The 72,089-nt window shown below is 49.4% G+C and overlaps 2 protein-coding genes across 3 annotated transcripts; one reads left to right on the top strand and one right to left on the bottom strand.

Annotated features, from left to right (window-relative positions):
* The first annotated feature begins 35,567 nt into the window (after window positions 1-35,567).
* Window positions 35,568-38,134, top strand: LOC123130433 (tryptophan aminotransferase-related protein 2). The gene is made up of 5 exons (XM_044550331.1): window positions 35,568-36,249; window positions 36,425-36,728; window positions 36,838-37,118; window positions 37,204-37,511; window positions 37,604-38,134. The coding sequence occupies exons 1-5, from the start codon at window positions 35,621-35,623 to the stop codon at window positions 37,786-37,788; spliced, it is 1,707 nt and encodes a 568-aa protein (XP_044406266.1). The 5' UTR covers window positions 35,568-35,620; the 3' UTR covers window positions 37,789-38,134.
* Window positions 38,135-38,511: 377 nt separating this feature from the next.
* Window positions 38,512-44,294, bottom strand: LOC123092451 (uncharacterized). 2 transcript variants are annotated; one of them, XM_044514243.1, is made up of 3 exons: window positions 43,238-44,294; window positions 42,926-43,144; window positions 38,512-38,923 (listed from the first exon to the last, which is right to left on the bottom strand). In XM_044514243.1, the coding sequence occupies exons 1-3, from the start codon at window positions 44,262-44,264 to the stop codon at window positions 38,784-38,786; spliced, it is 1,386 nt and encodes a 461-aa protein (XP_044370178.1). In that variant the 5' UTR covers window positions 44,265-44,294; the 3' UTR covers window positions 38,512-38,783. The 2 variants fall into 2 exon arrangements, with proteins under 2 accessions (XP_044370178.1, XP_044370171.1); XM_044514236.1 differs by having other exon boundaries at window positions 42,926-44,294.
* Between the last annotated feature and the right edge of the window lie 27,795 nt (window positions 44,295-72,089).

Genomic DNA, 72,089 nt, shown 5'->3' with positions numbered 1-72,089 from the left:
ATGAAGCGATTTGGGTGAAGGAGTTCATCACCGACCTAGGAGTCATACCCAATGCGTCGGGGCCGATCAAACTCTTCTGTGACAACACTGGAGCTATTGCCCTCGCAAAGGAGCCCAGGTTTCACAAGAAGACCAGGCACATCAAGCGTCGTTTCAACTCCATCCGTGAAAATGTTCAAGATGGAGACATAGAGATTTGCAAAGTGCACACGGATCTGAATGTCGCAGATCCGCTGACTAAACCTCTCTCGTGTGCAAAACATGATCAACACCAGAACTCTATGGGTGTTCGATTCATCACAATGTAACTAGATTGGTGACTCTAGTGCAAGTGGGAGACTGTTGGAAATATGCCCTAGAGGCAATAATAAAAGTATTATTATATTTCATTGTTCATGATAATTGTCTTTTATTCATGCTATAACTGTATTATCCGGAAATCGTAATACACGTGTGAATACTTAGACCACACTATGTCCCTGGTAAGCCTCTAGTTGACCAGCTCGTTGTGATCAATAGATAGTCATGGTTTCCTGACTATGGACATTGGATGTCGTTGATAACGGGATCACATCATTAGGAGAATGATGTGATGGACAAGACCCAATCCTAAGCATAGCATAAAAGATCGTGTAGTTCGTTTTGCTAGAGCTTTGCAAGTGTCAAGTATCTCTTCCTTCGACCATGAGATCGTGTAACTCCCGGATACCGTAAGAGTGCCTTGGGTGTATCAAACGTCACAACGTAACTGGGTGACTATAAAGGTGCATTACAGGTATCTCCGAAAGTAGCTGTTGGGTTGACACGGATCGAGACTGGGATTTGTCACTCTATGACGGAGAGGTATCTCTGGGCCCACTCGGTAATGCATCATCATATTGAGCTCAATGTGACCAAGGTGTTGGACACGGGATCATGCATTACGGTACGAGTAAAGTGACTTGCTGGTAACGAGACTGAACAAGGTATTGGGATACCGACGATCGAGTCTCGGGCAAGTAACGTACCGATTGACAAAGGGAATTGCATACAGGGTTTGATCGAATCCTCGACATAGTGGTTCATCCGATGACAACATCGAGGAGCATGTGGGAGCCATCATGGGTATCCAGATCCCGCTGATGGTTATTGACTGAGAGCGTCTCGGTCATGTCTGCATGTCTCCCGAACCCGTAGGGTCTACACACTTAAGGTTCGGTGACGCTAGGATTATGAAGATATGGATATGCAGAAACCCGAATGTTGTTCGGAGTCCCGGATGAGATCCCGGACGTCACGAGGAGTTCCGGAATGATCCAGAGGTAAAGAATTACATATAGGAAGTGCTATTTCGGGCATCGGGACAAGTTTCGGGGTTATCGGTATTGTACCGGGACCACCGGAAGGGTCCCGGGGGTCCACCTGTCCCGGGGGGCCACATGGGCTGTAGGGGGTGCGCCTTGGCCATCATGGGCCAAGGGCACCAGCCCCTATAGGCCCATGCGCCTAGGGTTTCCCCCTAGGAGGAGTCCTAGTGGTGGAAGGCACCCCTAGGTGCCTTGGGGGGGAGGGAAACCTCCCCTAGGCCGCCGCCCCCCCCTAGTAGATCTCATCTACTAGGGCCGGCGCCCCCCTGGCACCCCTATATATAGTGGGGGAGAGGAGGGACTTCATACACCAGCCCCTGGCGCCTCCACCTCCCCCCGTTACGTCTCTCCCTCGTAGTCTCGGCGAAGCCCTGCTGCTGTGACGCCCTGCATCCACCACCACGCCGTCGTGCTGCTGGATCTTCATCAACCTCTCCTTCCCCCTTGCTGGATCAAGAAGTAGGAGACGTCTCCCGTCCCGTACGTGTGTTGAACGCGGAGGTGCCGTCCGTTCGGCGCTGGTCATCGGTGATTTGGATCACGTCGAGTACGACTACATCATCACCTTGCAAGCTTCCGCACGCGATCTACAAGTGGTATGTAGATGCAAACTCTCTCCCTAGACTCGTTGCTTAGATGAACTCATAGATGGATCTTGGTGAAACCGTAGGAAAAATTTTAATTTTCTGCAACGTTCCCCAACATTTCGGCCATCGGGAAAGTTTCGGGGTCGCCCGGTATTGTACCGGGACCACCGGAAGGGTCCCGGGGGTCCACCGGGTGGGGCCCCAAGGGCTGAAGTGGGGAGGGGAACCAGCCCATAGTGGGCTGGTGCACCCCCTTGGCCCACCCCCTGCGCCTAGGGTTGAAACCCTAGGGTGGGGGGGGGGGGCGCCCCACTTGCCTTGGGGGGCACTCCACCCCCTTGGCCGCCGCCCCCTTGGGAGATTGGATCTCCCAGGGCCGGCGCCCCCCCTGGGGGCCTATTTAAAGGGAGGGGGGAGGGGGGCAGCCGCACCTTGAAGTCCTGGCGCCCCCTCCCCCTGCCACACCTCTTCCTCCTCCTTCACGTGCTTGGCGAAGCCCTGCCGGAGTGCTGTTGCTCCACCACCACCACGCCGTTGTGCTGCTGCTGGAGCCATCATCATCAACCTCTCCTTCCCCCTTGATGGATCAAGAAGGAGGAGACGTCATCCGCTCCGTACGTGTGTTGAACGTGGAGGTGCCGTCCGTTCGGCGCTAGGATCTCCGGTGATAGGATCACAACGAGAACGACTACTTCAACCCCGTTCTTTTGAACGCTTCCGCTCGCGATCTACAAAGTGGTATGTAGATGCATCTCCCATGACTCGTTGCTTAGATGAACTCATAGATGGATCTTGGTGAAACCGTAGGAATTTTTTTAATTTTCTGCAACGTTCCCCAACGGGGCGAGGGACGAAGAGAACCATTTTCTTGCTCTTTCAAACAAGGCGGACCAATAGGCAAAGTTCTCGTCCATCGGTGGTTACCGAAATGTCAACAACAATAATAACAAGGTATTACTGACAAATTGTACACCGTGGTGTTTACATAAGAAGGGAACTATTATTGCTTAGATCATATAGATCACAAGAAAGGTTAAACAAAACAACGAAAAGGAAAATGTGTTTAAACACAAGATTTAGGAGTGTAACTTTTCCCAAGGAACAATAGAGGATGGTATACATGTCAGAACAATAAGTACATCACCATTTAGATAAAGGGGCAAGGAAATTCATGATGTTATCTATACAATGGTGTATGGATAGTTGAACAAGAAACATTTAGCATTGCGCTGCCAATGTTCTTATTGACGAACAGAGTACCACAGTTGTGCTTCGGGATAACATTGACATGGTCATCAGGTAAAGGTCAGTCTTTGGATACTCAAGGGATCCACCGGATATTTTTAGAACATCTCATGCAATTTTACCAGGAAAAAGATGAGGATGTGGCCGATGGGTTCAGCAGCAATCCATCGACATGTCAAAAATGATGTATTTCCAAAATTGTATGAACTAGTTTGTGTTGGGGGGAGGCAAGAATGTTTTTGATGATAACATAAATCATCGAGGGGAAAGGATGGTATTTCTCATCATAATTCGATTGATATCCTAGAAGAGCATCAGAATGTTGATGATGATCATGACACATTTGTCGAGAGATTTTGTGAAGATGTAATCGATTGACGATGACATCAAGTCAAAGGAATGATGAAGTGAAAGGTTATTGGAACCACGGGTACGCCACAAACTTGAAATCAAGCTTGTTGTTCAAGGCGAAAAGATATGACAAGGAAGATCGACGTAAGCTTAGCTCATCGTCGAAAATTGTGCTCCGGGAAGAAGGACCAGGTATCACAGTTAAAATTTGGCACGATAGTGATATTCCCGATCAGGCTAGGAATGACTTGAAGGATTATTAAACTCATAAGCAACAAAAGTTACTTGAGTATTGAATCATAGTGCGGAATCTATTCACTTATTAGCGTTCTCGGATGACAAACAACCCAGAGCCCATGAAGTGACAAAGACAGGGTAAGGTAGTACTTCATCAAAATTTCATTAGATGTAGTGCAATGCATTATCTCCTCGAGATACCTGGGGTAATACTCCAAGGTAGAACATAATAGAGGTTGGGCAGGCGTATTGACCTGCAGAAGGCAAGTGCTTTAACTTGTCTGAGGAATGGAATAAAGGAGAAAAATATGGTCGGAACCACGATTGCAAAGGATCAATTCATAGATACAGGATGATATTATACTAAGGAAGTATTATTACCAGAAGCTTACATGATAGGATCTACATCGTGTCCATGGGCATGAACAAAAAGTTCAAGGTTGACTCCCACTTCTTCAATGCATAACCTCTCATTTACTTCTTGCTTTTGACGAAGTTGTAGTGTAAAAATTTTATCCGGCGTAACACCAGTAGAGTATGAACCATAGAAATTTCTGGGTTCACACAAATTTGGGAAAACATAGTTCAACCCGTCGGGGCATCTTAGGAACATTTGCAAAAACTTCAGAGGTAAGTAGTTCAAGCTCGGAAGCAGAGCATGGTAGACAAAAGTAGGGGATACAATTTACCAAAGGCATTATGTATCAGGGAAGCACTCGCAAGGTTATTGAATATGAAAGACTCTGTCGGATAATAACCCAACAAAAATCAGTTGGTTGGCAAAGGATCTGATGTGAGTATCGGTACTCAAATAGAAGAGAAGAATGCAAAGGCGTCGGATTGTAGAAGCAACTGAATAATTTAGTGCTCAATTATAAGGGTTTTATGATTTCTAGAGCAAGGGATCAGAAGGAGACGCTCGGTTCAAAAGATGGGTAAGCAGAATAGAACTAGACGGACAATCATTTGCAACTTGATTGACCAAGAACCCGCTCAGGTCCAAAATGACGTCTGAGCAGGAAGAACAAATTTCAGGGTTCGACTGATGATTGCGAGAATTCACAACACAATGAACCAAGAAGCTCAAAATGTTAGAGGCAAAGGAGGTTAATGAATGTTGCTAGACATATGGAATTAACCATAATGCAGGCATGCAAGACTTTCCAAAGCAATAGATTGCAGAGGGTTCTCGAAAGAACGGATAAAATTATGAAGTATTTCGAGAAACACATTAACAACTGGGGATGGACGGATCCCCGGTAAATGTGAGGAATTATCCGCAGTGCGAAAGAAGCTGTAAGGTAGTAGGCTCAGAGAATTCTAGAAATGTCTGATATTATTTTGATATGTCGGATGGAACTCGACAGTAACTGAAATGAATATATGAATGACGAGTGTAAGTAGTTATCCATAGGAGTTTATCGGTGGTCAGGAACTACAAAGCAGTGGGCACAGGGTCTCGGGACTCATCGAGGAGTATCTTTAGAGTCTTCTGATGAAACAGTCGATCATCTGTGGTGAAGGGGCTCTGCGGGATGAAGTGGTTACGAGAACCTAAAGTAAAGATAGTAAAATTTAACCCGAAAGGAAGAGAGATCAAAGTTCCAAAGTATAGACGAGTAAAAGATCCTAATACCACCCAATGGCGACATGGGCCCGTAAGACTCACAACCAATGTTAGTAAAAGTTTTTTTTAACTAGACTCAACTTCGGCCAAGGAGTTGGAAAGGGGGCTACCTACAGACAGTCGGCTCTGATACCAACATATGACGCCCCTGATTCAATCATACACTAATCATACACGCAAATGTGTACGATCAAGATCAGGGACTCACGGGAAGATATCACAACACAACTCTAGACACAAATTAAAATAATACAAGCTTTATATTATAAGCCAGGGGACTAGAGGGCTCGAATACATTAGCTCGAATACAAACGAGTCAGTGGAAGTAACAATATCTGAGTACATACATAAGTTAAACAAGTTTGCCTTAAGAAGGCTAGCATAAAAGAAACATGATCGAAAAGGCAAGGCCTCCTGCCTGGGAGCCTCCTAACTACTCCTGGTCGTCGGCGTCCGTCACGTGGTAGTAGGCACCCTCGGGGTAGTAGAAGTCGTCGACGGCGGCGTCTGGATCCTGGGCTCCACCATGTGGTTGCAGCATCCAAGAAGAATGGAAAGAGGTGGAAAAAGGGGAGAAAAGCAACCGTGAGTACTCATCCAAAGTACTCGCAAGTAAGGATCTACACTACTTATGTATCGGTGTCAATGAAATGGGTAGTATATGTGGACTGAACTGCAGAATGCCAGAAGAGAAGAGGAAAGCCTAGCCTATCAAAGACTAGCATCTTGAAGTAGCTCCAAGCATCTTGCAGCATCAAAAGAGGTAAGAGTAGCATAAAGTAAAGTAGTAGAAGTGTTATCAACATCGGCCAGAGATCCTTTCTCGACTCCCTGCGAGAAAGCAATCCCAGAGCCATACTATCCAATTGTCATCACAATCCAATTCTCATCACAAGTATCCAGTTCTGGTTGTATCGATCGGGATACAACTCCAAGTGTCCGTTACCATAGGACAGCTATCGATAGATGTTTTCTTCCCTGCAGGGGTGCACCAACTTACCCACCACGCTCGATTAACTCCGGCCGGACACACTTTCCTGGGTCATGCCCGGCCTCGGCCAAACAATAGGCCGCAGCCCGACCTAGGCTTAATAGAGAGGTCAGCATGCCGGTCTAAACTTATGCCCCCAGGGGTCATGGGCCGTCGCCCCGGGAACTCCTGCACATTGCGAACACGGCCAGTGAGCATACCTAGCTACCTCCTTAAAAAGGCAGGTGCTTACGCAGTCCAACCCGGCGCGCGCCGCTCAGTCGCAGACGTCTATTAAGCTTCGGCTGATGCATACGACGCAGAACGACCATACTATGCCCACGTGATGGTTAGTGCTATCAGGCCAGAGGCCCCTCGGATCAAATATCCAAATCGTAGTGGATTAGGAACGCGCGGTAACAAGCAGAGACTCACGAAAGATGTGACCCCGTTGCCCCGTCTCGAGGACTTGCGGCAAGGGCTAGGAATGCCCGGCCACGCCTCATAATTATCTCGCGGGCGCCCTCCAGGTCAACCCGTCTCCACATCACTCATGGGTACCCCTCAGGGTCGACCCGCCTTTCCAAGTAATAGTTGTAAAGTCCAAGTATCTGTGTGTCCAAACATCAAGGGGAAAACCCGAGGAATCACCCCCGGCGGATTCCACTCGATGTAATCATCAAGGTGAACGTAAGAGGATCCACCCTCGAGGTTCACACTTGAGGGGTTGCACAATAGAGTCATGTCGGAAGTGGTTAAGGTGGAATCACCCTCGATGACCACGACCGAATAACTACACTATAGGGTTAACATCAGAAGTGCTAATGAGGTCTCACCCTCGGCACTCGATAGTAACCCAGTAGTGCCGAGCCTGGTCTTCGATCCCGTTGATCGGGTCTTCGATGATGAAGCAGGGGAAACAAGGACAAGGTGGGGGTCACTGATGGATCACTAACCAACCTATACTAAGCAGTTTAGGATAAGCAGGTAAGTAACAATAAGCAGGTTACAAAAGCAGGCTATGCATCAGAATAGGAGCAATCAGTTACAGTAGCAAAATCTAATGCAAGCATGAGGGAATGGAATGGGCGATATCGGGATGATCAAAGGAGGGGATTGCCTGGTTGCTCTGGCAAGGAGGGGTCGTCGTCGACGTAGTCGATCACAGGGGCAACATCGGTCTCGGGGTCTACTAGAGAGAAGAGGAGGGGGGGGGGGAAATAGTAAATATAAAGCAAACATAGCATCACAAAGTATAACTTGGCAATATGTTGTGCCGGGTGTGACCTAACGTATGGCTACACGATATAGGTGAAGGGGGAATTCAAAAGGGAATGTATTGTCGGTTCCGGACCTGTGTCAAACAGATGACCGAAGGGGAATGTTCCATGTTCATATAGTTAGAGGCATCTAACAGGTAAATGAACCGTGTATTCAGATTCATCTCGTCGTTCTGAGCAACTTTCATGTATAAAGTTTTTCTATCCGAGCTATGGTTTCTTTTCTATGAATTTCTAAAGGTTTAAACATTTTCTAGAATTAAATAAATTATCAAAAAAATTACTACGTCAGCTTGACATCACTGTGACGTCAGCAGTCAACAGGATGGCTGACCAGGTCAAACTGACTTGTGGGTCCACCGGGACCCACATGTCATTGACACGGAACTAACAGGGTTTTATTTTAACTAAACAGGGTTAATTAGCAGGCAGGCCCCACCTGTCATTGTCTATTTAACATAACTAATTAGTTTGAATTAAAACAGTTTAACTAGACTAATAATAAATGGGGGCCCACATGTCGGTGTCTGGGGTTGCCCAGTCAGCACGTTGACTGGGTCAACCCAGTCAATGGGGCCCATTGGGCTCACTGGTCAGTGATCCAGAGGCGGGGCCCACTGCGCCACGTCGGCGTCGGCGCCGGAGACAACTCCGGCGACCAAAAACGCGGCGGAGCTCGCTGGACTTGGCTGGAAAAACGCTACGGTGCTTCGTTCGGGGTGTGCTTAGGCTCGTTCGAATGAGCATTCAACGCCGCATCCATCTACGGGAGCGGTGCGGCCATAAACGACCGGAAGCTACGACGGCGAGCGGCGGAGCAGACGCCGGAGTTCGTCCCTCGCGCGAACTGCGGCTAGAGGTGTAAGCGCTAGCCGGATTTCACCGGAATTCGGCCGTAGCCATGAATATTCCTCCCATCCTCCTTCACAGCAAAATACAATAGTCAGGCCGAAGCCACCAGTTCAATCCCCAATCTCAGTCACACACACACACACACGACAATAAGAAGGCTATCGTTACACCCCATCAACGGGACCAGTCTGGGCCTGCAAGCCACTGGGAAGGTTACGGTGACGAGTGGGCCGGGCCTCCGGCCCACGAGCTGGAGCTGTAAGCCTTTGAGCCTTGACTTGATCACCCTCGACACCAGTCGCAGTGCTGGAGCTGCTGACATTCCTCCCTTCTTGAGAAGCGGCTTGCCCCCAAGCCGGTGCCAGTGGAAACAACTGTTGGAGTGAGTCCTTGTCCTCCCACATAGCCTTGTCCCGAGAACCACCACTCCACTCCACGAGAACTTGAGCAATGGAGCGCGCCCCATGACGATGCACGCGGTGCTGCAAAATACGGAACGACACCTACAGGTGAGCGTCATCAGCAGGAAGTGAGCTAGATACCTGGTGATTTGGAGGAATGAATTTCTTCAGTTGGGACACATGGAAGGCAGGGTGTATCTTGCTAGTTTCAGGTAACTGTAGCTTGTAAGAGACTTCACTAATCTTCTCAAGCACCTCAAATGGACCAAAGTATTTGAAAGCCAACTTGTGATTAGCATGATGGGCCACTTGTTGGGAAACGTAGTAATTTCAAAAGATTTCCTACGCACACGCAAGATCATGATGATGCATAGCAACGAGAGGGGAGAGTGTTGTCCATGTACCCTTGTAGACCGAAAGCGGAAGCGTTAGAACAACGCGGTTGATGTAGTCGTACGTCTTCACGGCCCGACCGATCAAGCACCGAAACTACGACACCTCCGAGTTCTAGCACACGTTCAGCTCGATGACGATCCCCGGACTCCGATCCAGCAGGGTGTCGGGGAAGAGTTCCGCCAGCATGATGGCGTGGTGACGATCTTGATGTTCTATCGTCGCAGGGCTTCGCCTAAGCACCGCTACAATATTATCGACGACTATGGTGGAGGGGGGCACCGCACACGGCTAAGAGATCTTGGAGATCAATTGTTGTGTCTATGGGGTGCCCCCTTCCCCCGTATATAAAGGAGCCAAGGGGGGAGGGGGCGGCCGGCCTAGGAGGGGGCGCGCCATGGGGAGTCCTACTCCCACCGGGAGTAGGATTCCCCTCTTCCTTGTTGGACTAGGAGAGGAGAAGGAAAGGGAGAGGGAGAGAAGGAAAGAGGGGGGCCGGCCCCTTGCCCTAAACCAATTCGGTTTGGGCCATGGGGGGCGCGCCCCACACCCCCTTGCTGCCTTCTATTTCCACTAAGGCCCATATAGGCCCATTAAGCTCCGGGGGGGGGGGGTTCCGGTAACCTCCCGGTACTCTAGTAAAATCCTGATTTCACCCGGAACACTTTCGATATCCAAATATAGGCTTCCAATATATCAATCTTCATGTCTCGACCATTTCGAGACTCCTCGTCATGTCTGTAATCTCATTTGGGACTCCGAACAAACTTCGGTACAACAAAACTTATAAACTCATAATATAACTGTCATCGAAACCTTAAGCATGCGGACCCTATGGGTTCGAGAACTATGTAGACATGACCTAGAACTATTTCCGGTCAATAACCAATAGCGGAACCTGGATGCTCATATTGGCTCCTACATATTCTACGAAGATCTTTATCGGTCAAACCGCATAAAAACATACGTTGTTCCCTTTGTCATCGGTATGTTACTTGTACAAGATTCGATCGTCGGTATCCAATACCTAGTTCAATCTCGTTACCGACAAGTCTCTTTACTCGTTACGTAATACATCATTCGGTAACTAACTCATTAGCTACATTGCTTGCAAGGCTTATAGTGATGTGCATTACCGAGAGGGCCCAGAGATACCTCTCCGACAATCGGAGTGACAAAACCTAATCTCGAAATACGCCAACTCAACATGTACCTTTGGAGACACCTGTAGAGCTCCTTTATAGTCACCCAGTTACGTTGTGACATTTGGTAGCACACAAAGTGTTCCTCTAGTAAACGGGAGTTGCATAATCTCATAGTTGTAGGAACTTTGTATAAGTCATGAAGAAAGCAATAGCAACATACTAAACGATCAAGTGCTAAGCTAACGGAATGGGTCAATTCAATCACATCATTCTCCTAATGATGTGATCCCGTTAATCAAATGACAACACATGTCTATGGTTAGGAAACATAAGCATCTTTGATTAATGAGCTAGTCAAGTAGAGGCATACTAGTGACGTTAAGTTTGTCTATGTATTCACACATGTATTATGTTTCCGGTTAATACAATTCTAGCATGAATAATAAACATTTATCATGATATGAGGAAATAAATAATAACTTTATTATTGCCTCTAGGGAATATTTCCTTCACCACCGTCGCTTGTACATAAGGTTGGAGTTTGAGAAAGACTAGATTTCCATCAGTAAAGGCACACTCAGTCCTCTTCTTATCAGCGTGTGCTTTAATCCATTGCTGGGTGCGAAGCAAGTGCTGACGAACAGACTGTTGAACCACTGCTCTAGCTTCCAGCCATTGTTGAAGATCAACTGGGGCTACTGTATCTGAAACTGGGATGCCAAAGTAACGAGGACTGTGACCATACAACACCTCAAACGGGGACTTGTTCAAAGCCGAATGCCAGTTTGTATTGTACCAGAATTCACAAGGGGCAATCCAACGTGCCCATTTCCTTGGATGTGCGCTGATAAAGCAACGGAGGAAACACTCCACTTGTTGGTTAACATGCTCCGTTTGCCCGTCTGTTTCAGGATGGTACGCTGAGCTCATATTAAGTGTAGCACCAGTTCTTTTGACCAACAACTGCCAGAACTGACTAGTGAAAACTGGATCCCTATCTGAAACAATCAGCCTAGGCATACCATGTAGTTTGTAGTTGTTATCCAAGAACAGTTCTGCAATTTTCTGTGCATTGTAAGGGTGCTTCACTGGTATAAAATGGCCATACTTCATGAACTTATCAATCACAACCATGATGCAGTCAAACTGGTCAGAATGAGGCAAACCGGAAATGAAATCCATGGTTACTATATCCCAAGCTCTAGTTGGCACTGGCAGAGGAGAGAGCAAACCTGGGTAAGCTACCCTTTCTGGTTTAGCCTGCTGGCAAACAAGGCATGATTGAACATACTGTTTCACAAAGTTTTACCAACCCACTTGAACAAGACATGAATCCTTTTATATGTTACTGGAGAACCTGAATGACCACCAACAGGGTTGTCATGGAAAGCTTGACAAATTTTGGAGTGCAGAGTAGGGTTATTGCCTATCCAAATTGTTCCTTTGTATCTGATGAGCCCTTGCACTAACTGATAATGTGGTTTAGAAGCAGCTTGGACAGCCAACTGTTGTAGCAGGTTTTGAGCAACATGGTCTTGTGTATAGCTGTTGAGGGTCTCTGTTAACCACTCAGGTTGTGCACAAGATATAGCCATCAGCTGATCACCATTGTGTGGCCGTCTGGACAGAGCATCTGCAACAGTATTCTCTAATCCTTTCTTATAGACAATCTTATAATTGAGGCCCATCAGTTTTGTTAAAGCTTTCTGCTGCCAAGGAGTGTGAATTCTCTGCTCAGTCAAATTACATAGGCTCTTTTGATCAATTCTGATGAAAAACTCTTGGCAGTGCAAATATGGCCTCCAATGGTCCACTGCTAGCAATATAGCCAAATATTCCTTTTCATAAATGGACAACCCTCTATTTCTTGGTCCCAATGCTCTACTTGAAAAGGCTACAGGGTGACCTTCTTACATGAGCTAGTCAAGTAGAGGCATACTAGTGGCGTTAAGTTTGTCTATGTATTCACACATGTATTATGTTTCCAGTTAATACAATTATAGCATGAATAATAAACATTTATCATGATACGAGGAAATAAATAATAACTTTATTATTGCCTCTAGGGCATATTTCCTTCAGTCTCCCACTTGCACTAGAGTCAATAATCTAGATTACACAGTAATGATTCTAACACCCATGGAGTCTTGGTGCTGATCATGTTTTGCTCGTGGAAGAGGCTTAGTCAACGGGTCTGCAACATTCAGATCCGTATGTATCCTGCAAATCTCTATGTCTCCCACCAGGACTTGGTCCCAGATGGAATTGAAGCGTCTCTTGATGTGCTTGGTCCTCTTGTGAATCTGGATTCCTTTGCCAAGGTAATTGCACCAGTATTGTCACAGAAGATCTTCATTGGTCCCGATGCACTAGGTATGACACCTAGATCGGAAATGAACTCCTTCATCCAGACTCCTTCATTTGCTGCTTCCGAAGCAGCTATGTACTCTGCTTCGCATGTAGATCCCGCCACGATTCTTTGTTTAGAACCGCTCCAACTTACAGCTCCACCGTTTAGTAAAAACACATATCCGGTTTGCGATTTAGAATCGTTCGGATATGTGTCAAAGCTTGCATCGACGTAACCATTTACGACTAGCTCTTTGTCACCTCCATAAATGAGAAACATATCCTTAGTCCTTTTCAGGTATTTTAGGATATTCTTGACCGCTGTCCAGTGATCCACTCCTGGATTACTTTGGTACCTACCTGCCAAGCTTATTGCTAAGCATACGTCAGGTCTGGTACACAACACTGCATACATGATAGAGCCTATGGCTGAAGCATAGGTGTCGGTGTCAAAACCGGTGGATCTCGGGTAGGGGGTCCCGAACTGTGCGTCTAGGCGGATGGTAACAGGAGACAAGGGACATGATGTTTTACCTAGGTTCGGGCCCTCTTGATGGAGGTAAAACCCTACGTCCTGCTTGATTAATATTGATGATGTGGGTATTACAAGAGTAGATCTACCACGAGATCAAGGAGGCTAAACCCTAGAAGCTAGCCTATGGTATGATTGTTGTTCTGTCCTACGGACTAAAACCCTCCGGTTTATATAGACACCGGAGAGGACTAGGGTTACACAGAGTCAGTTACAATGGTAGGAGATCTACATATTCGTATCGCCAAGCTTGCCTTCGACGCCAAGGAAAGTCCCATCCGGACACAAGACGAAGTCTTCAATCTTGTATCTTCATAGTCTTGGAGTCCGGCCAATGATGATAGTTTGGCTATCCGGACACCCCCTAGTCCAGGACTCCCCCAGTAGCCCCTGAACCAGGCTTCAATGACGACGAGTCTGGCGCGCATATTGTCTTCGGCATTGCAAGGCGGGTTTCTCCTCTGAATAATTCATAGAAGATTGTGAACACCAGGATAGTGTTCGGCTCTGCAAAATAAATTCCACATACCACCGTAGAGAGAATAATATTTACACAAGTTCAATCTGCTGACGTATTTTGTGGCATGACGTCACACCACAACCAAGCCTTTACTCGAATTGTTTTTATTACACCACCTCAGCGCGTTTAGCGAAGCGGTTTCCTTGGCACGTCTTGTCGAAGCAGAGATCGTGTTCCCCTTATTCCGGGATTCCCTTCAATACGGACGTGGGTAACCCAACCGCGCCATTGATTACGGCGCTTGGGAGATAAGCGAGTTTTACCAGGCCGGTGGGGACGCATAGTTTCGTCCGCCCATATAAGGGGATAAAGATCCACCCTTTTACCTACGCCTTTTTCCTCCTTTGCTTATCCATCTCCGTGAACTCGAGCTCCAGCGCCCAAGTCTGCACATCTCACCTCAACCTTCTCCAACTATGTTCGGAGCGGGAGGCAAGTGGATGGCCTCCTCCGTTACGGAGGGGCACATCAAGAAGCTGCACAGCGCCGGATATCTGTCCAGCGACATCGCGCACCGGCTCCCCGACGAGGGGCAGCTCATACCCACCCCCGGGCCCCATGAGAGGGTGGTATTCCTTCCCCATTTCCTCCGCGGACTGGGCTTCCCACTCCACCCCTTTGTCCGGGGGCTCATGTTCTACTACGGCCTGGATTTCCATGATCTGGCCCCGAATTTCATCCTCAACATCTCGGCGTTTGTCGTCGTGTGCGAGGCCTTCCTCTGCATCCAGCCCCACTTCGGCTTGTGGCTCAAGACCTTCAGTATCAAGCCGAAGGTTGTGAAGGGCAGCCAAGCGGAGTGCGGAGGTGCCATGGTGGGAAAGATGCCCAACGTTACTTGGATCGAGGGCACCTTCGTGGAAACCATCAAGGGGTGGCAATCGGGGTGGTTCTACATCACCGAGCCGCGTGACCCTGAATGGGCAGCGGCCCCCGAATTCAGATCTGGCATCCCCATATGGCTCACCTCCTGGAAAGAGTGGCCTAACATGGGGCGATTCGGAGGAGCTGACCGGACTCCAAGCCTGCGTCCAAAAGCTAGTGAATAAGAAGCTCAAGCTTGTCAACGTAGTCCAGGTCATGCTCATCCGCCGGATTCTCCCGTGCCAACAATGGGACTTCAATATGTGGGAGTTTGATTCGGCGCACCACCAGACTTTGAACATGCTCTTCGACACTACGTACGAAGAGGCCTGGAGGGTGCTGTTTAAGGGCGCCGAGGCTCCCGCATCCGCAACCGAAGATCGCGGATTCAGCTCGCAGCATCCGGCTAGCGAGGTAAGCGATTTTACCCTTTACGGAACACTTGTTTTCCATAGTTTGACTCTATGCGGGATCTAAACTCCCTCTCCTTTGACAGGACTGGCTGAAGAAGGCCAAGCAGACTAACTATCCGGCCCCTTTGCCAAAAGACCCAGCGGACGCCTACTTAACGGGGCTGCTAGTTCCGGCACCCCACGTGGTGCCGGAGAAGAAGGCCAAGAAGAAGGCCACGGGGACTCGAAAGAGTTCCCGTCTTCAGGTGTCATCGGACTCATCGTCCGATGACTCAGAGGCGGACTCCTCCCATGAGGACGAGGAGGAGAAGAAAGAGGCCTCTCCCCCAGCGGGGGGAGGGAAGAAAAGGAAGGCCTCCCCAACGAGGGAGGCCGAAGGGTCCAAGAAGGGAAGGACTCTTCCCCCGGACTGTTCCGCCAACGCCGGTGACGACGACGAGGATTGGCCTTCAAGGGCCAAGCCCCTGGCGAGATTGTAAGTGTCCGGACTCCCGAATAACTTCATGATTTTTCTTTTCGCCACATGGTGTCTTTCTAATGCCGCATACAACCCTGCAGTCCGCCCAAGGACGATCTTCCTGCTTCGTCGAGCGGGTCCTTGGGTGCGTCGGATGTGGATAGTTCATCGCTTCCGACCGCCTCCACCCCCACGACGCCGACGATGCCGAGGTGGGATCCCAGAGAGGGACCCACCCGGAGGAGGAGGCCCCGGAGGTGCCACATGGCAACCTCCCGGACTTCGTACCGGACTCCGCACCAGAACGTGCAGTGGTTCCGGAGTCCGGCGGGCGGCCCCTAAGTAAGAAGGGCAAGACCGTGACGCCGGCGGCCTCCGTCCAACCGGAGGCGCCGGATAGCTTGCTGGAGGCGCTCAATGGCGCCTCCATCAAAGTGGAACACCGCACAGTCATGAGTGCGGTGATTCAAAAGGTTCAGCTCGCCAAAAGCGGGCTGACCGAAGCCTACAGCAGCCTTCTAACAGGCTTTGAGGTAAGAATTTTAATATATGTAAAATGGTACCGCATAGACAGTAGCCCCTGATGCTCGGTTCGGTGTTCGGAAAGAAAAGCCGGACTGAGGATCTAAAAAGATATACGCAGGAGTCATAAAAAATATGTCAATATGGGATTGCAGGCTGCGCTGCTGACCTCTGCCGCACTGACTGCGGAGGTCAATGCTTTGAAGCAAAGCCACGAGCGGTCCAAGAATGAGCTCGGCCGTGCCAAGAAGCAGCTCGAGGACAAGGAAGGTGAGTAACACCTTATTAAAGTTGTACCTTATAGAAAAGGATTTGGTTGCAAGAAGAATGACAAGGATAACATGGGTATTGCAGGGGCCACGAACGAGGTGGCGACCCTGAAGGAGGCGGTGTCCACGGCCAAGCGTAATGCGGCCGCGGAGCGCACCGAGCGAGAGAAGCAGGAGGCGCGGGTGGCGGAGGTACAGCAAGAGCTCCAGGTTCTCATGGAAAAACATGAGAGTTTGGAGCGCGACTTTAAGACTCGAGAGTCCGAGCTTGCATCTGCTCTTGAGAGTGCCAAAGCCGCTAAGGCCGAAGCCCACAAGGCCCTCCAGTAAATCGAGGCGTTGAAGAAAATAGCGGCGGGTAAGGCATTTTTCATGCAAAGCAAACATGTGAATGTGAATTACCTATTACTTACCCGAATTCGGAGCTCTCCAGGAGCGTTCGCAGATCTGCCCCGCAGCATGTCCGATGCTGCCGCTTTCTACAGGGCCGAGGAGGGGAGCTCGACGGAGAAAGTCTTCTGGTCTCAGTATGCTGAGGCCGGACATCCAGTGCCCCTTAGCGACCAGCTGAAGCAGCTGGTCGAGCTCCACAAGGTGGCCGAACAGGCCATGAAGGGCCTCGTAGTTCGGCTGTGGCCCAAGGAGGCCATGCCTGGGAGCTACTTCGGTCTGGTGCGGCGGCTGGTGGATGCTTGTCCATGGGTTGAAGTCATCAAGCACTCCGCCTGTGTTGAAGGTGCCCGTCGGGCCCTTGCCCGTGCAAAGGTGCAATGGGGCAAGATGGATGCTGAGAAGCTTGTGACGGACGCGCCGCCGCCGGGCAAGGAGTATCGCATGCCCGAGATGTATTATAAGAGTGTCCTGAAGGGTGCCCGCATTATTGCGGGTGAGTGCTCCAAAGATGTAACATTTGAGTAGACTCGCATTTTGTTATCCTGTGCACTGAAAACTTTGTTCATATGCGCTAAGCAATGTTTATTAATTTAAAATATTACCTTCTGTGCGGCCGTTTATCAAATTTGAGAGATGGCAAGTCGTCGGCTTCAGCCCCCATGCCACGAGTGCTGGGGTGTTCAGGATAAATTTAAGCACTCTTGTTCCCATTTTTGGGTCCATCTAGGGAGGCGCTCAACACAACGAACGAGGCAACCGGACTAATAATGCTTGAACACTCTCACTTAGCCATAGAATTCTATAATTTTAAATTTCGGCGAAGCCCCTAGTGTTCGGAAGGCCGAATTCGGGGCGCTATCCACGCCTGGGCCGGACAAAGCCGGTTCCTCGCTCTAAGCGGCATAAGTCTTTAGGGACTTGAAAAAAAACTCTCGAACAGCGACCGGCTCTCGCCCCATCATGACGGTCAGTTTTAGCTTTCTCCACTGAGGCGCTCGCCCAGTTCAACTGGTGTGCAATCGCAGTGGTTCTCCCAGTGCTACCTTAGCCGATACAACGGAACGTAAGGTACCAAAACATGGGAGCCGGGCAAACCCAACTATTGACCCAAGACATGATTCGGAGCCGATGCATATAATGCTATATGTTCGGGGTGCCGCACTTGTGAAAGTGTTCGGACTTATCACACCATAATGTGGGGAACTTAAGCCCCTGGTGTATTTAGGCGTACCAAAGGGTACGGATGCAACATGTTGTAAATGAACATGTGTATAAGAAAGGAATGCAATTATAAGCAAAAAGGTGCTGCATTGTTTTATTCAAGAAATACTGCTATGAATGCAGAACAATACAAATAGTGCGGTAAGCAAGGGATGGGACTATTAAACATGTCCCCCTCCAGGGGTAGGCTGCGGAATGGTGTATAAAACAGATTTAATGCTCGTAATGGAGACCACCTGGATATTCGTCGTAGCCTTTTTCCTTCCCTGGCTGTTGCATCGTGAGTTCGGCAGGTCTACTGCCGGACAGGGCCTCTGATGAACGTAGTCCTGTAGGTAAAAAGAAGAAGAAAAAGGAAAAAAAAGAACGACACACTTGAGAGCCCCTGGTGTGGTTAAGCCGCATTCTGGGCCTATCGTGGTCGTGCCCCTCCCCCTATGCCCATGGTATCTCCAGAGCGTAATGATGTACGCGAAGGACCAGTCTTGCAATTTTGCAGGGGCTGGGGTTGGGGCCGCATTGCTACGCGTGCTCGGAACGTGCTAGGTGGTCTTGTTGTAGGTTACTCCGGGCGCGTTTAGCTATGTCCAGTCGCTTAACGGCCGGACTCGAGAATTGCCTTAAGAGGCTGCACTGTACTTCTGCCGTGAGAGCCGCTATATGTTCCTCCGTTCGGAGAGAGCGTTTAGTGTTTCCGTTGACCGTGATGACTCCTCGAGGGCCTGTCATCTTGAGCTTGAGGTATGCGTAGTGCGGCACCGCATTGAACTTTGCAAACACGGTCCGTACGAGCAGAGCATGATAGTCGCTGCGGAACGGAACTATGTCGAAGATTAACTCCTCGCTTCAGAAGTTATCCGGGGATCCGAAGACCACTTCCAGTGTAACTGAGCCTGTACAATTGGCCTCTACACCTGGTATGACGCCTTTGAAGGTCGTCTTCGTGGGTTTAATCCTTGAGGGGTCTATGCCCATCTTGCACACTGTATCCTGATAAAGCAGGTTCAGGCTGCTGCCGCCGTCCATCAGGACTCTGGTGAGGTGAAATCCATCGACGATTGGGTCTAAAACCAATGCGGCGAATCCGCCATGGCGGATGCTGGTGGGGTGGTCCCTTCGATCAAAAGTGATCGGGCAGGAGGACCATGGGTTGAACTTCGGGGCGACTGGCTCCATCGCGTATACGTCCCTGAGTGCATGCTTCCACTCCCTCTTGGGTATGTGGGTTGCGTATATCATGTTCACCGTCCGCACTTGTGGGGGGAAACCCTTCTGTCCTCTATTGTTCGGTGGTCGAGTCTCTTCCTCGTCATCGCTATGCAGCCCCTTGTCGTTGTTTTCGGCAATTAGCTTGCCTGCCTGCTTGAATACCCAACAGTCCCTGTTGGTGTGGTTAGCTGGCTTTTCGAGGGTGCCGTGTATCTGGCACGAGCGGTCAAGTATTCGGTCCAAATTGGACGGGCCCGGAGTAGTTCTTTTGAATGGCTTTTTCCGCTGACCGGGTTTGGAGCCTCTGAATCCGGCATTGACTACCGTATCCTCATTATTGTTGCCGTTAATGTGGCGTTTGTTCTTGTTGCGATGCGACCTGCCATTGCGCTCCTTGGTATCCGGACTGCCAAATTTTTTGCTGAGGTTGTTGCTGCAGGCTAGCCAGTTGTCCTCTCCCGCGCAGAAGCGGGTCATGAGTGATGTGGGGGCTGCCATGGATTTCAGCTTTTCCTGTCCTAGGTGCCGGGCAAGCCACTCATCGCAGATGTTATGTTTGAAGGCCGCGAGAGCCTCCGCATCCAGACAGTCGACGATTTGATTTTTCTTAGTTAAGAACCGTGTCCAGAATTGTCTGGCCGATTCGTTTGACTGCTGAATTATATGGCTTAGGTCGTCAGCGTGTGGTGGTCGCACGTACGTGCCCTGGAAGTTATCAAGGAATGCGGCTTCCAGGTCCTCCCAACACCCAATTGATTCTGCTGGCAAGCTGTTAAGCCAATGCCGAGCTGGTCCTTTAAGCTTGAGTGGGAGGTATTTGATGGCGTGAAGATCATCATCGCGGGCCATATGGATATGAAGGAGATAGTCTTCGATCCAAACTGCGGGGGTCTGTTGTGCCATCATAGGATTCAATATTCACGGGTTTAAACCCTTCGGGGATTTGATGATCCATTACTTCATCTGTGAAGCATAGTGGGTGTGCGGCGCCTCTGTATTGGGCTATATCACGACGAAGCTCAAACGAGCTTTGTCTATTGTGTTCGGCACGGCCGGACTTGCTGTGTCCGGCGCGACGGTTGTCGTCACGTATCATGGGGCGCCCACGCGATCCGTAGATCGATCTTGATTGTCTTGCCTTATCCTCCAATATATCTCGCAAGTCCGGAGCGTTCCCCTGTGGCTTTGTGCTTTTCGAGCGATGCCAGGGTACGGTTCTAGCGGAGGGCCTAGAGGCCTCCCTGTCGCGGCCACGAGGTGGTCGGTCAGCCGTATTGTGTGCTGGTGATGCAGGTTTATATGCTTCCTCCTCTAATCGGGGGAGCAGCTTGCGTTTGGGGTAGCTTTTGGAGGGGCGTTTGAGCTCATGCTCTTCAGCCGCAAGGACTTCAGTCCATCTGTCGACTAGCCGATCTTGATCAGCTCTAAGTTGTTGCTGCTTTTTCTTGAGGCTGTTTGCCGTGGCCATAAGCCTGCGTTTAAAACGCTCTTGTTCAACGGGATCCTCAGGCACGACAAATTCGTCGTCGTCGAGGCTTGCCTCGTCTCCGGAGGGAGGCATGTAATTATCATCCTCTACCTCTTCGTCTGCCGCTCTCTCACGAGGGCTGGCTTCTCCGTCCTCCTGTGCTGAATCTTGCTGGAGGGGGTTGTCTTCGGCACTGTCTGGGCTATTATTATCTCCGGTGCGGGAATCTCCATTCTTACTGTGGCGGGATTTAGAGCGGCGCCGCTGACGCCGGCGCTTGGTCTGTTTCTTGGAGGGGTCGTCCTCCACTGTTCCCTCGCCATTCCCATCCTTTGGGATATCCACCATGTATATGTCGTATGACGAGGTGACTTTCCAGTGCCCAGTAGGTGCTGGTTCTTGGTCGTCTCCGGCATCGCCGTCCATACCGTCGATGTCCTCGGAGTCGAAGTCTAGCATGTCGGTTAGATCATCGACAGTGGCTACTAGGTGGGTGGTGGGTGGGCCTTGAATTTCTTCGTCGTCCGCATCCCAACCGTCCTGATCGCAGTCCGGCTAGGGCTCTCCTGATAATGAGAGATTCTTCATCGAACTCAGGATGTCGCCGAAGGGTGAGTGTTGAAAGATGTCTGCAGCAGTGAACTCCATGATCGGCGGCCAATTGTATTCGATTGAAGGGGGCACGGGAGGTTCGGAGTCCGGCGAGGAGTCCGGCACCTCGGAGTCCCTACGTCCTGCTTGATTAATATTGATGATGTGGGTATTACAAGAGTAGATCTACCACGAGATCAAGGAGGCTAAACCCTAGAAGCTAGCCTATGGTATGATTGTTGTTCTGTCCTACGGACTAAAACCCTCCGGTTTATATAGACACCGGAGAGGGCTAGGGTTACACAGAGTCAGTTACAATGGTAGGAGATCTACATATTCGTATCGCCAAGCTTGCCTTCGACGCCAAGGAAAGTCCCATCCGGACACAAGACGAAGTCTTCAATCTTGTATCTTCATAGTCTTGGAGTCCGGCCAATGATGATAGTTTGGCTATCCGGACACCCCCTAGTCCAGGACTCCCCCAGTAGCCCCTGAACCAGGCTTCAATGACGACGAGTCTGGCGCGCATATTGTCTTCGGCATTGCAAGGTGGGTTTCTCCTCTGAATAATTCATAGAAGATTGTGAACACCAGGATAGTGTTCGGCTCTGCAAAATAAATTCCACATACCACCGTAGAGAGAATAATATTTACACAAGTTCAATCTGCTGACGTATTTTGTGGCATGACGTCACACCACAACCAAGCCTTTACTCGAATTGTTTTTATTACACCACCTCAGCGCGTTTAGCGAAGCGGTTTCCTTGGCACGTCTTGTCGAAGCAGAGATCGTGTTCCCCTTATTCCGGGATTCCCTCAATACGGACGTGGGTAACCCAACCGCGCCATTGATTACGGCGCTTGGGAGATAAGCGAGTTTTACCAGGCCGGTGGGGACGCATAGTTTCGTCCGCCCATATAAGGGGATAAAGATCCACCCTTTTACCTACGCCTTTTTCCTCCTTTGCTTATCCATCTCCGTGAACTCGAGCTCCAGCGCCCAAGTCTGCACATCTCACCTCAACCTTCTCCAACTATGTTCGGAGCGGGAGGCAAGTGGATGGCCTCCTCCATTACGGAGGGGCACATCAAGAAGCTGCACAGCGCCGGATATCTGTCCAGCGACATCGCGCACCGGCTCCCCGACGAGGGGCAGCTCATACCCACCCCCGGGCCCCATGAGAGGGTGGTATTCCTTCCCCATTTCCTCCGCGGACTGGGCTTCCCACTCCACCCCTTTGTCCGGGGGCTCATGTTCTACTACGGCCTGGATTTCCATGATCTGGCCCTGAATTTCATCCTCAACATCTCGGCGTTTGTCGTCGTGTGCGAGGCCTTCCTCTGCATCCAACCCCACTTCGGCTTGTGGCTCAAGACCTTCAGTATCAAGCCGAAGGTTGTGAAGGGCAGCCAAGCGGAGTGCGGAGGTGCCATGGTGGGCAAGATGCCCAACGTTACTTGGATCGAGGGCACCTTCGTGGAAACCATCAAGGGGTGGCAATCGGGGTGGTTCTACATCACCGAGCCGCGTGACCCTGAATGGGCAGCGGCCCCCGAATTCAGATCTGGCATCCCCATATGGCTCACCTCCTGGAAAGAGTGGCCTAACATGGGGCGATTCGGAGGAGCTGACCGGACTCCAAGCCTGCGTCCAAAAGCTAGTGAATAAGAAGCTCAAGCTTGTCAACGTAGTCCAGGTCATGCTCATCCGCCGGATTCTCCCGTGCCAACAATGGGACTTCAATATGTGGGAGTTTGATTCGGCGCAACACCAGACTTTGAACATGCTCTTCGACACTACGTACGAAGAGGCCTGGAGGGTGCTGTTTAAGGGCGCCGAGGCTCCCGCATCCGCAACCGAAGATCGCGGATTCAGCTCGCAGCATCCGGCTAGCGAGGTAAGCGATTTTACCCTTTACGGGACACTTGTTTTCCATAGTTTGACTCTATGCGGGATCTAAACTCCCTCTCCTTTGACAGGACTGGCTGAAGAAGGCCAAGCAGACTAACTATCCGGCCCCTTTGCCAAAAGACCCAGCGGACGCCTACTTAACGAGGCTGCTAGTTCCGGCACCCCACGTGGTGCCGGAGAAGAAGGCCAAGAAGAAGGCCACGGGGACTCGAAAGAGTTCCCGTCTTCAGGTGTCATCGGACTCATCGTCCGATGACTCAGAGGCGGACTCCTCCCATGAGGACGAGGAGGAGAAGAAAGAGGCCTCTCCCCCAGCGGGGGGAGGGAAGAAAAGGAAGGCCTCCCCAACGAGGGAGGCCGAAGGGTCCAAGAAGGGAAGGACTCTTCCCCCGGACTGTTCCGCCAACGCCGGTGACGACGACGAGGATTGGCCTTCAAGGGCCAAGCCCCTGGCGAGATTGTAAGTGTCCGGACTCCCGAATAACTTCATGATTTTTCTTTTCGCCACATGGTGTCTTTCTAATGCCGCATACAACCCTGCAGTCCGCCCAAGGACGATCTTCCTGCTTCGTCGAGCGGGTCCTTGGGTGCGTCGGATGTGGATAGTTCATCGCTTCCGACCGCCTCCACCCCCACGACGCCGACGATGCCGAGGTGGGATCCCAGAGAGGGACCCACCCGGAGGAGGAGGCCCCGGAGGTGCCACATGGCAACCTCCCGGACTTCGTACCGGACTCCGCACCAGAACGTGCAGTGGTTCCGGAGTCCGGCGGGCGGCCCCTAAGTAAGAAGGGCAAGACCGTGACGCCGGCGGCCTCCGTCCAACCGGAGGCGCCGGATAGCTTGCTGGAGGCGCTCAATGGCGCCTCCATCAAAGTGGAACACCGCACAGTCATGAGTGCGGTGATTCAAAAGGTTCAGCTCGCCAAAAGCGGGCTGACCGAAGCCTGCAGCAGCCTTCTAACAGGCTTTGAGGTAAGAATTTTAATATATGTAAAATGGTACCGCATAGACAGTAGCCCCTGATGCTCAGTTCGGTGTTCGGAAAGAAAAGCCGGACCGGGGATCTAAAAAGATATACGCAGGAGTCATAAAAAATATGTCAATATGGGATTGCAGGCTGCGCTGCTGACCTCTGCCGCACTGACTGCAGAGGTCAATGCTTTGAAGCAAAGCCACGAGCGGTCCAAGAATGAGCTCGGCCGTGCCAAGAAGCAGCTCGAGGACAAGGAAGGTGAGTAACACCTTATTAAAGTTGTACCTTACAGAAAAGGATTTGGTTGCAAGAAGAATGACAAGGATAACATGGGTATTGCAGGGGCCACGAACGAGGTGGCGACCCTGAAGGAGGCGGTGTCCACGGCCAAGCGTAATGCGGCCGCGGAGCGCACCGAGCGAGAGAAGCAGGAGGCGCGGGTGGCGGAGGTACAGCAAGAGCTCCAGGTTCTCGTGGAAAAACATGAGAGTTTGGAGCGCGACTTTAAGACTCGAGAGTCCGAGCTTGCATCTGCTCTTGAGAGTGCCAAAGCCGCTAAGGCCGAAGCCCACAAGGCCCTCCAGTAAATCGAGGCGTTGAAGAAAATAGCGGCGGGTAAGGCATTTTTCATGCAAAGCAAACATGTGAATGTGAATTACCTATTACTTACCCGAATTCGGAGCTCTCCAGGAGCGTTCGCAGATCTGCCCCGCAGCATGTCCGATGCTGCCGCTTTCTACAGGGCCGAGGAGGGGAGCTCGACGGAGAAAGTCTTCTGGTCTCAGTATGCTGAGGCCGGACATCCAGTGCCCCTTAGCGACCAGCTGAAGCAGCTGGTCGAGCTCCACAAGGTGGCCGAACAGGCCATGAAGGGCCTCGTAGTTCGGCTGTGGCCCAAGGAGGCCATGCCTGGGAGCTACTTCGGTCTGGTGCGGCGGCTGGTGGATGCTTGTCCATGGGTTGAAGTCATCAAGCACTCCGCCTGTGTTGAAGGTGCCCGTCGGGCCCTTGCCCGTGCAAAGGTGCAATGGGGCAAGATGGATGCTGAGAAGCTTGTGACGGACGCGCCGCCGCCGGGCAAGGAGTATCGCATGCCCGAGATGTATTATAAGAGTGTCCTGAAGGGTGCCCGCATTATTGCGGGTGAGTGCTCCAAAGATGTAACATTTGAGTAGACTCGCATTTTGTTATCCTGTGCACTGAAAACTTTGTTCATATGCGCTAAGCAATGTTTATTAATTTAAAATATTACCTTCTGTGCGGCCGTTTATCAAATTTGAGAGATGGCAAGTCGTCGGCTTCAGCCCCCATGCCACGAGTGCTGGGGTGTTCAGGATAAATTTAAGCACTCTTGTTCCCATTTTTGGGTCCATCTAGGGAGGCGCTCAACACAACGAACGAGGCAACCGGACTAATAATGCTTGAACACTCTCACTTAGCCATAGAATTCTATAATTTTAAATTTCGGCGAAGCCCCTAGTGTTCGGAAGGCCGAATTCGGGGCGCTATCCACGCCTGGGCCGGACAAAGCCGGTTCCTCGCTCTAAGCGGCATAAGTCTTTAGGGACTTGAAAAAAAACTCTCGAACAGCGACCGGCTCTCGCCCCATCATGACGGTCAGTTTTAGCTTTCTCCACTGAGGCGCTCGCCCAGTTCAACTGGTGTGCAATCGCAGTGGTTCTCCCAGTGCTACCTTAGCCGATACAACGGAACGTAAGGTACCAAAACATGGAGCCGGGCAAACCCAACTATTGACCCAAGACATGATTCGGAGCCGATGCATATAATGCTATATGTTCGGGGTGCCGCACTTGTGAAAGTGTTCGGACTTATCACACCATAATGTGGGGAACTTAAGCCCCTGGTGTATTTAGGCGTACCAAAGGGTACGGATGCAACATGTTGTAATGAACATGTGTATAAGAAAGGAATGCAATTATAAGCAAAAGGTGCTGCATTGTTTTATTCAAGAAATACTGCTATGAATGCAGAACAATACAAATAGTGCGGTAAGCAAGGGATGGGACTATTAAACATGTCCCCCTCCAGGGGTAGGCTGCGGAATGGTGTATAAAACAGATTTAATGCTCGTAATGGAGACCACCTGGATATTCGTCGTAGCCTTTTTCCTTCCCTGGCTGTTGCATCGTGAGTTCGGCAGGTCTACTACCGGACAGGGCCTCTGATGAACGGAGTCCTGTAGGTAAAAAAAGAAGAAAAAGGAAAAAAAAGAATGACACACTTGAGAGCCCCTGGTGTGGTTAAGCCGCATTCTGGGCCTATCGTGGTCGTGCCCCTCCCCCTATGCCCATGGTATCTCCAGAGCGTAATGATGTACGCGAAGGACCAGTCTTGCAATTTTGCAGGGGCTGGGGTTGGGGCCGCATTGCTACGCGTGCTCGGAACGTGCTAGGTGGTCTTGTTGTAGGTTACTTCGGGCGCGTTTAGCTATGTCCAGTCGCTTAACGGCCGGACTCGAGAATTGCCTTAAGAGGCTGCACTGTACTTCTGCCGCGAGAGCCGCTATATGTTCCTCCGTTCGGAGAGAGCGTTTAGTGTTTCCGTTGACCGTGATGACTCCTCGAGGGCCTGTCATCTTGAGCTTGAGGTATGCGTAGTGCGGCACCGCGTTGAACTTTGCAAACACGGTCCGTCCGAGCAGAGCATGATAGTCGCTGCGGAACAGAACTATGTCGAAGATTAACTCCTCGCTTCAGAAGTTATCCGGGGATCCGAAGACCACTTCCAGTGTAACTGAGCCTGTACAATTGGCCTCTACACCTGGTATGACGCCTTTGAAGGTCGTCTTCGTGGGTTTAATCCTTGAGGGGTCTATGCCCATCTTGCACACTGTATCCTGATAAAGCAGGTTCAGGCTGCTGCCGCCGTCCATCAGGACTCTGGTGAGGTGAAATCCATCGACGATTGGGTCTAAAACCAATGCGGCGAATCCGCCATGGCGGATGCTGGTGGGGTGGTCCCTTCGATCAAAAGTGATCGGGCAGGAGGACCACGGGTTGAACTTCGGGGCGACTGGCTCCATCGCGTATACGTCCCTGAGTGCATGCTTCCACTCCCTCTTGGGTATGTGGGTTGCGTATATCATGTTCACCGTCCGCACTTGTGGGGGAAACCCTTCTGTCCTCTATTGTTCGGCGGTCGAGTCTCTTCCTCGTCATCGCTATGCAGCCCCTTGTCGTTGTTTTCGGCAATTAGCTTGCCTGCCTGCTTGAATACCCAACAGTCCCTGTTGGTGTGGTTAGCTGGCTTTTCGAGGGTGCCGTGTATCTGGCACGAGCGGTCAAGTATTCGGTCCAAATTGGACGGGCCCGGAGTAGTTCTTTTGAATGGCTTTTTCCGCTGACCGGGTTTGGAGCCTCTGAATCCGGCATTGACTACCGTATCCTCATTATTGTTGCCGTTAATGTGGCGTTTGTTCTTGTTGCGACACGACCTGCCATTGCGCTCCTTGGTATCCGGACTGCCAAAATTTTTGCTGAGGTTGTTGCTGCAGGCTAGCCAGTTGTCCTCTCCCGCGCAGAAGCGGGTCATGAGTGATGTGGGGGCTGCCATGGATTTCAGCTTTTCCTGTCCTAGGTGCCGGGCAAGCCACTCATCGCAGATGTTATGTTTGAAGGCCGCGAGAGCCTCCGCATCCAGACAGTCGACGATTTGATTTTTCTTAGTTAAGAACCGTGTCCAGAATTGTCTGGCTGATTCGTTTGACTGCTGAATTATATGGCTTAGGTCGTCAGCGTGTGGTGGTCGCACGTACGTGCCCTGGAAGTTATCAAGGAATGCGGCTTCCAGGTCCTCCCAACACCCAATTGATTCTGCTGGCAAGCTGTTAAGCCAATGCCGAGCTGGTCCTTTAAGCTTGAGTGGGAGGTATTTGATGGCGTGAAGATCATCATCGCGGGCCATATGGATATGAAGGAGATAGTCTTCGATCCAAACTGCGGGGTCTGTTGTGCCATCATAGGATTCAATATTCACGGGTTTAAACCCTTCGGGGATTTGATGATCCATTACTTCATCTGTGAAGCATAGTGGGTGTGCGGCGCCTCTGTATTGGGCTATATCACGACGAAGCTCAAACGAGCTTTGTCTATTGTGTTCGGCCCGGCCGGACTTGCTGTGTCCGGCGCGACGGTTGTCGTCACGTATCATGGGGCGCCCACGCGATCCGTAGATCGATCTTGATTGTCTTTCCTTATCCTCCAATATATCTCGCAAGTCCGGAGCGTTCCCCTGTGGCTTTGTGCTTTTCGAGCGATGCCAGGGTACGGTTCTAGCGGAGGGCCTAGAGGCCTCCCTGTCGCGGCCACGAGGTGGTCGGTCAGCCGTATTGTGTGCTGGTGATGCAGGTTTATATGCTTCCTCCTCTAATCGGGGGAGCAGCTTGCGTTTGGGGTAGCTTTTGGAGTGGCGTTTGAGCTCATGCTCTTCGGCCGCAAGGACTTCAGTCCATCTGTCGACTAGCCGATCTTGATCAGCTCTAAGTTGTTGCTGCTTTTTCTTGAGGCTGTTTGCCGTGGCCATAAGCCTGCATTTAAAACGCTCTTGTTCGACGGGATCCTCAGGCATGACAAATTCGTCGTCGTCGAGGCTTGCCTCGTCTCCGGAGGGAGGCATGTAATTATCATCCTCTACCTCTTCGTCTGCCGCTCTCTCACGAGGGCTGGCTTCTCCGTCCTCTTGTGCTGAATCTTGCTGGAGGGGGTTGTCTTCGGCACTGTCTGGGCTATTATTATCTCCGGTGCGGGAATCTCCATTCTTGCTGTGGCGGGATTTAGAGCGGCGCCGCTGACGCCGGCGCTTGGTCTGTTTCTTGGAGGGGTCGTCCTCCACTGTTCCCTCGCCATTCCCATCCTTTGGGATATCCACCATGTATATGTCGTATGATGAGGTGACTTTCCAGTGCCCAGTAGGTGCTGGTTCTTGGTTGTCTCCGGCATCGTCGTCCATACCGTCGATGTCCTCGGAGTCGAAGTCTAGCATGTCGGTTAGATCATCGACAGTGGCTACTAGGTGGGTGGTGGGTGGGCCTTGAATTTCTTCGTCGTCCGCATCCCAACCGTCCTGATCGCAGTCCGGCCAGGGCTCTCCTGATAACGAGAGATTCTTCATCGAACTCAGGATGTCGCCGAAGGGTGAGTGTTGAAAGATGTCTGCAGCAGTGAACTCCATGATCGGCGGCCAATTGTATTCGATTGAAGGGGGCGCGGGAGGTTCGGAGTCCGGCGAGGAGTCCGGCACCTCGGAGTCACGGGCTTCACAAGGGACAAGGTTAGTGTTTGGCTCCATCGCCGTAGAGGTTGCAGCCCCCGAGGCGGTGTCTAGCCACCCATCCTCGATCTGTGCAGCCGGCTCCGAATCGAGGGTCGGAGCGGGCTCGTGTGCGGCCTCCAAGGCACTGTCCGGCTGCAGAGCTAAATCATGCCCATCATGACAGTGCGGCGCGCTCGGCTGTGACTCGAATCCATCGAAGATCAAGTCTCCACGGATGTCAGCCGTGAAGTTCAGACTTCCAAATCTGACCTGACGACCAGGGGCGTAGCTTTCGATCTGCTCCAGATGGCCAAGCGAATTGGCCCGCAGTGCAAAGCCGCCGAATACGAAGATCTATCCGGGGAGAAAAGTCTCACCCTGGACTACGTCATTGTTGATGATCGAAGGAGCCATCAAGCCTATCGGTGACGACACAGAGGAACTCTCAATGAAAGCACCAATGTCGGTGTCAAAACCGACGGATCTTGGGTAGGGGGTCCCGAACTGTGCGTCTAGGCGGATGGTGACAGGAGACAAGGGAGACGATGTTTTACCCAGGTTCAGGTCCTCTTGATGGAGGTAAAACCCTACGTCCTGCTTGATTAATATTGATGATGTGGGTATTAGAAGAGTAGATCTACCACGAGATCAAGGAGGCTAAACCCTAGAAGCTAGCCTATGGTATGATTGTTGTTCTGTCCTACGGACTAAAACCCTCCGGTTTATATAGACACCGGAGAGGGCTAGGGTTACACAGAGTCGGTTACAATGGTAGGAGATCTACATATCCGTATCGCCAAGCTTGCCTTCCACGCCAAGGAAAGTCCCATCCGGACACGGGACGAAGTCTTCAATCTTGTATCTTCATAGTCTTGGAGTCCGGCCGATGATGATAGTTCTGCTATCCGGACACCCCCTAGTCCAGGACTCCCTCAATAGGGAACATCTTTCATTTTCTCTCTATCTTCTGCCGTGGTCGGGCATTGAGTCTGACTCAACTTCACACCTTGTAATACAGGCAAGAACCCTTTCTTTGCCTGATCCATTTTGAACCTTTTCAAAACTTTATCAAGGTATGTGCTTTGTGAAAGTCCAATTAAGCGTCTTGATCTATCTCTATAGATCTTGATGCCCAATATGTAAGCAGCTTCACCGAGGTCTTTCATTGAAAAACTTTTATTCAAGTATCCCTTTATGCTATCCAGAAATGCTATATCATTTCCAATTAACAATATGTCATCTACATATAATATCAGAAATGCTACAGAGCTCCCACTCACTTTCTTGTAAATACAGGCTTCTCCAAAAGTCTGTATAAAACCATATGCTTTGATCACACTATCAAAGTGTTTATTCCAACTCCGAGATGCTTGCACTAGTCCATAAATGGAACGTTGGAGCTTGCACACTTTGTTAGCACTTTTTGGATCAACTAAACCTTCCGGTTGCATCATATACAACTCTTCTTCCAGAAATCCATTCAGGAATGCAATTTTGACATCCATTTGCCAAATTTCATAATCATAAAATGCGACAATTGCTAACATGATTCGGACAGACTTAAGCATCGCTATGGGTGAGAAAGTCTCATTGTAGTCAACTCCTTGAACTTGTCAAAAACCTTTTGCAACAAGTCTCATCGTAGTCAACCTGTTTATCACACTAGAGTTTACCACCAGCTGCAACTGAAACAGATACTGGCTTGATTGCTTTTACATTGCTCAGAATGGAGAGCCATTTGTTATTGATGAACGAATGGGTACTACCAGAATCAACCAAAAACTGCATAAAGGTGCCTTGCATCTGCATAGACAACTTAAAAGACATGGTGGTAGGTCCCTGTTCACAGGCAGCCGCTGAAATAAGCATGATATTATCTAAATCACTATCGGTGTTGTCAGGAGAAGTTGTAATTGAGCCCTGGAGTTGCTCAATTAACTCTTGCACTACATGTAACTGCACTGTCGGTTTGCATTGATGATCCTTAGACCACTTCTATCCACAAATGAAACACAAGCCTTTGGCCTTCCTGTAGTTTCTCAGGTTAACCCACTTCTCATCAGTAGTGTTGTGTTTAGAGCTGTCATGATTCCTCCTGTCCTCAGTGCTGCGTGTTCTGGGGCCAGTGGTAATTACATGAGCAGTGATTCTCTTACTATTGCCCAGCAACTGCAGTCCCGTGCTCTCTCCCAATTCCTCATGCAGGAGAGCCAACTCATATGTTGTATCCAGGTCCTGGGGTTTCTGCATTGCGATAGTCATTCGCACCCCGGGTTTAAGGCCATCCACGAATCTGGTAGTGTAATGGAGTGCATCTGGGTTGTCCTCATATGCTGTCAACTGATCATAGAGTTCGGCGAACTACTCCACATATTCTTCCACACTGCCGGTCTTTGATATTCTGAACATTTTCCTTAGCAAGTTCTGATGCTGATTCCTTCCGAACCTGTTCTGCAGAACTTGACAAAATTCGGTCCAATTCAGATGAGAGAATCGTCTCTGTATAGATTCCAGCCAACGGGCAGCAGCACCTTCGAACTGTGAAGTTTCATAATAAACCCATCGGCCATTGGGAGTGCCCCACATCCTGAAATAGTCCTTGCATCTAGCCTGCCATAATCTAGGATTGGTTCCATCAAATCTAGGCAGGTCAACTCGCGGACCTGAATGGAATTGCTCAACTGCTTCCCCAACGGCGAATTCCCTGGGTGACTGGCTGTCACGTGGGGATTGGAGATCTCGCAGCCCTCGCGCTGGTGGTGGCACATACAACGGTTGCCCCTTCCCTCTCTGGATCCGGTCCCGGGCGGTGAACTCCGACGAGAAACCTTCCTGGCCTGATGCCGCATCATGAACCCCAGACGAGCTCTCTGGTCTCTAATCCCCTTCCAATTTGTCAAGTCGGTCCATCTCCTGGCGGATCTGCTCCATATCCAGGTTGATCTCTGAGCGGACGCCATCGATCCGGGTGGAGATCAGGCCATCCAGGGTGCGGGTAGTGTCCTGCAGCAACTTGGTCATGGATTTGAGCAGGTCATCGTCATGTACCTTGAAATGGTGGTCGAGGTCGTCGGAAATCGAAGATTTGACGATTTCGTGGATGTTCCTCCCTTCCGCCGAGAGCTTGTCCATGGCTCCTCCCGATGGCGGAGACGAAGACGGGTAGCGTGCGGGTGGCAGGGAATCTCCAGGATCTGAACGGCTCTGATACCAGATGTAAGCGCTGGCCGGATTTCACCGGAATTCGGCCATAGCCATGAATATTCCTCCCATCCTCCCTCATAGCGAAATACAATAGTCAGGCCGAAGCCACCAGTTCAATCCCGAATCTCAACCACACACACACGCGCGCGCGCGCCAATAAGAAGGCTATTGTTACACCCTGTCAACGGGACCAGTCTGGGCCTGCAAGCCACTGGGGAAGGTTACGGTGACGATTGGGCCGGGCCTTCGGCCCATGAGCCAGAGCTGTAAACCTTTGAGCCTTGACTTGATCACCCTCGACACCAGTCACAGTGCTCGAGCTACTGACAAGAGGGCACGACAAGACTACTGGGGAGGCTCTACGGGGTCCTGGCGAGTCCTAGAGCATGGTGGCGAGCTCGGGTGAGCACAACATCGACAAGGACGACGATGATGAGCTCCGTTGCGGAGTGGGCTTCGGGCGGCGATGGCAACGGCGGCTACGGTGATGGATCCGCGCGGGGGAGCGAGGGGAGAGACGTGGTGGCTCACCGGGAGCCGTAGGGAAGTGGTAGTGTGCTCGGGGAGGCGCGGAGCATCCGGAATCAATGGCGATAGACGGCGGTGATTCGAGGAAGGAGAAGAAGATGGCGGCGGCATGGAGGCTTCCCAGCTCGTTCCGTTCGGCGTAGTCGACGTAGTCGATGTCCGGGAGCCGTTCGGGCACGTCGGCGGGGCAATCGGGGCACGGTGGCCGCGGGATCGAGCGTCGCGACGGCGAGCTCTCGGGCAAGCTCGCAGCGGGAGCGATAGAGAGAGCGAGGGGGGAAAGTGGGGGTAGCTAGGGTTTCCAGGGGGTCGAGGGTGGCCTTAGCCGCGCGGGGGCTCGGCGGATGGTCGCCGCGTGGCCATCCGCGACCTGGACGAGCGCCCGGCGGCCACCGAGCTCGGATGAGCAGTAGGAGGAAGGAGGGGACTCCAGGTGGGCTGGGACGCAACTGTAGCTAGTAGGCCTAAGTGCACAGTAGAACTTAGGCCCCTTTTTATTTTCTTATTTCTGTTTTCGGTTTTTCTTTTGTGTTTGCAAAAAGTTTATCACCTAAATGATTTTTATAAGATAAGGGAGCTAGCTCATAAATTTCAGTGCAATATATCCTAGCACCAAAAACTAGTTTGGGTAAAATAGTATTTCAAAATTAAATTTAGATTAATTTTAAGGTTATTAATTTTTGTTGTTAGCCATTGTTTCAGGTTATTAGTGTCACTTAATTAATCCATAAAATGTAGGTTACTATTTTATAACCGCCTCTGAATTATTTTCCATTTAATGAACATTTTAGTTTCTGATTTGAACAACTTTTATTTTCCACTTTGAATTTAATTGAAGTTTGAATTAGGAGTTTGAAAAGCTATGTGATGCAAATGATGATTAGACACTATTAAATTTGCTGACATGGCATTAACTAAGGGTGATCACTATAGTGTGATACTGGGGACGTTACAGCGGCGTCCTGGCGGCAGCGGCTAGGTTAGGAGCGCGACGGCGATGCTCGAAGTAGGCGAAGAACACTGACAGCGTGACGAAGACCGGCGCGGATGGTGGCGTTCCCGCGCCAAGGGAGGCGGCGCGACGCATACCACAGAAAGTCGACGCGCAGGGACGGCGAAGTGGACCGCGGGCCGCGGCACTACGACCCAAAGGGGCGACGCAGCAGCGGCGGGCAGGTCGGGGCGGCGGCAGGGACCGCGGGCCACGGCGCTACGGCCCGATGGGGCGGTGCAACGGTGGAGCACGGGTCGGTGCAACCGCGGGGACGGCCTCGGGACGGCGGCTGGGACCGCGTATCGCGGCACTACGGCCCGTAGGGGCGACGCAGCGACGATGCGCGAGTCGATGCAGCCGCGAGGTGAACCACGGGGCGGTGGCGCGCGCGAGGTCGGGGACGCCGCTTGGTGGAGGCGGGATGGCGGCGGAGTCCGAGATGAGGCCGGTGACGACGGACGGTGTGGGACATCATGCAGACGAGCTTGTCAGCACCGGCACCCGGGCTGCCAAAGCAGCGCCGGCGCCCGGGCAGCGAGACCCAAGCGACCAACGGAGCAGCGATGCCCGAGTTAAGGCAGCCGACGAGCCTAACGCAGCCGTCCCGACGCAGCCGAGGACGAGGCCGACGAGCTAGACCGCCGGGCCGTCGTGCAAACGCGGCGGAGGCGGGTGGCGTGGATCGATTGGCAGGCCGACGCGCGAGCGGCGGCTATGATTTGCCGCCGCATGGCGCGAGGCCGCCGGGTGTAGGCGATGCAAGTGTCTCGGTCGGAGCAGGGCGGTGACGGCCGGCGCAGGGCGACGGGCGGGTCGGCGCGTGGACGACGGCCTTGAGGGCTACCTGTCGCGCGAGGCCGCCGGGTCGGTGAAGTAGCCGGCCGGTCGAGCCGGTGTCGGAGTAGAGGCGCGGGGTGTCGACGGCGGCGGCGGGCGACGCAAACCGATCAAGCATAGATCAAACAATAAAAAAAAACGCCGATCAAAACGACCGGCGTGAGAGCGAAAAAAACCCGGAGCAATGGCTCGGCAAGAAGACTCTCTAGGGCAGCCGGCCAACACGGCCGGCGGACGAACCCTAGGTACGGGCGGCGCGGCCCTAGGCGGCGGTCATGGAGGCCGACCGCCCCGGGGGCGGCGGTCGGGTGCGGAAGCGGTGACGGCTAGGGTTTAGGATCGAGATAAGGCTGATACCTGTTAGAAATGAGAGAGATTTGGTGGAATAGTTTGTTGTATTGTTTGAGCCTCGTGGGCATATATATAGGAGTACAATGATCTATTTGAAGTATAAGATAAGGCAGAACAAATTCTAGTTTATCTTGTCTTTTTTAATAATCATGATACTCAACAGATATCAAGTTGGCAACTCTGGGCCTCTCCTCATTTTCGTTTGTGCACGTTCATCGGCAATGTAATGCTTTGGCTCATGTTTTAGCTAGGTCTTGTTTCGTGTTTCTTTAACTTTGCTCCCGAGTGTATTCAGGAGACTTTGTATGACTTCGCAAAGCCACCGGCGCTACCGTGTTCGCTCGGTGAAGGGTAGCTGTACATCGACCCTCCCAGCACGAGGTCCTCAAAATCTGAAGGATAGTTTTGAAGGGTGGTGTTCTGTTCCTTTTATTTTTGCTGGGCTGGTTCACACCAGGAAAGCCTCGATTCCCCCGGGCGTCATGCCGGCGTCCCGACGGCGCACGGCGGCGGAGTTCCAAGGGAACGGCAGCCTAATGCCGCCGTCGGCGCACGTCATCGCTTCTCCCCGCGGCGGTGGCGCGCCCAACCGGGAGGAGCACGCGAACGGCGGCGGCCCGGCGCTCCGAGGAGCAAAGCCAAGAGGCGGCGGCAGCGTATTCTCAGCCAGTAAGGTCACCGGCAGGAGGCGGCCGGCGGGGCGCACGCCACTATGGCGACTCGGCATCTTTGCCTCCCTCGCATTGAATCTCGCCGCACTCGCGCTCCTACGCCACCAGTACATGGTCAGCTACCCGAACCATCCCGGTGTCGTCTCTCCAGGTCAGCAACACCGCGCCTGCGCCCCGCAGCCGGGCACCAGCGGCGCGGCGGCGAGAGCGCCGTCGACCGGGAAGCCGGCAGTGACTTCCGACTCTGTTATTAATCTGGACCAGTAAGCCCCCGTTCCTTCAATTTTTCTCTGTAGTAAATTTCTGCATTGAAATATCTCCAATTTGAAAAGCCGGCGAGGAGTGGCGGAGCATGTCCTTGTTCAGTGTCAGACAATGTCATAGAGGCCATCTCATTCTACAAACGCGTTTGACTGACTTTTCGTTCTGTCGCTGCAGCGGGGACCCGACCATGTTTGAGGCCTTCTGGAGGGAGACCGGCGACGCGGCGGAGCTCGTCATCCCGGGGTGGCAAACGATGAGCTACTTCTCCGACGTCAGTAACGTGTGCTGGTTCATGGTGCCTGATTTCGATCAGCAGGTGCGCCGCCTCCACCGCACGGTCGGCAACGCCGCCGTGGACGGCTACCACGTCCTCGTCGGCACCGGCTCCACGCAGCTCCTCATGGCGGCGCTCTACGCCCTGTCGCCGGCGGATGCCGTCGAGCCCACCAGCGTCGTCTCCACGGCGCCCTACTACTCGGTAAGTGCGATATTACAAAAAACAGTTTCCACTCAAGTTCAGACCGTTAGTCGCTCCCTAAGTTTACATAAAAAGTCACTCTTGATCTGACCATGGATCATGGATGCAGTGGTATCCTGCCGTGACCGACTTCCTCCGGTCCGGGCTGTTCTGCTGGGCCGGCGACGCAAACTCGTTCGTCGGCGACGCCTACATCGAGCTGGTGTGCTCCCCGAACAGCCCCGACGGCGCCATCCGCGACGCCGTGCTGGGCTCCAGTGGCGCCGGGAAGGCCGTCCATGACCTTGCCTACTACTGGCCGCAGTACACCCCAATCACTCGACGGGCCGACCATGACATCATGCTCTTCACCATGTCAAAGAGCACCGGGCACGCCGGCACGAGGATCGGGTACGTGTCGCTCGCCGCAACTTCACCGAACGTTACTCTGAAGTCTGAACTGCCCAACCTGAAACGAAAAGCGATGCTTCTGCAGGTGGGCATTGGTGAAGGACCGGGAGGTGGCGCGGAGGATGACCAAGTTCGTGGAGCTCAACACCGTCAGCGTGTCCAAGGACTCGCAGCTGCGCGCCGCCAAGGTGCTCAGGGCGGTCTCCGACGGGTACGATTACGACGGCGGCGCCTCGGCCTCGCGTCACCGGCTGTTCGACTTCGGGCGGCGCAAGATGGTGGAGCGCTGGAGGATGCTGCGCGAGGCCGCCGCCGCGTCCGGCATCTTCAGCCTGCCCGAGGAGACCTCCGGCCTCTGCAACTTCGCCAACGAGACGGCCGCCAATAACCATGGTACGTAGTACGCTCACACCATGGCCTAAAGTCTCGCGTGCTCTCAGCTCTCAGTCACCCACCTCGCGCCATTGTTTGATCTCTTTCTGCAGCGTTCGCGTGGCTGCGGTGCGACAGGGAGGACGTGGAGAACTGCGCGGGGTTCCTCCGCGGCCACAAGATCCTGACAAGGAGCGGGGACCAGTTCGGCGCGGATCCGAGGTACGTCCGGGTCAGCATGCTCGACAGGGACGACGCCTACGACATCTTCATCGGGCGCCTCGCCTCGCTCAAATGACAAATGAAGACCGACGGCAGCGCGTGAAGGCTTCATTCGTCACGCCGGTGCTGAGTGGAAACCTCTTATTAGGCTGGTCATAGTGAGGAGTAACTTAGACTAGTAACATGCATATGTTACTAGTCTATGTTACTACCTCTATAGTGGATAGTAACATATATGTAGTGTCATGCATCACCTCGTTTATTACTTTGTAGACTCATTTTGCATTGGGAACCGCTATGTGATGGTAACATATTATGTTACTCTATTTGCATCTCTCTTCATTAATTACTTGACACATCATTTTTTTTTGCTTATGTGGCATGTATGTTACTACCTATGTTACTCCCACTATGACCAGCCTTACCCGTGCCGCTCTACAGATGGTTCTCCGACCAATAGTATCTCTGTATTCAACACATTTCTTCATTTAAGTCACTGTATTTCACCAGCTGGATCCCACCCACGTGATTTGACCAGCTGGACCTACCTACGCGATTTCAGTCATGTCCCTCGCTTTACACACTAGCAAGTGTGCACGCGCAACGCATGTTTAACGTCTTGACTAATATTACAACCGGATATGAGAATTAATATGCATAGAAAAATATTTTTATTTTCCAACCGGGCTCTCAACCCCTTTCCATTAATTTCGCAATCAACGGAAATACATCAGTCTGTATCCAGATGTTCTTAGTGCCCAAACCACTACAACTAACAGGATGAAAGATATAAGCTTTTTTGAGATCAAATGAAGCTGAAAGGGGAGAGCGAGCTGGCGCACCATCAGGAAACCCACCGCAGGATGATCCTGGAACGGACCACCCGCCATGGGACGAAAACCTGATGACACTCACAAACCGCAGCCCAAAAACGACAGGAGAGGAAATCCCAGGATGAGGCAAGTTAAACAACATCTGCGACTAGGCTAACCGTAACCAGAAGACATAAAACCAGCGGGCATCAAACCCCAGTGGGAGGCGGCAAGCAAAAGGACCGAGCGCTGAGCACTGCTAACCAATCTGGATCCCTTCTCTGTCACCCAAAAGGGATCTGCCTCGAGGGAGGGACCTGTCCGCCAGCGCAGCAGCCGCGTGAGCCAACCTCTTCACTCCAGCCTGGAGCTTCGCCCTTTCTTCTTCCTTTAGCAAACCTGCCCAGTACAGCAAAAACGAGCATGCAGTGAAAACAGCCTCAAGAGGAGAACGAACAATATGATTATCAAATGTGACTTTATTGCGGAGGGTCCAAATCCCCCAGCATATTGCAGCAATAATCATCATGTAAAACTGTTTCCCATCCGGAAAGAACTTATAAAGCCAAGTTAAGCTTTGCCACAGAGAGCGAGGGCAACATGAAACCCCGGCCGTCATGCCCAACACCCCCCAAACCGACCGAGCAAGCGAACAGGTAAAGAACAAATGATTTGCTGTCTCGACTTCATTACAGAAGGAGCACACAGGATTTCCCGGCCAGTTTCTAATGCGCATATTATCACGAGTGAGAACTGCGTTCTGAAACAGCTGCCAAAGAAAAATCTTAATTTTCAGCGGAATAGGTGCTTTCCATACCATCCTATAGTTAGGACCTGAAAGATTTCTTTCCAACCATACATATACGGATTTAGTAGTAAACTTCCCTTTACTATCAAAATCCCACAAGATTCTATCTCGGGAGTCATTCAACGACAGTTTCTTAGCCTCCATAACCATCCAAGCCCACTGCTCACCCAACACCCCAACCAGTCTACGTCTAAAGCCCAGCTCATAGTTGTTAGTCGCCCAAGATGCAACCGTGCATTCCTGCTCCTGGCAAATACCAAATAGATCAGGAAAGTGATCTTTCAACGCAATATTCTCAGCCCACGGATCATACCAGACCCTAGCCAGGTTTGCACTTTCGATTTTAACTTTTCTTCCTGCCATATAAGAATCCTTGACCTTCATAATTGCTTTCCAGCAAGGAGAGTCCGAAAAGCGGCTCCGAATGGTAGCCACTGTTTTGTTCCTGAAGTATCTAACTCTTACAATACGCTGCCATAGCCCATCACTTGTTTCTAACTTCCACCACCACTTAACAAGTAGGGCAATATTTTGTTTATGAAGATCTTTAATCCCTAATCCCCCAATCCTTTTCGATCGACATATCCTCGTCCACTTAACCATATGGTATCCATGTTTCTTATTTTTCCTCCTCCAAAAGAAACGTCTGCGATGTTTATCCAGCTTCTCAATAAAGGTCTTATTAAAAAGGAACATTGACATGAGGAAAGAGGGAATTCCATCCAAACTGGACCCTAGCAACGTTAGTCTAGCTCCAGAAGATGCTGCATATGCTACCCAGGCATCAAGTTTTTTGATCATTTTTCCGTCAAGGAAATCTAGATCCGCATTCTTGAGGGTAGAATAAGTAACAGGGACTCCCAGATATTTCATGGGAAGTGTGCCCACTTGACACCCAAACATGTTGGCATACACCAAATCAGTATCATTATCCCCCCCGATACTAAATATTTCACTCTTCTCAAAATTGATCTTAAGCCCAGACATAAGTTCGAAGAGATAAAGCAAGAGCTTGATATTCACAGCTTTGTCAATATCATGCTCAAAACAAAGTACTGTGTCATCCGCGTATTGCAGGATGCAAACCCCATTCTCAATAAGATCAGCAGCTAAACCTTTAATGAGGCCATTTTTTTGTGCTGTAAGTACCATTTTGGTCAGATAGTCAGCCGCAATATTAAACAGGAAAGGGGAGTGAGGATCCCCCTGCCTCACCCCCTTAGCACTTTGGATGTAAGGTCCCACTTCATCATTGATCTTGACACTAACTGTGCCATTCTTCAGTATTTGCGAGACCCACCCACACCACTTAGAATTAAACCCACGTTTCCTATGACAGTCAAGCAAAAAGTCCCAATTGACTTTGTCATATGCTTTTTCAAAGTCAAGTTTCAAAACCACTCCCACCTGCCTTCTGAAATGAGTATAATGCAAAATTTCATGGAGAGATAGGATTCCATCCAGTATGTGTCTCCCCTTAATAAAAGCATTCTGGTGAATACTAAACAGCTTGTGTGCATATTTGCTAGCTCTAATATCCATGGCTTTTGTAAGTAGTTTGTAGGGGCAGCGCAATAGACAAATGGGTCTATATTGTTGGATCCTACTAGCATCAGTTGACTTAGGCAACAAGGTTATGATGCCATAGTTAAGTCGTTGTACATCTAGCTTGCCATCATGAAACCAATCAAATAAGCATAGAAGGTCTTGGGCTACTACCTCCCAGCAGTGTTGATAGAATTCTATAGGAATATCATCTGGACCAGGGGCACGGTTAGAATTCATGCTAAACAAAGCTTTCTTGATTTCTTCTAACGAAAAAGGTCGAGTTAATTCCTCATTGTCACCAGGAGTAATCATCTCATCCTGAGACCATAGAGCAGCATCTATCTGACATAAGTTGCCAGGAGCTGGACCAAATAAGGATTTATAGTATTCAGTAGCATGGACCAGAAGGTTTTTAGTGCCCTCAATAATAGTGGACCCACACTCCAGGGAGATCATGGAGTTTTTCCTACGACGGCCATTGGCTACTTTATGGAAGAAACCAGTGTTATTGTCTCCTTTCAGAAGCCACCTCTCATTAGAGAATTGATGCCAGTGTAGCTCTTCTTCCACATACATCTTATTAAGCTCCACTAGAATATCCAACTTCCTAGTGTAGGCATCCCCACATAAACCATCAGTCTCTTCCAGTTTTTCAAGCTCCTGCAACTCGAGCTTGATAATTTTTCTCCTGATCTTATTGTGACCAAACAAATTAGATCCCCAGCCCTTAAAAAACTTCTTAATCCTCTTAAGTTTAATATTCAAGGAGTCAATGGGGTTTGAAGTGTATACAGGCCTCGACCAGATCTCAGAAACCAGAGGGAAGAATTCTGGATTACTGAGCCAAGCATTATCAAATTTAAAACACCTGCTACCTGGTGTTCTAGAGGAGGCACTCCCACCATCCACTAACAAAGGGTTGTGATCTGATATATCCTTGACCAACTTATGTACAGAAGCAAGAGGGTATAGATCCTCCCACTCAGGAGACATGAGAACTCTATCTAGCTTTTCCAAAGTTGGGATTTCTTATTTATTTGACCAGGTGTAACACCCACCAGTCATATAAATCTCTCTCAACCCAAGTAGATGAATAACAGAATTAAACACCTTCGAGAAGTGGGACATAGATGTTTTTTTTGTTCTTCTCCCCACCATGCCGAGTGATATTAAAATCTCCCCCAACTAGATAAGGAATATTACTGCTGTGACACATAGATGATAGTTCAGCAATGAATTCAGGCTTCTGTTCATCATGTGCAGCACCATACACAGTCATCAAGGCCCAGCTACAATTTTTGTTCTTATCGAACAGGTTCAGCTGCAGGATATATTTACCACACTTAGTCGTAAGGATATCAAATTTTTCCTTGTTAAGCCCACAAAGAATGCCACCAGATTTCCCCCTTGAAGGGATCCATTCCCAATGAAACTTCTGATAAGGGTCAATTTGCCTAAAGAAAGCAGGAGTATACGACTTCTTCATAGTTTCCTGAAGTCCAATAAAATCCAATTCATTGGCACTTATCATGTCAATGAGGCAGGTGGACATGCCTTTTTTACCCACTCCCCTACAATTCCAAAAAAACCCTTTCATTTATACCGATCGGGTTTATCTCTCACTTTGGTAGGTCTGCCAGGTTCCATAGCAGCCTTACCCACCCCCTTTTTCTGTTGACTTCTAGTCATAGGCCCGCTGGATTTATTGGGAGATAAAACCACCACCGATTTCTTACGGTGATACTTCTTTTTCTTGTTTTTAGATTGAACCAGGATGAATGGTTCTTCAATATCTCCACTATCATCGTCCCATGTTAAAGAGAGGGGCACATCATTGCCAAACCCATCACTGACAGTTATTTTTTGTGAATTACTATCAATGTTTTTATCCTGCAACAGACATCTAGAAAGTTCTAATTCACGTAAAATATCAACAGTAGCAAAGTCATCATCAGGTATTTGTACCCCCATCAAAGATGCACGCAGTATAATGGCAGAGTCAGATAAAGCATGAAATTGATATTTTGAGCTGGGCATATTCGTACCTTCCAAATTGCGCTTCTTCATTCTGTTGGTGGCCACATCTCCCACCTTCTCCAACTTCTGCTTCTGTCTGCGCGAGATATCTTCTCCCTGACTCATGCAGTCATGAATTGGGGATCCAGAGGGAGATTCAACTGTATAGACACTGCAGTTTTCTCCTCCTTCCATGAAACCCTCTTCGAGAGGCACAATGTGAGGCAGGGAGGGCCAAACCACATAGTCTGACAAGGGAGGAAAAGCATTCCCATAAGTATTCACATCGTGACACATAAACAGAGGTGAGGGTGGAACAGGAGTAATCATTCCCCAAGCACCTTGATGCACACTGATCTCATTACTGGGAGATTCAGTCATCTCTTCCACTTTCAAATCCTTAGAGACATTCTCACATGATTTTTTATCAGATTGAGATCCACAATAAGACATTTTTTCAGCCGCATGTTCTCTGGCCATAGTCTCAATCAGAAGCTCTGTGTTGTTACCTTCCTCACTCTCATCTTCTTCTTCACTCTCAGCCACTGCCGGAAGCCTCTGCATACCCTTACCATAGTTCTGAGAGGAAACATTACCAGTCATGGATGTATTCGTCTCCCCCTGCCCCATGGAAGAAGCAGGATATGAGTCCATCCTTGCTTTCTTGGGGAAGGAAGGAGATGCACTGCTATCCACAGCAGTATAGGACTGACTTTTCTCAGCACCCACAGTCACAACTTTTTCAACTTCATAGAAAAAATCATAATACTGTTCTCCCAGCATTCCTTCAGCTGAAGGGGGAATTTTCTCAACCTCTCTACAACCGAGAAGGATTCTAGCATAGTCAGGTTTATGAACGGTCGATTCATCAACTTCTAAAGTAATCCCAACTAGAGCTCCAGCATAAGCTATATGTTCAGTGCATCTTTTCTCTATGGGAATGTTGTGAACCCTAACCCATGCTTTCTCCATAATGCCTTTGGCTCCAATAGAAGCAGTCCAAGGAGTAATACATACAACAATGTTCCCTTCCTTCAGAGGCAAGCGTTTTCCATAACAACATGCCCTTTCTACTTCACTAGCATTAGGGAATCGCATCACATACTGAGCAGGGCCAATAGAGCGGGCCGTACAGCGCCATTTCTTTTTCCCAGGTTTTTTGGCAAATATAGCATTAAATTCCTGCTCAATGTCTTTAACAGTAGCATCACCCTCCACTATAGTAATCACCACATTATTAGTTTTCTCTGCACTATGTTTAGCAGCACACATATCAGGAATATAGAAGAATCCCTGACCAGGCGACTGAAACCCACACATGAGAGGAATGCATTCCCAAGGCCTCAGAACTTGGCAAAGCTGAGCCATATGACCTAATCTGTTGCATTTTTCACAGCGAATAGTAGGACAGCGAGGAGTGAAATGACCTGGGAGGGAACAGTTGATGCAGATCTCGGCATTGCCCTTGGTCGTTGCTTGCCCAGGTGCAGGATGCGGAGGCGGCTCCTTGGAGCCCGCCGTCTTCTCCTTGGTCGCGCCGCTCATGGCACGCGCAGCAGCTTCCCATCTGTCTCCAACTTCACCATCACCAGATCTCGAATCTCCCGACGTCGCCGGTGGCGGATCTGGCCGCTGCCACACCATGTGTCGAGACTGATTTGGTAGCGGAGCCCTTCGCCCACCTCCGAACCCTCCGCGCGCTGTGTTGTCGCGCCAACCACCAGATCTCCCCCCGCCCCGATCTCCCATCGAGGCGCGCGGCGCACCCCCCGCCTGCTCCGCCGCAGTCACGTGGGCGAAGGATCAGTCGTCACCGCCAGCCTTGCCCCGCCACCAGCCAAAGGAATCAGGGAGGAGAGGATTGGGGAAGGAAACCCTAGGGCGCTCCCATAGATGCTTGAAGAGAGGCGCGAGGTGTGCGTCTCGCGTAGTGGAGGTAGGTGGGGGAAATGAGGCGACTCCCCTCGCCCCCTCCGCTCTAGAAGGCGCCACGCTCGGCCTGGTGTTGGGCCCCGCCTGTCGGTCGGGTGGCCATGAAGGGGCTCCCACGCGTCCCGCCGCCATTAGCAGGCGGTTGGTGAGGTGCGGGGCCATCCCGACCCGGTCCGCGTCCGCCTGAATCTCCACATGCCCCCCGTGTACCGCACCATGGATCGTGCCATGTGTCGCACCCACTGGAGACGCGCTCACCGCCGGGGATCGCTCCCTTATCCTCGCAAAATGACACGACATCGAGATAATGTCACCAATGTCTATGAATTCCCCTGCACGGAGGAAACGCGCATCCACTATGACTCCGCGGTCATCCACCAGATTAAGCCGGAGAGCATCACGCCGGAGAATCAACTCGCCATCATGGAACGTGAGCGAGCGGTGCTGCAGATCGGCGTCGTAAGATATGCGCCATCTCTCGTCCCGTGCGTCGCCCTGTGTGTCGTGCGAGCACGAAGCCATCTGAAGGGGGAATTTTCTCAACCTGTTTGGTGATGGTTGGCTGTTTAAATTTTGGTTCTCCAGTAGAATGAGTTTTATAGCACCAAACTTTTTATCAATCGACTATAATTTAAATGAGTTTTAGAAAATGCTATATTTTAGCAATATACATTATAGTAGAGACACAACTAATTATATTAGATATCTTAATATGCTTACACAATTCTAAACGTGTCAGTACTTAAATGCATGTCTGGACTATTATAGATTATATTTGAAGGTGCGAGGAAAAATTCTATAATCAAGTGAAAAGTTAACCCAATTTCAAGAACCTATATAAAAGTTATAAGACATAAAAGCACCCCATGCGAATGCCATAATGAGTCGGTACTTAGATGTAGCTTATCATTGTGCGTGCAACACAGAATCTCAAACCTCAACAGGCAAGACAAAATCTCACCTCCGGGTGAAAATCTTGACCCTATCACTGCATTTTCTCCGAGGTACAGAGGAAAACCGGGTCATTAAGAGACAATTGCTGTCCTTTGTCATCCTATCGGTGAGAAAGCCATGAGCTAGTGACTAATAAAAATAATAATGGAAAAACATGTGCTCATGGAACTCGAATCCTTTTTATCATGTCAGCTGGACCAGAGATCACACATAAGCAAGAAATCACGGACAGTCAGTACTGCAATCACCAGAATGTCACCACCTACCGGTAGCACATACAGATGGACAACAAAGTACGCACAACCTAGCGTGTCATTATGTTTGTTCATATGCCTATCCTTGATACTCTCAACTGTAGTTCCCACATTCCCCCTAGCGCTCCTCCCCTAGCAAGTCCCGCCTCCCCCGCCGGCGGCCACTCCGGCCCCGGCGTCCACCCCCGCTTCCGCCGATGGCCACCCAGGCCCCGGCGCCCTCTGCCTTCTCTGGCGGCCACCCGGGCCCCGGCGCTTCCGGCGTCTCCTTCTGCGGCTCTCGCTCAGGAGCTGTTTCTCCATGGCTTTGGGTTCGGCCAGCCCTGCTTCGGTGTCGTCGAGGCTGCAACCCATCGTCTCCGACCTGGGGCTGTCAGGCTAGTCTGGTTCTGCGGGCGCGTCCATCGGTGCGGGGGGTGCGTTGGCTCGAGCAATCGATGGCCCCGCTGCGGGCTCTTCCGCGCCATGGCCGGGGCCGTCCCGCAAGGCTCTCTGGCGCAAAAGGAAAGCGCTTTGGAAGCAGGCGGCGGCGGGTGGAGCCCGGTCGCGCTCGCCGGCGTCGTCCCAGGAGAGGAGAGAGATCCTGGCGGATTTGTTTGGCCTTTGCTTCACGTGCTTCAGGGAGGGTCACCGCCGGGAAGATTGCAACTTTCCACCGCTGTGCATCCGGTGTGGTCTGGAGGGTCACATTTCTTCGGAGTGCAAGCGGCCGAGGAGTCCAAGGCCGGAAGAAGATCTTCGGCGGGCTGCTGTTGCCAAGGTTGCATGTGCTTCGCAACCGTCGATGCAGGCCGGACTCGCGAACAGGCTGTCGCCGGCGACTAGGCAGACCGCTCCTTCGGAGAGGTCCTCGCCAGTGCTAGTCGACACCGCACCTTTGGGGTTCGGGCAGGCATCGATTGCAGCTGTCGCTTCTGATGACATCTCGTGCTCCGTGGGATGCCAGAGATGGAGGATCTCGAGCAACATTTGAGGCTGGCGGTGGTGGCATACGTGGGCGGCACTCGGCTCACGGTGTCGTGCCGGGAGGCGGCGGAAGGAGTGTCGACGACCCTGCGTATTCCCCTCCATCGATTCTTTGTCCACAAGTTCCACCCCGAGGACTTCCTGGTGGTTTTCGCTACGCCAGAGCTGCGCAATAAGCCATTGGCGGTAGGCACCGTTGAGTATGGCTTCTTCAAGTTGTTCATCAAACCGTGGCTCAAGAAAGCGCAAGCGGTGACGAGAGTGATGCGTACTCAAGTTGACCTCATGATCGAGGGGATTCCATCGCATGCGTGGATGACCGAGACGGCGGCCGAGCTCCTTGGCTCGTTGTGTCTGGTGGAGAGTTTGGCTCCGGAGACGGAAATCGTGAAGACCTCTCCCTCTTCAAGCTCTGTGCCCGGTGTGGATCCTGATGAAGTGTCGGTGGCCAAGCGGCTATGGGTGTCGGAGCCGGAGGAGAACGGAGGACCGGCAGCGAGGTTGCCGACGTCACGTGCTTTGCTGGAGTATAAGACGCTCATTCACATTGGGAGACTACGCGAGCACGAGGGTTCAGAGTGCTAGTTGAGGCCTCCTAGTTCCGATGGTAGCGGGCAGAGTGGCTTACCGGGGAACTTCGAGGACATCTCGGGTCGGGGAGAATGGCGCGTCTTGCCGTGGTCGAGGGGTGCATGTGATCACCGCGGTGGGGTGCCGGATAGTGCTGCGCACGGCGGCACCTACAGGCAGGCTCTGTTGGGGCGCATCGGGCCGTCAGTGTGGAGGATACCGCCGATGGCTCGTGGAAAGGAGTTGTCGGCGAGCGCACCCGTGGTCACCACAGCTTCTGTGACAAGGACAAGCTAGGAAGGAGTGGCGGCTGCAGCCCAAGTCTCGCCGGTGGTGCAGTTAGCCACAGAAGATCCGCGCAGGTGCAGTGGGACCCCATCACGCCAGGAGGCTACGGTGGCCATCATATCGCAGGTTCCGTTGGGCCCGGGTAGCCAGGCTTTTGACCAAGTGGAGAGAAGGGACTAGGCTCCCACCAATGCCAGCTCGCAACAGACGATGGATAACGTGATTCGTGCGGATCCCAAGAAGGATGATCAAGCTCAGAATAAGACGTGCCAGGAGGCGGCTTTGGGGGATTCAAATCCCGCCATCCCCACTACAAAAAAGACACATCCGTGACATTTTGGGCCGAACGAAAAAATTTCTGTCATACTTATGACACTTCTATGACGATAATTGTGACAAAAACCGGTATCATCATAGATGTGGTGGGCTCCTACTTCTATGACAAAAAATCATGACAGAAAATGGGCTTTTCATCCTGGGCGGGCCGGAAATGCACCTGCATGACATTCTTTGGGCCGTCCATGACGGAAAAAACCATGGTAGAAGCGAGGGCAAGGAAAATATCAGGGAGTTCCCGGTTACGATGGGTGGTCGGGGGCCGAACGATGCGCGTTTCTCTCATGCCGTACGCGCGTGGGTGCGAGGTGTTGGGCTCTAACTGAACCCAAGAGAGGCGTCGCCTAACTGAACCCGAGCAATTACACTGCAGGCTATGCGTTACTGAACCCGAGCGATCGAGTGATTCCTTCGCTACTGCTACTAACTGAAGCCGATCGATGTTGCCTCTGGATGAACAGTGAACGTTGTTGAGGGGTTTGGATGAACAGTGAGTGTTGCTGGGGGGGTTTGGATGAACAGTTCCCGGTGGGGGTGGATGAACAGGACCCCGTGGTTGCCTCTGGATGAACAGGAACCCGATCGATCGAGTCGGTTGGGGCTGGATGAACAGGACCCCGTGGAGGGCTGGATGAACAGGATGACCCCGTGGAGGGCTGGTTGAACAGTAGCTCGTGGAGGGCTGGATGAACAGTAGCCCGTGGAGAGGGCTGGTTGAAAAGTAGTCAGTGGAGTAGCGCGCGGTGGAGGCTGGATGAACAGTCGCATGTGGAGGCTGGAGGAGGTCGACGGTGGATGAACAGTAGTCCGTGGAGGCTGGAGGAGGTCGACGGTGGAGATGAACAGTATCCCGTGGAGTCCCGTTTTGCGGTACGCCACACCCCTCCCAATGAACAGGACCCCCGTTTCGACCGTATTGCTGCAACACAAGTCCGTTTTCTCCATTTTGTGGTACGCCACACCCCTCCCGATCAACAGGACCCCGTTTCGATTGTAGGAGGTCCAACACAAGTCCATTTCCTCCGTTTTGCGGTACGTCAGACCCATCCCGATGAACATGATCCTGTTTCGAACATAGCCGGTCGAACACAAGGCCGTTTCCTCCGTTGTGCAGTATGCCAGGCCTCGTTTCCATCGGCTATTCCGTCCAAGACCTCTTGATAAACACGACGACGCATTCCGTTCCGACCCAGCCGGTTGGCTCCCCATGAACACGACGACGATGTTATTTCTCTGTTCCGACCCAGCCATGTACACGAGTCCTGGCTGTACGTATGCGCGAGTAGGTGTTCGAGACCACGCCCGTACGTACGTGGTCGTATTTCCTTTCTTGCACCCTGGCCGATGTACGTACATGTACATGCTACATGCGCGCCTCTACTACGATACGTGCGCGTCTACATCGACCAGTATGTATGTACACGTTCGCGACCAGAATGACAACGCTACGTACGCTTCAACCAGGTGGGTCCCAACTGTCAGGCACTTCCTTGCGTGCGAAGATGTAGCTGGTGGGTCCCAGCAGTCAGGGGGCGAATCATTTTTTTTGCCCGGACGCACTTCCTTGCGTGCAAAGATGTAGCTGGTGTGTCCCAGTAGTCAGGAGGGAAACGGGTTTTTCACGAAATACGATGGCCCGTCCGGTGGGTCCCCGCTGTCAGGTGGAGAAATAATTATTTTGCGCGTAATAAGGAGGCACTTCCTTGCGGCCGCCGTGGACCCAGCTGTTAGCCTCTCCACATACAGTACTCTTCCGATGGAAGTCGTTCCTTAACCATGTTGACCACGATGCGCCGAGAGCACCAGGGTGGTGGACGACGGCGAGGCCTAGGAAGGGGACGACACAGAGCCGGGGAAGACGCGGCAGTGGAAGCCCACACGAAGAGGAGTACGAGGGTTCGCTGGTTCGGCTGCGGTGTGAGGCTGCCATCGCCGCAGGGCCTGGCGAGCGATGGGAATAGTAGGGGGCAGTGAGGCCTCCACGGTAGCACAACTGGCCACGGGAGGCAAGAGCATGCGCCACGACCGGCGCTGCTTTCGGCGGCTGGAGCAAGAAGACCAGAGGTTGAAGAAGCACTACGGCCGTTGGATGGACATCGTACGGTCACTGGAGCTAGAATCATTCATATTGACTAAGTTGACAAAGCCCTCCGTCCCTGTCAAATTAGTAGGCCCACAAGTCAGCCTCCCACCAAGGAGGGTCCCAGCAAGCAGGGGGAGTATTCATTTTTTTGTGCGTAATAAGGAGGCACTTCCGGTGGGTCCGAGCTGACAGAGGGGGAACGTTTTTTTTGCGAAATACGGTGGCCTGTCCGGTGGGTCCCAGCATTCAGGGGGGAAACGTTTTTTCGCAAAATGCGGTGGCTCGTTCGGTGGGTCCCTGCTGTCAGGTGGAGGAATAATTATTTTGCGCGTAATAAGGAGGCATGTCCTTGCGGCTGCTGTGGACCCAGCTATCAGCCTCTCCATGTACAGTACTCTTCCGATGGAAGTCGGTCGTTGACCACATTGACCACGCCGCACCGAGAACACCACGGCGGTGGACGACGGCGAGGCCTAGGAAGGGGACGATGCAGAGCCGGGGAAGACGCGGCAGTGGATGCCCACACAGAGAGGAGTACGAGGGTTCATTGGTTCGGTGCAGTGTGAGGCTGCCGTCGCCGCGGAATAATAGGGGGTGTGGGTGAGTGGAGGGATGGCCTGGCCAACGGTGGGAGTAGTAGGGGGCGGTGAGGCCTCTGCCGCAGCACAACCTGCCACGGGAGGCAGGAGCAGGTGGCACGACTGGCGCTGCTTTGGGCGGTTGGAGCGAGAAGACCAAAGGTTTAAGAAGCACTACGGCCGTTGGATGGACATCGTACGGTCACTGCAGATAGAATCGTTTATATTGACTAAGTTGACAAAGCCCTTGGTACGCATCAACTTAGTAGGCCCATAGTTCAGCCTCCGAAACAATGTGCCTCAGATGTCAGGGGGGAATCATTTTTTGGGCGGCCGAAACTAGAATATCCGAGATTGAAGAAGAAGCACGACATCCGTTGGATAGACATCCAATGGCTACTGCTGCTAGAACCGTGTGTTGACTATAATAAGTTAACAAAGCCTTGTATACGCGTCAACTTCTTTTTTTAGGGGACGCGTCAACTTAGTAGGCCCACAAGTGTGTGACAGAGAACTTATAGCCCATTTGTGATTTGTAAGAATGTACAACCCATTTTTGAATTCTAATGAAATTTACTACAACCCATTTACAGTTTGTTAAAAGTACAACCCATTTTCTAGCTAGGACAACGATTAATAATTTCAACCAACTGTTCAAGACAGAATTCAATAAAATCTCCCACATTTTGATGCGATCCGAAATATTTTTATCCCGAAATTTCTAGCCAGATTAAATATAAATGTGTATTACGTAAAATCCAACAAAACATTGCGTACGCAACAATTAAAAATTAAGATTTTCAAAATCTATAAATAATATTTTATAAATTAATTTCGTGTTTGGTGCATTTTTTTATAGTTACTGTCCAGTTTTTATAATTATATCCCATTTATTATTTTTTAAAGCCCATTTTCCTGTTAAGCCTAATGCATCCCTCATAGGAAAGATTTGCAGCCCAGCGGGGCGGAGAATAACAAGTTGACCTTGTCTGGGTATTCCTCAAAAAGACATATAGCTGGGCTACCATTTTCATCTTGAAAAAAATTAATATCTGGGCTGGATATCTGGTCTGGGCTAGACGGGCCATAGCCCGCCCAGTTAATACCCTGCTCTCCTCTGAACAACAACGAAAACATCGCCAAGAAAAACTCTGCAGTGCTCACGGCTCAAAAACACAAATACTGCTCGAGCTGCTTGGTCCCAGCCATCGTCCGCACCTTATGCAATTCTCTCGTTTATATTGACTGCATAGGTTGACAATGGTGTGGGACCGTGATGTCAGGAAACCAGGAGGAAGCAAAAAAATATAGTTGTACATAATAAGGAGGCACTTGCGTACGTACGGCTATGGCCCTAGTGGGTCCCTACTGTCATCCAGTCAAAATAACGTCATCTCCTGAATCCTCATGTTCGTTGACCATGTTAACAATGCTCGACGCCACGGCAAGCGCAACAACTCGAAGGACGACAGAGAGGGCCTCGCGGGCCCTACGGATGGTCTGATACAGCACCCGCTGCTCATTCAGGAAGCTAGGATCATCGGACACCTATGAGCACCTTCGTGAGACTAAGACAGCATGAAACGGTAAGGCCGCGCTTGGAGCTCTGGTTTATTTCACACCTCTATTAAGACATAAGTGTAATTTACTCGTCATCGGAAACAACGTGTAAAATACAGACGTAACGAAACCGAGGTCCCGAGGTCTGTAAGTAAAACCGGCAGGTTACGCGTGTAATTTGAGAGATTAGTGTATATTTTACTAGTCAAAATCGACCAACCAAGCGCTTCGCCCGAGACCATCTGCTTTTATTTACAAGCGTCAGTTCTACAAGCGGTTTTGGTTGGAAAATGATGATCCAATCACGGCCTGAGATGATGAGTTGGTCGGAAGATCATATGGTTTCATGTCTAACCTACCCGACTTGTCGTATAGGCTATGAATGAAACATAAGACAATGAACTTCTTAAGAACGGAAACAACAGAAGAGGATGATCTTCTTAACAAGCAAATCACTGGCATTAGATTGACATGCAAAACAATACAAAGCATTATTCTCAGGAGGCACAGTGAACAGCTCGTGATGCCGCATGCCACAACATTCCAAGCTCAACTTTGCAATCAAACACAAGGCCTGACATTACATAGACAATATTCAGAACAAACTCTTAACACATGAATATCTCAGCAGAGTAACTATTTACTTCTAAACTGAACACAGGAATAGGAAAAAACGATCGACGCTGCTCACAGCAAAGGGAGTCCCACTCAAAAATATCAAATGCATGTCTTCTGGCTAACATCAATGAGCAAATTTTGACAAGGTTTTCCAATTCCAATATACTAAACTAATGTATTCTTGCTAACATCAATGATTAAACTTTGGCAAGCTTTTCCCATTCAAAATATGTAATGCCTATGATCGTGGAGTCCTGTCATGGCTTCTTGTATTTGTTTGGGCACTTTTTGCCTAGTGCACTCCACGTGTTGTAGAGTTGCCTATGCTCTCTGCAGACTAGTCATGTCACTAGCGTCTACTAATACTCTGTAAAGCTTCTTGGTCATTCCTTCTGTAATGTAGCGCAAACAGTGACTGCTTCTTTCTGCAAAGTGGAACGACCAACTGGACCCAGTAATGCATCAGTTTGACTTGGACACATTGGCTCCTTTTGTGCAGTTCAACTAAAATCAAAGTCGGAATAAAACCGAGCTTTAATTTTGATATCCTTGTAAGCAACAATAGGTATAAGGAAAACAATTACTAAGAAATAACGGTTGATGACTTGTACTCCCAGAAGAAAAGCATCTACTGATCTACCTTATCTTAATGGGAAACAAAGCAGGAGAGTAGCAATTCTCCATCAGTGTGATTCATTCATATTGACTGAGACATTATCTTAACAATGCCTTATTTCAACATGTATAAAGAACAACAAAGCAGAAAAGTACCATTCCTAAAATAATGCGACTGATTCATTTTTAACAGAGACATTATCTTAACAATACCTTGGTTAAACATGTAGAAAGAACTACAAAGCAGGATAGTACCATTCCTAAAACAATGCGACTGTTTCGTTTTAATTGAGGCAAAAAAGGAATCAATTACTGGCCAATAAAGGAGGATGAAACATGCGGCCACAAAAATTGTTAATCCCACCAATCACTGACAAGTGTTGCAGTTTTGAACTAAGATTCAGTAGTTAATTAATTCCGAGAGTGGCATTGCTTAATTTTACCAGCGGTATTAGATTAACAAAAAGCATAAACAGTTCCAGGGGAGAGTGGGCGCAACAACAACATGTGCTTCCATCTACTTATAAAGGGGGTGATGCAGAGTTTTGTTGTAACAAAGAAACAAGCATCATGTCTGGGTTGGAACAATTTTTGCTCACTTGATGGTAAAAGACAATGGTTCAATAGCTTCAATTCAACATTTATCCAAAACAGTACCAATACAAGTAGCACAACATCTCAAAGCACACTGCACCATCATGTGGATGAAAGTCGGCACTGACCATTCTTGACCAAGACTTGAAACAGCTCGGGAGGATGATTTGAACGAAATCCCAACACATATATGAACCGATCTCCTTTTGTGCAGTTCCACCAAAATTAAGCAAAGTCGCCGGTGTGACATTCAAGTTGAACTGCACAAAACACTCTTAAAACAAAAGTGTTTCGTATAGAGAAGTAAAATGTCGCAATAGCAACAAGTTGAATAGATATCCTTATTTAAAAGAGGCAAAACAGGAATCAATTACTGGCTAATAAAGGAGGATGAAACATGCGGCCACAAAAATGGTAATCCCGCCAATCCCTAACAAGTCTTGCACTTTTGAAATAAGATTCAGTAGTTAGTTCTAAGAGTGGCATTGCTCAATTTTACCAGTGGCATTAGATTAACGAAAAGCATAAACAGTTCCAGGGGAGAGTGGGCGCAACAACAATATCTGCTTCCATCTACTTATAAAGGTGGTGATGCAGAGTTTGTTGTAACAAAGCAACAACCATCATGTTTGGGTTGGTCCCATTTTTGTTCACTACTTAATGGGAAAAGACAGCAATACGATAGCTTCAATTCAACATTTATTTAAAACAGTACCAATACAAGTAGCACAACATCTCAAATCACACTACACAATCATGTGGATGAAGGCCTGTACTGACCTTTCATGAGAAGACCAACATAAAATACAAATCTACCAACGCAAATAGGAAATCCAATCTCGTTTTGTGCAGTTGCACTGAAATCAAGCAAAGTGTTTCGCGTAGCAAAGCAAAATGTCGCAATAGCAAGAAGTTGAATAGATACCCCTGTTTTAACAGAGGCAAAAAGGAAACAATTACTTGCCGATAAAGGAGGATGAAACAAACTGTGACAGAAAGAAGCATCTAACTTATCTTGATGGAAAACAAAGTAGGATAATAGCATTTCTAAAACGGCTGCATTGATTCATATTAACAAAGACATTCTCTTAAAACAACATTCTTTAAAAAATGTAATTTACTTTTAATAGTGGCATTGCTTCAATTTTTCGACGGCATTCTTAGATTAACAACAGCAAGATAGTTGTATGGGACATGCCTGCACCATGTGCGTCCACACGTATAAATGGGTGATGTAGAGTATGTAGCCAAGCAGCATATCTGTGTTGGTCCTATATTTGTTCTCTTTGAACCTTTTTCCTATGTGAGGGCAGCAAATCTAGTCCTGCACAAACTACCCGACCCCCCAGTTTCTTTCCCTTTTCAACAAAGAGATTGGTTCCTTACATATGTGTGTACTGGGTTACCCCCTTTTTCCCTTTTCGACCAACAAAGCAGCTGGATAGCCAGTCTATAATACTTTCCGTCCCTCCTTTCCTCATTGAACCACGTCCTAGATTCATGCTCCACCCACCGCACCCTTCTTTCCTCTTTGAACCAAGACCTAGATTCGACTACAGATCGAAAAAGATCCACATGCAGCTAGAGCAATAACGGTTTCAAAGAAACTTATACCTTAGGGTCGTCGGGATGTGGCAAGGCGTGCGGAGGGAGGCCGGATCTGCCTACACTACGTACGTCAGCGAGGAAGAAGGGGTCGGTGGCCCTCCCGCACAGGCACTGGGTGAAAGAGAACAATGCAGCCGGTAGTGGATTGCCTCCCTCGCCGAATGCGATAGAGTGAATGCTGCACCTCCTCCCCTTCCCGGTGCGACGGGATGCGGACGCCTCCTTCACCAGTTGTGGGGGGGGGGGGGAGACAAGAGGCCAACGCAATCTTGTTTAGATCTGGTGAAGAGAGGGTGAGAGATTGTGAATATAGCAAACCCTAGAAAAGGAACGCTGAGCCTCCAGTGTGTATATATATATATGTAGTGCGACGAGAGTGTGGAGAGTGCAAACCCTAACGAACAAGCGCTGAGGCTCCAGCTTATATATATACTGTAGTACAGACTGAGCTCCGGTGCCTTAACTGCACCTACTTTTGGCTGTATGACAGGTGGGCCAGCCACATTTTTGGCCCACCTGTCATAAACCCAAAGGCAGGTGCACTAAAGTCAATGAAGCTGCGTCCATATAGCAATGTTGAGGATATCACTTATCGTTATTGTCTCGGTCAGCTAGGGATTAGAGATTAATCGGAAATCGGCCGATTAATCGATTTTATCGGTCGTCTATTAATTGGATTATTTTTTTTGGAAATCTGAGGTTCCCAACACGAAAATACGCTATATTCAACACCAAAACAATTTTTGACAGAAGTGTTACCTTGATTTATAGCTTTTCAATCATTGTATAATGATAGACAAAATAGGACAATAGTAAATATTCCATAACAAGGTCCACAAAACATAAATAAACACCGTTTTTGCAAACATAGTGCTATGAATAGGTCTGATTTATCGGTAGATTCCTGATTAATTGCTTCTCAGAGTAATAAATTGGTCCAAAAGATAAACGACAAAGATAAGGCATAATCTTATCGGTCACCCCCCGACTAGCGATAAATCGGAAGATTAATCGGTGAATCGGAAGATTTCTTAAATAGTGCCATATAGTACTCTTGTATATACGATTAGTGGAGTGGTTTTCTTATTCTCTCCATAACAATCATTTTAAATTATGTAAGCATGAAACGAAACTCTTTATTTAACGTGCCAGTGAAGAAAACTACTACTCTCTCTGTTCCTAAATATTTGTCTTTCTAGAGATTTCAACAAATGACTACATACGGAGCAAAATGAGTGAATATACACTGTAAAATATATCTATATACATTCGTATGTGGTAGTCCATTTCAAACCACTTCAAAGACAAATATTGAGGAACGGAGGGAGTACTTCCGATGAACTAACAATCCACGCGTCCTGGTCGCACTTCCTGTCCTTCACGTGCGGTACGCTACCCTCCCTTAAGTGAACAACCACACATGCGCAAAATTATCGGAAACGTGTGAGAGTGTGTACAAATAAAGAATTTTAATTTCAATTGTCGGAAAGGTTTGAGAGTATGTACAGTTTGCCCTCTCTAATAATTATGGTTTGTTGTGTTCGGCCTAAACTTGGTCAAACTTTACAAAGTTTGACTTCAGTCAAATCTAATACGCGGAGTAAATAAAAATGGAGGGCTACTACATCCATCCTAGTTTTTAGTCCACACCATTTTTTAATCAAAGTTAATAACTGGACAAATAAAATTACAGGGGAGCTGGAGACAAAGTTGTGAGAAGGCTTAGAAATTAATACAAAACTTATGATCTTAGTACCAATGTCGATCCTTCTTCGAGGAAACATTTGGTTCATAGCCAATTGTGTGATAAAATTGCACCAACGTGAAAGACAACTGCGTCTCCAATGCAACCAAGGTGAACTGACGAAGGATATCATCTTTGTGTGTAACAAGCCAAGAGCACTGATGGAGGACAACTTATTTTTCATTGAAAATCGATCAGTTTCACCAGCCGATGCAACCATGAACATCGATAGCTCATCGTGGTGATGCATCATCCATTTGGCATCAAGTTTGGGTGAGGCACCTATGAAGTTTGACAAATCCTCACTGTGGTCTGTTTCTTCTCAGTAACCAAGCTTGAGGAAGGAAGAACCACGTGGCAGAGGACAGTGAGGCGGAACAACAATGGCCATCCAATTTTGGGCAGTTCCACTAAAATTGAGGAATACACGCTCGGGTATGGAGATACGCATCGCTGTTTCCAAAAATATAAAAAAGGGATATAGTGTTGTTACTTTGTTTTACAAGATTAACAATGACATCTCAATTGTCAATAAGTATTAATGAAAAGTACACTAACAAACAGAAGCATCATGATTATCTTGATGGGAACTAAACTAGGATACCCGAGAAAAAAAGCATTTCTTCATTTAACTAGTGATAGTATTAGATTAGCAGCAGCAATAGGAGCATATGGACAATGACCGCACAACCACCATGTACTTTTTGTTGAAACAACATGTATACCTCCACTGAGGCATAAATCAGGACAGCTTTTCGAGTGCATTTCCTCTATAATAGTAGGTGATGTTGCACCAGCCGACGAACCCTAGCAACTATATATGGGGAGCTAGGGAGTAGTCACATAGAAGAAAACTCGCATGCAGCGACCTGGGGAGCTGGACCAGTACAAGAAGTTATACCTTAGGTGGGCGAGATGTCGCTTAGGCGGGCGCGCGGGATCTGCCCACACGACGGCGGCGAACAAGGGCGCGGAGGACCTTCGTCCGCGCCAGTGCTGGCTCCAAGAGGACGGTGCGCACCGGCTTCCTCCATCGGTGACGGTGACAACGTCAACGCTGCACCTCCTCACCTCCCGTAGCGGACGGGATTCGGCCAAATCTATGACCACCGGTGAGGAGAGAGATAGAGTGGACACTGTCATCTTGTTTTGATATGGAGAGGGTGAGAGAGCGAGACGCGAGAAACTCTATCAAACAAGAGGCTATGAAGGAGTAAAAAAAAAATCTCCCCATAGCAGTGGTTTTAAATAGAATACACACGTTCCCAGAAAAAACAAACGAAAACTAGCGGACAATTTTTGAACGTACCAAGAAAGAAAACTCGATCAAAAACACGCCCCCGCTTCCAGGTCATGAGAGTCGTCGCGCGCACACACATAGACATAGACATGCATATCCGTGTTTACGTAAAATTCCATTTCCATCTCCATCTCCAATCATATTTGTCAAACTAGCACATTATTTACGTTGTTAATTATATATGCAAGAATATTAACGTACAACATCTCTTGTTTGCGGGCATCCGGACCACTGCCACGGCCGCTCCTGACCAACCCAAACCCTCTTCATCACCCGCGCGTGCTTCCCGCCCAAAATGTTCAGTGCCGCATTCATGCCCGGCCAGAGCGGATGCGACCACTCACTAGCACCGGCATTGAAGCGGCACGCCGTCCGAGAGAGCGTCGCCCGCGCCGCTTCCTGGTGCATGCGACTGATCCACGTTAAAAGGTCGCAATACCGGCCACAACATGCATGTAAAAAGTTCTTGGGAGTCCGTTCTACAGCTAGCTATCCTCCCCCAACTCATAAATCTCTTTCGAGTAGTGCTAGTACTCCATGGCGCGATCCACCGACAAGCATGCGGGAAAGTTATCGTATACTCGGTTTGTGGTGAGTGGCATGCCGAGCGACTGTGTGGGGTCAAGCCGTGGCGGAGGGTGAGACACAAACGCGATAGACGTGATTTAAACGTTGGTTTTGCTCGATGGCGCGATCCAACGAAATAAACGTTGGTTCCTCTCCGTTTCCATTTTTTCTCCGTAAAAACAAAAACTTTCCACTCCATTTTCATTTCTATTCCAAGGTTGCCCCATTACAACATTCCATCAAATACAAAGGAAAACTAACACACATGCTGATGCATCTCAATGATTCACAATCATAGCCAATATTTACTTCACAACTAAAGACAAAAGTTGTGAGAGCGTGTACGAAAGAAAAACTACTGATGGGGTCACTACGACTTAAACCCTAAACCCTAAATAGGATTTAATTTCCTGGCCAGGTAGAACATGTCGAAGGAAAGACGGCTGGCACACTCGGATCATACGATGCTTTTGTGCAGTTCCACTAAAATCGAGCTGAGCATCCCTAATGGCAAAGATATTGAAGGAGTGTGTTTAGATAATAGTACTTGCACTAGTTCATGTGACATAAACTCATCACAAGTAGAAGTCGGTAGAAGTTGAGAAAGATCGACATGGAGATGGAGCTACGTGGGGACCTGCGGTAGTGGAGCAAGCTGGCTCCAAAAGGAAGATGGACTACCTGGGACGTCGGGCTGTAGCTAGAAGGGCGGTTGGGACGCAGCATTGGCTCATACCATGGTGACCCCCGATTGGGACGCACCGCCTGTGGGTTTTCTCCCTCGCCAATGTTGACCGCGTCTACGCAGAACATTGTTCCCTTCCCCCAGCTGCGGGATCAGGCCGGATATGTGACCAGTGGTGTGGCCACCGTCGTTCTATGCTTGTGAAGAGAGCAACCCAAGCAAGCAGGCTTGTAGCTTAGGCTCTTACTAGTGTATATATAGTGGTTTTCTTTTTCTCTCCATATCAACCATTTTATATTGCGAACGTGTCATTGAAGAGTGAAATGATGGTTGCTTCTTCCGACTAACTTACTGTGTGATTTGACTGCTCCTTAGTGGCCCCTACACGTACTCCCCCTACGTGTATGCAATAGTCACACGTACACATGGACGCAAAAATGCGCGCGACGCCCTAATGCATGTATGTCCGAGCACACGGCGGAACACATACGGTCACACTCAAGTGCTCAACCTACACGTGCATGCACACACATACTCAGCCAGGGTGAGCTAGTGATCGTATAAACACCGGAAAATGTATATATTGAGCGCAATGAGCGTATTATGAAGTCCACTAACCGTATTTTTACAAATATACAGTGACATACACTGTATTTATCTCGTTTTAAATTAAGCCATATTAACCGGAGAGGAGGCAGTATGGACTAGCATTACTTTGTTGTGTCCCGTCAACTTGCCAAACAAGTAGAAGCTTGCATGCGGTGGCTCACAGGACAAGGAGAAACTTTTGACTAATGCAAGCTCTCCCTCACTCAGACAGTGGATGTGCAACAGTTAATTTGGTGTCAGATTGCCAGAAGCATACACTATACTAGTACTATTATTGTTCGACTTCCCGAAGAGGCGAACAGCCAAGTGCAAAGTTTACTAGTACTAGTACTACTACTATAGTCTCTAGAGGTATGTACTATACTGGTACTAGGAACCGGACGGAGGAGCATCTGCACTCTTATTATATTTTTTAAATGTGATAAAGCAATGTTCAACACATTTGGTTCTCTTCGAGGGTTCTCGCATGTGATAATGGAAGTTGATTGCATGGAACACTCGCCACAATTCTCGCTTAATTCTGGCTCATATCCTGTTACAAATAGGAGCGCTCGGTAATATTTCCTCTTTTTTTGTTATTCAGCATGTAAACAGGTCAGCAAACATTGCGGCGCATCTTTGTGCGAGCCATGCTTGCTGCACTTTGAATGTGGCCGAGAGCTGGCTTGATGAAACATCGCTTCCTACTTTTTTGCGGGGTACCTCGCTTCCTAGTGACCAGTGTCTTGGCTGATTGTCCTAAGAATGCTTATATATGAATAAAGCTCTCTCATTTACCCGCAAAAAGGATTAAGCCATATTAACCGGAAAGGAGGGAGTATGGACTAGCACTACTTTTTGGTGTGTCCCGTCAACTCGCAAAACAAGGAGAAGCTTGCAGGACAAGGTGAAGCTCGCTTATGCCTTTTGACTAATGCAACCTACCCTCGCCCAGGCGGTGGACATGCATCAGTCCATTTGGTGTCAGATTGTCAGAGGCATACACTGTACTACCCAACATGCGGAGTACCATCATTGTTCGACTTCACGAAGAGGCGAAGAGCCAAGCGCAAGGTTTAGTAGTACGAGTAGTACTACTACTAGAACCGCATGGTGGAGCATCTATACTCTTATTTTTTAATCTTTGATAAAGTACACATTTATTCCGGATAAGGGCGGAAAACGACAGCCCAACATGTAATGATGATATCGATCAACCATGCTCGGATATATCTTGGCCTCCGTGCGAGCACGTCTGTGTGTTCTCGCTCCTCGTCTCTCTCAAGGAATGGCGGGTTGGCTATTTTTCCATCAATTGAGATTGGTTTGCTTACACTTCGGTCCCACATGGCAGTGATATGCCAAGAGGAGGTGCGTTGACCGACTGGCCATACGCGTACTTGGTTTTGCACCTTCATACTACTCCTCCCTCCATCACAGTTTACAGGGCGCACTTCATTATGATGCATTTCTCTCAATGCATTCCACCACCAGAGAGACTTTAGACGCGTTTGGTTTAATGCTCAATTAATTAGGGCGTGGTAACCGCAATCAAGTCCACAATTTTCACTCGATGTACTACTACGGAGTGGAGTAAGTGCATGCATGTGTGTACCCGGGGTGGAAGCACCGCATGCATGTGTGTACGCATTATTTCCTCTAGTAATAGACATCGTGCTATAACTACCAATGCTATTTTTCAGGCTGATCGCTAGTCGCCTTGGTCCTAGAGATTTTTTCTTTTTCTGAAGTGTGCTCTATAAACAGTGACGGATGGAGTAGTATGAGCGGATTCAAAGAAGAGCGTATTGATAGTTGCTTCTTCCGAGCAACTTACAGTGGGAAAGGTGGGGTTTATGATTTGACTGCTCATTACTCACTATTAATGCGGCACAACGACCGGGCCGAGTCTCCCATGCGGTTGTGCACTACCCCCTTGGTTCTTAAATATAGTCCGGAGTATTTGTCTTTCTAGAGATTTCAACGAGTGACTACTCAAATATTTGTCTTTTTAGAGATTCGAATGGACTACTACATACAGATGTATATAGACATATTTTAGAGTGTAGATTCACTCATTTTGCTCCGTATGTAGTCACTTGTTGAAATCTCTAGAAAGACAAATATTTAGGAACGGGGAGAGTACACATACGAAGAAAAATGAGTGAATCTACACTCTAAAATATGCCCATTTGAAATTTGTAAAAAGATAAATATTTAGGAACACATGAGTATAATTTTGTGCATCGCACATGGACCCGGATGCTGAAGAGGCTTCTGGCAATGCTATCAAGCTTCCAACATTTGCTTACATAATTGACGTACTATACAAATAATTTTCCAGCGACATGAAATTGTACAATGGTGTGAGCTTTCAGCTTTTGTTTCGTGTGTCTTGCCATCGATGCTCTTTCAGAAGCAATAAAAAACTAACTTCCTTGCTAATGCATCTCAATTATTAGCAGATCAGAGCTAATATTTACATCACAACTGAAGACAAAGTTGTGAGAAGGTGTTAAATTAAAATTGATCCATGCTTTCATTGGCAGCAACGTCCCCCTAGCTCTGTCTAAATCAGCAAGGCATGTTGGGAAAAAGTAGCGGTCTGGAGCATGCAACATTCCGATCATTTTGTGCAGTTCCACTAAAATAGAGCTGAGCGTCCCTGTTCCAAAGATATTAAGTGTGACTACGATAATAGAGGACTGCTGATGAAACAATAAACACACAAATAGAAGCCGGTCACCTTTGCAGTCTCTCTTAAGACTAACTAGTTGGAGAAGATTAGGCTCGGAGTTGGATGAGGAGGATAGAGCAAAAGCAATCTCCCTTTGTGTAGTCGCACTGAAATGTAGAGACATTGCCTGTGTGACATTTTAGTACAACTGCACAAAACACTCTTAAGAAAAAAGTGATTTGTGTAGTTCACCAAAAGGTCGGAATAGCAACGAGGTGAAATGGATAGCCCTGTTTGCAAAAAAGAGGTAGAAAGGAAACAATTACTGGCCAATAATAGTTGATGACACATGCGACGACAAAAAAAGAAGCATATTCCTTGTCCTAAGGGAAGATAACAACACGGTTGTGTTTGTCTAAAACGGTGTGGGGACGAGATTGCAAGATGGAAAGTACAGCGGACGAGCTACGTTTTGGGTAAAGAACTATGGAAGATCCACATGCAGCAACGTGGGAAGACGGGCAGTGGAGCAAGGCTGGAGGGGATACCTGGAGGTCGTCAGGATGTAACTAGGTGCATGGCGGAGGGCAGAATCTGCCCATACCACGGCAGCGAGCAGGTGGCGTAGGTCCTACCGCGCCGGAGCTTGGTCAGAGAGAACAGCGTGTACCATAGATCGGGACGTGCTGCTGTTGGGGAACGTTGCAGAAAATTAAATTTTTTCCTATGGTTTCACCAAGATCCATCTATGAGTTCATCTAAGCAACGAGTCAAGGGAGAGAGTTTGCATCTACATACCACTTGTAGATCACGAGCGGAAGCTTGCCAAGGGGATGGTGATGATGGAGTCATACTCGAACGTGATTCGGATCACCGATGTCCTAGTGCTGAACGGACAGCACCTCCGCGTTCAACACACGTACGGGACGGGAGACGTCTCCTCCGTCTTGATCCAGCAAGGAGGAAGGAGAGGTTGAGGAAGGCAGCTCCAACGGCAGCACGACGGCGTGGTGCAGTTGGTGCGGCAGTATTCCGACAGGGCTTCGCCAAGCACGTACGGAGGAGGAGAGGTGTTGGGGAGGGGAGGGGCTGCGCCTTGAGTTGTGGTGTGTTGCAGCCCTCCCCTCACCCCTCTATATATAGGGGAAGGGGCAAGGGGGGGCCGGCCCTCTAGGGAAAACCCTAGGGGGGGGGGGCGGCCAAGGGGGGGGGGCTTGCCCCCCAAGCAAGGGGGGTGCGCCCCCTTTAGGGTTCCCCCCCAACCCTAGGCGCATGGGCCCAAGGGGGGGGGGCGCCAAGCCCACTAGGGGCTGGCTGCTATCCCTACGCAGCCCAAGTGGCCCCCCGGGAGGGGTGGTCCCTCCCGGTGGACCCCCGGAACCTTTCCGGTGGTCCCGGTACAATACCGGTATGACCCCGAAACTTTCCGGTGCCCGTTTAACAACTTCTCATATATAAAACTTTACCTCCGGACCATTCCGGAACTCCTCGTGACGTCCGGGATCTCATCCGGGACTCCGAACAACATTCGGTAATCACATACTTGTCTTCCTGATAACCCTAGCGTCACCGAACCTTAAGTGTGTAGACCCTACGGGTTCGGGAGACATGCAGACATGACCGAGACTCTCCGGTCAATAACCAACAGCGGGATCTGGATACCCATGTTGGCTCCCACATGCTCCTCGATGAAGTCATCGGATGAACCACGATGTCGAGGATTCGATCAAACCCCGTATACAATTCCCTTTGTCAATCGGTACGTTACTTGCCCGAGACTCGATCGTCGGTATCCCAATACCTTGTTCAGTCTCGTTACCGGCAAGTCACTTTACTCGTACCGTAATGCATGATCCCGTGGCCAACACCTTGGTCACCTTGAGCTCATTATGATGATGCATTACCGAGTGGGCCCAGAGATACCTCTCCGTCATACGGAGTGACAAATCCCAGTCTCGATCCGTGTCAACCCAATAGACACTTTCGGAGATACCTGTAGTGCACCTTTATAGTCACCCAGTTACGTTGTGACGTTTGATACACCCAAAGCATTCCTACGGTATCCAGGAGTTACACGATCTCATGGTCGAAGGAAGAGATACTTGACATTGGAAAAGCTCTAGCAAACGAACTAACCGACCTTTGTGCTATGCTTAGGATTGGGTCTTGTCCATCACATCATTCTCCTAATGATGTGATCCCGTTATCAACGACATCCAATGTCCATAGCCAGGAAACCATGACTATCTGTTGATCACAACGAGCTAGTCAACTAGAGGCTTACTAGGGACATATTGTGGTCTATGTATTCACACGTGTATTACGATTTCCGGATAATACAGTTATAGCATGAATAAAAGACTATTATCATGAACAAAGAAATATAATAATAACACTTTTATTATTGCCTCTAGGGCATATTTCCAACAGTCTCCCACTTGCACTAGAGTCACTAATCTAGTTACATTGTGATGAATCGAACACCCATAGAGTTCTGGTGTTGATCATGTTTTGCTCGCGAGAGAGGTTTAGTCAACGGATCTGCGACATTCAGATCCGTATGTACTTTGCAAATTTCTATGTCTCCATCTTGAACATTTTCACGGATGGAGTTGAAACGACGCTTGATGTGCCTGGTCTTCTTGTGAAACCTGGGCTCCTTGGCAAGGGCAATAGCTCCAGTGTTGTCACAGAAGAGTTTGATTGGCCCCGACGCATTGGGTATGACTCCTAGGTCGGTGATGAACTCCTTCACCCAAATAGCTTCATGCGCTGCCTCCGAGGCTGCCATGTACTCCGCTTCACATGTAGATCCCGCCACGACGCTCTGCTTGCAGCTGCACCAGCTTACTGCTCCACCATTCAACATATACACGTATCCGGTTTGTGACTTAGAGTCATCCAGATCTGTGTCGAAGCTAGCGTCGACGTAACCCTTTACGACGAGCTCTTCGTCACCTCCATAAACGAGAAACATGTCCTTTGTCCTTTTCAGGTACTTCAGGATATTCTTGACCGCTGTCCAGTGTTCCTTGCCGGGATTACTCTGGTATCTTGCTACCAAACTTACGGCAAGGTTTACATCAGGTCTGGTACACAGCATGGCATACATAATAGATCCTATGGCTGAAGCATAGGGGATGACACTCATCTCTTCTTTATCTTTTGCCGTGGTCGGTGACTGAGCTGAGCTCAATCTCACACCTTGTAACATAGGCAAGAACCCTTTCTTGGACTCATCCATTTTGAACTTTTTCAAAATCTTATCAAGGTATGTGCTTTGTGAAAGACCTATGAGGCGTCTCGATCTATCTCTATAGATCTTGATGCCTAATATATAAGCAGCTTCTCCAAGGTCCTTCATTGAAAAACATTTGTTCAAGTAGGCCTTAATGCTGTCCAGAAATTCTATATTATTTCCCATCAAGAGTATGTCATCCACATATAATATGAGAAATGCTACAGAGCTCCCACTCACTTTCTTGTAAACGCAGGCTTCTCCATAAGTCTGCATAAACCCAAACGCTTTGATCATCTCATCAAAGCGAATATTCCAACTCCGAGATGCTTGCACCAGCCCATAAATGGATCGCTGGAGCTTGCATACTTTGTTAGCGTTCTTAGGATCGACAAAACCTTCCGGCTGCATCATATACAGCTCTTCCTTAAGATGCCCGTTAAGGAATGCCGTTTTGACGTCCATCTGCCATATCTCATAATCATAGTATGCGGCAATTGCTAACATGATTCGGACGGACTTAAGCTTCGCTACGGGAGAGAATGTCTCGTCGTAGTCAATCCCTTGAACTTGTCGATAACCCTTAGCGACAAGTCGAGCTTTATAGATGGTGACATTACCATCCGCGTCCGTCTTCTTCTTAAAGATCCATTTGTTTTCTATCGCTCGCCGATCATCGGGCAAGTCAGTCAAAGTCCATACTTTGTTTTCATACATGGATTCTATCTCGGATTTCATGGCTTCTAGCCATTTGTTGGAATCTGGGCCCGCCATCGCTTCTTCATAGTTCGAAGGTTCACCGTTGTCTAACAACATGATTTCCAGGACAGGGTTGCCGTACCACTCTGGTGCGGAACGTGTCCTTGTGGACCTACGAAGTTCAGTAGCAACTTGATCCGAAGTACCTTGATCATCATCATTGGTTTCCTCTTCAGTTGGTGTGGGCATCACAGGAACATTTTCCTGAGCTGCACCACTTTCCCGTTCGAGAGGTAGTACTTCATCGAGTTCTACTTTCCTCCCACTTACTTCTTTCGAGAGAAACTCTTTTTCCAGAAAGCATCCGTTCTTGGCAACAAAGATCTTGCCTTCGGATCTTAAGTAGAAGGTATACCCTACAGTTTCCTTAGGGTATCCTATGAAGACGCATTTTTCCGACTTGGGTTCGAGCTTTTCAGGTTGAAGTTTCTTGACATAAGCATCGCATCCCCAAACTTTTAGAAACGACAGCTTAGGTTTCTTCCCAAACCATAATTCATACGGTGTCGTCTCAACGGATTTAGACGGTGCCCTATTTAAAGTGAATGTAGCTGTCTCTAGAGCGTATCCCCAAAATGATAGCGGTAAATCGGTAAGAGACATCATAGACCGCACCATATCCAATAGAGTGCGATTACGACGTTCGGACACACCGTTTCGCTGAGGTGTTCCAGGCGGCGTGAGTTGTGAAACGATTCCACATTTCCTTAAGTGTGTGCCAAATTCGTGACTTAAATATTCTCCTCCACGATCTGATCGTAGGAACTTTATCTTTCGGTCACGTTGATTCTCCACCTCATTCTGAAATTCCTTGAACTTTTCAAAGGTCTCAGACTTGTGTTTCATTAAGTAGACATACCCATATCTACTTAAGTCATCAGTGAGAGTGAGAACATAACGATATCCTCCGCGAGCCTCAACGCTCATTGGACCGCACACATCGGTATGTATGATTTCCAACAAGTTGGTTGCTCGCTCCATTGTTCCGGAGAACGGAGTCTTGGTCATTTTTCCCATGAGGCATGGTTCGCATGTGTCAAATGATTCATAATCAAGAGACTCCAAAAGTCCATCAGCATGGAGCTTCTTCATGCGCTTCACACCAATGTGACCAAGGCGGCAGTGCCACAAGTATGTGGGACTATCGTTATCAACTTTACATCTTTTGGCATCTACACTATGAACATGTGTAATATTACGCTCGAGATTCATTAAGAATAAACCATTGACCATCGGAGCATGACCATAAAACATATCTCTCATATAAATCGAACAACCATTATTCTCAGACTTAAATGAGTAGCCATCTCGTATTAAACGAGATCCAGATACAATGTTCATGCTCAAACTTGGCACTAAATAACAATTATTAAGGTTCAAAACTAATCCCGTAGGTAAATGTAGAGGCAGCGTGCCGACGGCGATCACATCGACTCTGGAACCATTCCCGACGCGCATCGTCACCTCGTCCTTCGCCAGTCTCCGTTTATTCCGCAGCTCCTGCTGTGAGTTACAAATATGAGCAACGGCACCGGTATCAAATACCCAGGAGTTACTACGAGTACTGGTAAGGTACACATCAATTACATGTATATCAAATATACCTTTGGTGTTGCCGGCCTTCTTATCCGCTAAGTATTTGGGGCAGTTCCGCTTCCAGTGACCCTTCCCCTTGCAATAAAAGCACTCAGTCTCAGGCTTGGGTCCATTCTTTGACTTCTTCCCGGCAACTGGCTTACCGGGCGCGGCAACCTCTTTGCCGTCCTTCTTGAAGTTCTTCTTACCCTTGCCCTTCTTGAACTTAGTGGTCTTATTGACCATCAACACTTGATGTTCTTTCTTGATTTCAACCTCTGCTGACTTCAGCATAGAAAATACTTCAGGAATGGTCTTTACCATCCCCTGCATATTGTAGTTCATCACAAAGCTCTTGTAGCTTGGTGGGAGCGACTGAAGGATTCTGTCAATGACTGCCTCATCAGGGAGGTTAATATTCAGCTGGGTCATACGGTTGTGCAACCCAGACATCTTGAGTATGTGCTCACTGACAGAACTATTTTCCTCCATCTTACAACTATAGAACTTGTCGGAGATGTCATATCTCTCGACCCGGGCGTGAGCTTGAAAAACTAGTTTCAGCTCTTCGAACATCTCATATGCTCCGTGATGCTCAAAACGCTTTTGGAGCCCCGGTTCTAAGCTGTAAAGCATGCCGCACTGAACGAGGGAGTAATCATCAGCACGAGACTGCCAAGCATTCATAATGTCTTGGTTCTCTGGGACGGGAGCGTCACCTAGCGGTCCTTCTAGGACATATTGTTTCCTGGCAGCTATGAGGATGATCCTCAGGTTCCGGACCCAGTCCGTATAGTTGCTGCCATCATCTTTCAGCTTGGTTTTCTCTAGGAACGCGTTGAAGTTCATGTTGACATGAGCGTTGGCCATTTGATCTACAAGACATATTTGCAAAGGTTTTAGACTAAGTTCATGATAATTAAGTTCTAATCAAATTATGAACTCCCACTTAGATTAGACATCCCTCTAGTCATCTAAGTGTTACACGATCCGAGTCGACTAGCCCGTGTCCGATCATCACGTGAGACGGACTAGTCATCGTCGGTGAACATCTTCATGTTGATCGTATCTTCCATACGACTCGTGTTCGACCTTTCGGTCTCCGTGTTCCGAGGCCATGTCTGCACATGCTAGGCTCGTCAAGTTAACCCTAAGTGTTTTCGCTGTGTAAAACTGTCTTACACCCGTTGTATGTGAACGTAAGAATCCATCACACCCGATCATCACGTGGTGCTTAGAAGCGACGAACTGTAGCAACGGTGCACAGTTAGGGGAGAACACTTCTTGAAATTTTGTAAGGGATCATCTTATTTACTACCGTCGTCCTAAGTAAACAAGATGCATAAAACATAATAAACATCACATGCAATTATATAAAGTAGTGACATGATATGGCCAATATCATATAGCTCCTTTGATCTCCATCTTCGGGGCTCCATGATCATCTTGTCACCGGCATGACACCATGATCTCCATCATCATGATCTCCATCATCGTGTCTTCATGAAGTTGTCACGCCAACGACTACTTCTACTTCTATGACTAACGCGTTTAGCAATAAAGTAAAGTAAGTTACATGGCGTTCTTCAATGACACGCAGGTCATACAAAAATAAAGACAACTCCTATGGCTCCTGCCGGTTGTCATACTCATCGACATGCAAGTCGTGAATCCTATTACAAGAACATGATCTCATACATCACAATTCATCATTCATCACAACTTCTGGCCATATCACATCACATGATCAATCGCTGCAAAAACAAGTTAGACGTCCTCTAATTGTTGTTGCATCTTTTACGTGGCTGCAATTGGGTTCTAGCAAGAACGTTTTCTTACCTACGAATAACCACAACGTGATTTTGTCAACTTCTATTTACCCTTCATAAGGGCCCTTTTCATCGAATCCGCTCCAACTAAAGTGGGAGAGACAGACACCCGCCAGCCACCTTATGCAACTAGTGCATGTTAATCGGTGGAACCGGTCTCACGTAAGCGTACGTGTAAGGTTGGTCCGGGCCGCTTCATCCCACAATACCGCTGAAGCAAGAAAAGACTAGTAGAGGCAAGCAAGTTGACAAGATCCACGCCCACAACAAAATTGTGTTCTACTCGTGCAAAGAGAACTACGCATAGACCTAGCTCATGATGCCACTGTTGGGGAACGTTGCATAAAATTAAAATTTTTCCTACGGTTTCACCAAGATCCATCTATGAGTTCATCTAAGCAACGAGTCAAGGGAGAGAGTTTGCATCTACATACCACTTGTAGATCACGAGCGGAAGCTTGCCAAGGGGATGGTGATGATGGAGTCGTACTCGAACGTGATTCGGATCACCGATGTCCTAGTGCTGAACGGACAGCACCTCCACGTTCAACACACGTACGGGATGGGAGACGTCTCCTCTGTCTTGATCTAGCAAGGAGGAAGGAGAGGTTGAGGAAGGCAGCTCCAACGGCAGCACGACGGCGTGGTGCAGTTAGTGCGGCAGTATTCCGACAGGGCTTCGCCAAGCACGTACGGAGGAGGAGAGGTGTTGGGGAGGGGAGGGGCTGCGCCTTGAGTTGTGGTGTGTTGCAGCCCTCCCCTCACCCCTCTATATATAGGGGAAGGGGAAAGGGGGGGGCGGCCCTCTAGGGAAAACCCTAGGGGGGGGCAAGGGGTGGGGGGCTTGCCCCCCAAGCAAGGGGGGTGCACCCCCTTTAGGGTTTCCCCCCCAACCCTAGGCGCATGGGCCCAAGGGGGGGGGGCGCCAAGCCCACTAGGGGCTAGCTGCTATCCCTACGCAGCCCAAGTGGCCCCCCGGGAGGGGTGGTCCCTCCCGGTGGACCCCCGGAACCTTTCTGGTGGTCCCGGTACAATACCGGTATGACCCCGAAACTTTTCGGTGCCCGTTTAACAACTTCCCATATATAAAACTTTACCTCCGGACCATTCCGGAACTCCTCGTGACGTCCGGGATCTCATCCGGGACTCCGAACAACATTCGGTAATCACATACTTGTCTTCCTGATAACCCTAGCGTCACCGAACCTTAAGTGTGTAGACCCTACGGGTTCGGGAGACATGCAGACATGACCGAGACTCTCCGGTCAATAACCA

The sequence above is a fragment of the Triticum aestivum genome, chromosome 1B (genome assembly GCF_018294505.1).
Source record: "Triticum aestivum cultivar Chinese Spring chromosome 1B, IWGSC CS RefSeq v2.1, whole genome shotgun sequence".
Taxonomy (NCBI): Eukaryota; Viridiplantae; Streptophyta; class Magnoliopsida; order Poales; family Poaceae; genus Triticum; species Triticum aestivum.
This window is presented reverse-complemented; position numbering and strand designations above follow the sequence as displayed.

Coding starts and splice junctions, on each gene's coding strand:
- LOC123092451 (XM_044514236.1), bottom strand. CDS start 44,264: ATGGCTCAGCTTTGCCAAGTTCTGAGGCCTTGGGAATGCATTCCTCTC. Junction 38,924..42,925: donor GAAGAAGCGCAATTTGGAAG/GTACGAATATGC, acceptor TGTACTGGGCAG/GTTTGCTAAAGGAAGAAGAA.
- LOC123130433 (XM_044550331.1), top strand. CDS start 35,621: ATGACTTCGCAAAGCCACCGGCGCTACCGTGTTCGCTCGGTGAAGGGT. Junction 36,250..36,424: donor TCTGTTATTAATCTGGACCA/GTAAGCCCCCGT, acceptor CTGTCGCTGCAG/CGGGGACCCGACCATGTTTG. Junction 37,119..37,203: donor CACGCCGGCACGAGGATCGG/GTACGTGTCGCT, acceptor ATGCTTCTGCAG/GTGGGCATTGGTGAAGGACC.